This window comes from Clarias gariepinus, chromosome 25, assembly GCF_024256425.1.
Source record: "Clarias gariepinus isolate MV-2021 ecotype Netherlands chromosome 25, CGAR_prim_01v2, whole genome shotgun sequence".
NCBI lineage: Eukaryota > Metazoa > Chordata > Actinopteri > Siluriformes > Clariidae > Clarias > Clarias gariepinus.
The window spans coordinates 17686382-17758470 of record NC_071124.1 but is presented as its reverse complement, the minus strand read 5'-3'; the positions used below and the strand labels follow the sequence as shown (position 1 = coordinate 17758470).

At 36.4% G+C, this 72089-nt stretch overlaps 4 protein-coding genes across 4 annotated transcripts in view; 2 read left to right on the top strand and 2 right to left on the bottom strand.

Moving 5' to 3' along the window:
• ralbp1 (ralA binding protein 1) overlaps positions 1–8424 on the bottom strand; it is an 18408-nt gene extending 9984 nt beyond the window's left edge. The window contains exons 1-2 of the mRNA XM_053487007.1: positions 8363–8424; positions 5081–5397 (exon numbers count right to left, since the gene is read on the bottom strand). Coding sequence (XP_053342982.1) covers positions 5081–5330 — 250 coding nt within the window. The 5' untranslated portion in view covers positions 5331–5397; positions 8363–8424. The remainder of the gene's footprint in view (positions 1–5080; positions 5398–8362) is intronic.
• A 6413-nt stretch (positions 8425–14837) lies between these two features.
• creb3l3b (cAMP responsive element binding protein 3-like 3b) lies at positions 14838–34912 on the top strand. Its single transcript, XM_053486883.1, has 10 exons — positions 14838–14941; positions 21432–21539; positions 21844–22165; positions 24764–24900; positions 27800–27910; positions 29016–29122; positions 29518–29586; positions 30984–31068; positions 32154–32250; positions 33735–34912. The coding sequence occupies exons 1-10, from the start codon at positions 14921–14923 to the stop codon at positions 34004–34006; spliced, it is 1329 nt and encodes a 442-aa protein (XP_053342858.1). The 5' UTR covers positions 14838–14920; the 3' UTR covers positions 34007–34912.
• Positions 34913–41479: 6567 nt separating this feature from the next.
• Positions 41480–49698, bottom strand: LOC128513460 (dynein regulatory complex subunit 2-like). Its single transcript, XM_053487208.1, has 10 exons — positions 49660–49698; positions 46104–46266; positions 45446–45612; positions 45197–45360; positions 44923–45061; positions 43572–43757; positions 43222–43440; positions 42795–42947; positions 42205–42393; positions 41480–41713 (listed from the first exon to the last, which is right to left on the bottom strand). The coding sequence occupies exons 2-10, from the start codon at positions 46249–46251 to the stop codon at positions 41549–41551; spliced, it is 1530 nt and encodes a 509-aa protein (XP_053343183.1). The 5' UTR covers positions 46252–46266; positions 49660–49698; the 3' UTR covers positions 41480–41548.
• A 1494-nt stretch (positions 49699–51192) lies between these two features.
• On the top strand, positions 51193–52620 carry rxfp3.2a (relaxin family peptide receptor 3.2a). The gene has a single exon (XM_053486984.1). The coding sequence runs from the start codon at positions 51409–51411 to the stop codon at positions 52618–52620; it is 1212 nt and encodes a 403-aa protein (XP_053342959.1). The 5' UTR covers positions 51193–51408.
• The last annotated feature ends 19469 nt before the right edge of the window (positions 52621–72089 follow it).

Here is a 72089-nt window from a genome sequence, read left to right as displayed (position 1 = left end):
AAAGCAGCTTTACACAATCAAAATAATTATTTAAGTTCGTATGAAATGTAAATGTGTATGTCTATGAATCAAAACGATAAGACTGTTCCTGACGAGCGAGCCGAAGACGACGCGACAGTGGCAAGGAAAAACTGCCTGAGATGGCAGTAGGAAGAAATCTTGAGAGGAACCAGAATCAACAGAGAACCCATCCTTATTTGGGTGAAAACGGATGGCAGGGATCGATCTGCATCATACTATGCTGATCTGATCCGCCTCATATTATTAATATTTAGAAATGAATGTCGCACCTTTTACTTTAACAGCCAAGGATTTAAAAGATGAAATTGGCACGTGCTACGCGTCCACAGAGATTTTGGAGGAGACAGAAGGCACCATTGACAAACATTGATCTACTTACATTCCCAGGTACAATCAATCTAATTAAGATTCAATCCACACCCAAGTACGCCGTATTGCTTTTCGGATTCCCGAGCGTGGAACAATTGTGTTCTCACTGATTCACAAAATGAACCAGAGTTTAAAGTCACGTTTTCTTAAAAACAAGTTTTTTTAATATATATTGGTGATCACAATAACCTGTTGCATGCAAATAAAATTTAATTATGGTTTTTAAAATTATAATAAATTAGCTAAATTTACTAATTTAAACTGTAACTAACTTGTTAGCAAACCAAGTTAACCAATGTTTTTAATTAGCTCATTTGCAGCCAAACTAACACTTGGTTAATTTACAATACAACAGCCCCAATGCTAGGTAGCTTGCAAAAAAGGAACATACTTTTTACTATTTGTCTAGCAAACAAAACTAATTATATAGTTTGCTAGTTTAATGTGTGGTTAAACATTTCAACTAAGAAAATTTAAAAAGGAATGAGAAACAAAAGGAGAAAGGTTTTACAGGCTACAATTACAAACATACAAACATTACCTTGCATAATTACACTAACAATATAAACTAGTTTGCAGGCTAATCCATTATAATAGCTATCCAGCTATCCATTACGATAAGAAAAAGAAAAACTGTCTAAATAAAAGTTAACATATGATTAACAAACATCATGTATAGTGAATTCCAGTAATGGAAGACTTAATATTACATTTATTCCAGACTATATTTGTTAATAATTTTTCATTAACTGTCTGAGGTTACAACGCCACTTTATGGCTAACAGAAATTTGGCAATGGTACACAGAATGTTCTAACAATGTTGGGAAATTTGAACAGAAATTGCATCTGAAATGGAATGAGTAAGTGGAAAATATTTTAAACATCAATAACAATAAACTTTCTTATTTTCCTTTTTGACCTTAGAAACTTGCCTATTAATTTACACAATAAAATAGCTAACTTAATCTTAGTTAGATCTTAATCTTAGTTAGATCGTACCATACCTGATTCAGCTTATTATCATTATATAATACTCATAAATTAGCAACTAAAAATGAAATACCTGTTGTGGGAGGGGGCACACTAGCTAAGCTAGCTACATCACTGTCAGCATTAGCACAATGCTGTGTAGAGCTCACTGGCTAGCTGAAATCAAATAAAATACAGCTGTGAATACAAACATTCACACAACATCTAGTTTGTTGAGGAAAATTGGTTCTGACAGGAAACTTGTGAATGCGCTGAGGGAATGTTTTGATGTGAGCTGTTACACATAACATCCTGTTCAGGTCTGATATCAGGAGGGGGAAGGAGACTAGGAAACTAAATGTGCACATGGACAGCATTTATTGACAATACTGTCAGCACAAAAATAGCCTACAACATACAGATTTATAAGATCACTCATTTTTATAATTATTTTAGGTTGTTTTTGTGCCCAAAAAATAATAATAATTTGCACATTTTGAAAGTTTAACAATTTTGTGATGGCATTTCCATATTCAGGCAGCAGTAAAATTTACACCTTTTAAAAGTAATGCTATCTTTGGTTTTATCACAACATCAGAAAACCCTAAGGCACAGTTTGAAGCCTGAAGCCTCCTCCGTCGACACATGCCAGCAGAACTTTTGTATACGTTTTTTTTTTTCATTGACAAATGCTGTGTTTTTAGCAGAAATCCATCCCACTTAAGTTTTATTGGTTAATCCTTCTGAGATTTTAAAGAAGAGCCCGTTCACCATGCAAAACTGTGCAACTGTCAATATGCAATTCATAGTCTTTTTATGTTGACTGACATTCGCTGCCTTTAATTCTCTTACAGTAGCAGTATTAACAAGTACAGGACCTGTAGCATGAAAGGAAACTACTAGTCCGCTACTAGTTAATGAATTGCGGGTGACATCGTTCTTCCAGGCAGAGACAGAGTTTTTAAAAAGGTGAGCAAATATACTTGGGCAGGTGGCCCAAGTATCCTCTATGTGTGGGAAACTCATTACATATATGTTGCTTTTTTTACAGGTGCGAAAATATTATTCTGTAATGTTATTTATTTAATAATTTTTATTAAAGTCATGCGTGGAAATATTAAATGGTTTTGCACATAATAATGCAGACAAAAATAATAAACACATATAACAACATTTTTAATAAAGATAATATAGTGCCTAAAACTTTTGCACAGTACTGTTGAGATAGATAGATAGATAGATAGATATGTTAAAACCTAATAAAACTCAAAAATAAATACAAAAATAAAAGGAAAAAATATATTAACCATTTAAGATCCAAAAAAATGTGATTAAAATCAGCATTAATACTAAGGTTAAACTTTAGTTCTCCGTACTCTGAGTTTTATGATAAATTCACTCATGATGTCCCGAGTTCTTGGAGTTTTTTCAATAACTAATCAACACTGTTACCAACTATAGCTGGTCAGTTTTCCATTCAGAATAAAGCACACTTTGTATGAAATTATTTAGATAAATATATGAAGTAAAATGACCTAAAATTGAGGAGTTGTTACAAAATAACACCACGGCTTTCGAAAAAAAATACAAACTGCTTCTCAAGCATGTGTGTTGTTTAAGAGCATCACTTCTTTTTTTCCCCATTGGCTGCTAATCCAATACTGCCCTGTACTGGTGAGGAGCAGAAAAATGGCAGGTAAAAAAAATAATAAAAAAAATAAATTAATAAAATTAAGGTAATAACATACTATTTCAAAGCCAGGTCTGTAGTCGAACATTTCTGTATTAGTTCTTGCAAGAACAGTATTGTCAAGTGCATTTGCAAAATCTGTCAAGCACCATAATAAAACTGGCTCTCATAAAGGCCATCCCAGGAGGACGAGACCAAAACCTACCTCTGCCGCGGAAGAGAAGTTCATTTAAAGTTAAAAGCCTAAAAAATGACCAATTAACAGCATTACGAAGTCTTTACAGAGCATAAGTAGCAGACACATCTTACCATTAACTGTTCAAAGGAGATTAATGCATTTTCTGGATGCCTTTAGCATTCCTTTACAATGTAGAAAGAAATAAAAATTGATCATGGAGTTAGGAAGTGACCCCAAACTTTGGAACGGTAGTGTACATGTACTGTAGACGTGATTATATGAACCCTAATATTCCCCTTATATTTGGAATAACAGCCCAATCGGAATAAAACTGCTCTTGTAAACACCTCTATCTGGACAGTCCGAGCTGTCTGGATCGGAAAGAGTTTTCAATCGGAACTAGAGGAGTGGTGTAAGCCTTTGATAATCTGATCAATAGTTCAATATTAGCCACGCTATCACTTGATCCAATTGTTTCTCTCTTGTCTGTATAAATATTCCTTTGGTGGATGTTTACCCCACGTTGCGGTGACATTAAATGGCTGCGTCACCCAGCTACAGTTGATCAGTGGTCACGGATCGTGCACATGATAAAAAAATTTCGTGCAAAGTGGTGTGACCAAGCCTTTACCAAGAAGTATAATTCAAACAAAACTGTGGCGAACAGAGTGCTACACCTTATGATAACGATAACGCTGTGTCTTTTTATGGATGTATATTTAACCCACACGTAGCCGGGTATCTTTGAAAGTTTTTTCTATTTATTTATTAAAATTCTGTCCACACAACCTACATTTAAAAAATATCTTTGTCCGCATGAAAACGCAAAATGTCCTGTTAAATGCCGTTAGGAGCATCTCTAATCAACAGGAGGCCAATAAGAAGCCTAGACAAAACGTCAATACCGATTGCGCTCTGTAGAAGTCCGACCGGGACTCGTCCTAAACCGCTGTCGCTGTCTACAGAATCTGTGTCAACAGAGTTTTGGACTGTATGTAGCAGCAGTGAGCTTCGTAGTATATTCAGGCATCTCTGTTCATTAACATAATGTTTGGGTAAATGCGTGTGTATGTATACGCATGTAAAAAGTCTAGTAAGCAACTTTAACACAGTCAATAGTTTACTGTACGTAAGTCCACTATTGCACAAATATTTTCATAAACAAAGCTGATGTCAAATCAGAACAAAATACAAATAAATTAATAAATTAATTAATAAATAATAAGAGAGGGAAACCCCCCAGAGGAGAATTACGTAGTGTTTTTACAGAAGAGGACTCTTTCCAAACACTAACCTCCTCCCCACCCATCTTCCCCTGCTCCATTCCTTCAAGTCAGCGAGTCTCCCTAAAAAAGGTGCGCAAACAATACATGTAAAAATGTAAAGTGTTCGCTCTCTCCTGTACAGTTTTAATGATATTTAGTGCTGTATTACTTTTGTATAAGGCTTTTTCATACTTTGTTTTATATTTTGTGATATAAACAAAATACATAAAGGTAAATATAGATCTTAGTGACAGAAAACGGATTAATCCTACTTACATGTATTCCTATGGAAAAAACTGAATCGGTCTACGACCAAATCGGGTTACGATGTTCCACAGAACTTTTAAAAATAATAAAAATAATTCAGGGTACTGTAACTACCACTGGTGCACCTTTAAAATTTTTACTCTGAAAGCTAATAAAAAAATATGCCACATGCACTGTCACAAGTTACAAAACACATAAACCTTTTAATGGTATCAGAGTAGCAGTGGGAGTACCATTCAGTACTGTGAGCTAAATTTTTGGCTACTTTTAAACATCAACCTAGAAAAAGCCAGAAAAGACCAGAGTAAGAAAAGTCTTACTGCGTTTCTCCTTTTTCTTAAACTTGTTCTTCTTCTTGCTGTGCTCCTTATCATCATCAGAGGCAGCGTCGGGGGGCTCATGGTGGTGTCCGTCATGCGGAGGTGACGGTTCACCAGTACGGTACAGTCCTGGGAATTTAGTGGGGCTGATTTCTTCTGAACTGGGGGTCCGGGCCACACCGCTCTGATGCTCTGCCCCTCGCCGCTGCTCTGCAGGGCTGCTATTGGGTGGCAGGAAGCACTCCGTCATCGCACCGCCTCTTTACTACTGGCTGATCACGGTTGCACGTTAATGAGTTGTCACCCTCCCATACAATCTGGAATAAATTGAACATAAAAATTTTCTTCTTAGATTTTTTTTTGTTCAAATATAATGATTATATCAAAAGTTTTTAACTAACAGAGTTGCAAAAAAACATCTACATATATACTCACACACACACACACACACACACATCAACTTGACAAAAAAACAATCACTGATCACCACTGCACCCAATGACTAATACCTGAACAGCACTGGTTACAAAAATACAACAACTCATCAACAATGTTACCAACTACATGTTTATGATTTAACTTATTATGCTGATCTTTTGTTGGTTGGGGTGCGTTTTCTATTCAGAATCAAGTTACAGGTTTTTTTTTATTATTTGGATACATTTTCTAATGTTTAATGACCTAAAGGGTTTTTACAAAATATACCACAGCTTCTGAGAGAGCTTCACTTCTTCTTGAGTTTATGCAATGCTGCCACCTACTGGACTGGAGTGTGGAGCAAACATGACGGGTAAAAATAATAACCGTTGCTGTGTATGAGATATTTTCAGTGAAATGCAAATCATTGAAATCTCATGAACAGTATAGCTACTTAGTACGAAATTCCTTATGTTTGGTTTGTCTTATCAAATGCACAATGCCTAAAAATCGACAATCTGGTTCCTCTGAATCAGCTCTATTCCCACCAACCTATTTATGATCAGCATTGCTCCTAACAACCAATTAATGCCAACAACCTATGACTAATCAACAACTTCCAACAAACAGCTTTCTGAAAAACATTGAACCAAGTAATCAGTTTCCAATGAATAATACCTGAACACCATTATTTGCCCTTCCCACACAGTTAATTATTTCTCTTATTTTTCTATATTTTTCATATATTGTATATTTTGTACTGTACAGTTATGTTATTTTATTTTATGTTTTACTTAATTCTTTCCTAGTTAAATTTACCTTCTGTTTTCTTTTTCATATTTATTTTCTATTCATAGTCTTTTATTTTAAGGTCACGCGCAGTTGTCTAAGCATTTCACTGGATATTACTGTGTATGACTGTGTATGTGACAAATAAAATTTGAATTTGAACTAATTATTCATTCATTAAACCTTTTTCTTTTGTCTGTATTTACAAGTAATAAAATATTAATGCATTTGTAAAAACCTTTTGTCCTAATTCTTGATTTAAAAAGTCAAGTAAAAAATTATCCATACTTTGGCTGCAAAATATATTTTTATTCACTTTTAGAAAAGACAAATCTTTTTATAATTTATTAATCTATTTATTATATTTATATTAATTGATATAATCACCTTGCTTTTTAATACACTTTGTTCATCTGTCAACAAGCTATTCCCTGATTAAAAATGCTTTAGGCTGAGCTGCAAGCCACAAATGCACCGTGTTTGAAGTTAATCTTAATCCTTGTATGGCTGCTTTCAGAAGACCATTTAAGTAAAAGACAGATGGACCAAGATCAGGACTATAGGGAACATGCAGTTGAAGTTTGATGAAGATTATTTTTTTCTGCAGAGAGTCCACAGCGTGGGGAGAAGTGTGCGGACGTGCCTCGTCATGCAAGATCACAACACCCACGGATAGCAGACCTCTTCATTTAATCCGAATTTAAGGCTACAGCTTTTCAATAAGAATCTCACTGTAACAAGCACTGTTGATTGTTGAACCTTTTTCCTGATAAGGTTTCAATACAGACCCTTGAGAATCACAGAAAACTGTAAGCGTCAATTTTCCAACTGATGATTGACTTTAAAACTTTTTTTAGTCAGCGATTGAGGATGTTTTCATTACATACTCTGCAGATTAATCTTAGGATAGTAGTGATGAATAAATGTCTCGCCACAAGTAATGATTTTCTTAAAGAAACTTTCACCTTCCTTAGAGTTGTTGTTGTTAGTCTTTCTGCTACTAACATAGAGGGGTCGCCACAGTAGACCACCCAATCCACACACAACTTGGCACAGGTTTTATGCCAGATTTACTACATATCGTACTGCGTATGACTGTGTATGTGACAAATAAAATTAGAATTTGAATTTGAGATGCCCTTTCTCACACAACCCTCCCATTTTATGGTAGCTTGGGACTGGCACTGCATCCAGTGGCTGGGATTTGGGCATTGGGTGGGAATCACACCCAGCCCTTACCTTCCTTAGTGTATTGATCCTGATGAGAAGTGCTGCTGAGTGCAGCCAACAGAATATAACCCGGATTGAGGATTATACAGTACTATGTAAATCTGTGGAAATGAGAACTGATTACTTTCTATTCGGTCTTGACATTCGATCGACCATGGCGAATAAATGAAAATCTACATTATACAGTGTATTGCACCATCAGGCAACTTTTGATAACTTACTGAGCATTTAGAAAGATATGTATTTGACAACTTTATCTAAACCACTGTATAGTATTTCAGGTCAGACCTGTCAGTCCGTCTGTGTCAAAAGCTTAACTGGAACAAATGTAATAAAACACGACAGTCACATTTCATTTCAAATCGCGACAATAAGTTTTTTTTTAATAAAATTATAATTAATATAATAATAATAATAATAATAATAATAATAATAATCCGTGTCATACAACGCGCAGGCGCAGGAAATGAAATGAGAAAACGCTCGTGCCAGGTCAATGGCTTTCTACGGTAAATTAAGCACGTTTATCAACCCTACATTCTTAATTGCCATTTTTAGATGAAATATAATTCTTCTAAACATCTATTTACAACTTCGAAATAATTTCTAATGTATTATTTTGACCTGGTTTTATGTTTGGCTATACAGCTCGCCCTCTAAGCTAGCTGGCTAACCGTTGGTCAGCTAGCCCAGCCAGTGCACGAGCCCTTGTAAATACAGGTCTGAATTAGGATTAAAAAAAACCCTCTGAGATCTGATACGAGATTAAACAAGGGGGATAAAATACGCGACCAGTTCATAAACATAATCTAATCAAAAATCACACTTTAATTTCCAGAACCAAACCTGAGAGAAGTCATTTTCACAAAGCTGCTTCCTGTTGCTGTGTTTACGTGCGGACGCTGACGTGAGTCTGCGCAATGCGCGTGCTCGCTTTGAATTCTGGGAAATGTAGGTAATACGGAAAAATGGTCGCCTGAAAAAAAAATCAGGGAATGCTCACTCACTCTCACTCATCTTCTATTCTGCTTTATCCTGTATTCAGGGTCACGGGGACCTGGAGTCTATCCCAGAAGGCTTAGGGCACGAGGCGGGGTACACCCTGGACAGGATGCCAATCCATGGCAGGGCACACGCCTATTAGCCTAATCTGCATACCTTTGGACTGTGGGAGGAAACCGGAGTACCCGGAGGAAATCCACCAAGCATGGGAAGAACATGTAAACAGAGACAGGATTTGAGCCTGGCCAGGAATCGAACCTGGACCCTGGAGGTGCAAGGCGACAATGCTAACCCCTACATAGTGGTTAGAACTGTCAACTTACGCTGGGTTTAAGTCCCTCCTCAAGATCTGTGTTCGTGGGGTTTTCACGTTCTCCCCATTGTGGAAGTGTTCCTCGGGGTACTCCGGTTTCCCAAAGAAATGTAGATTAGTGTGTAAGTGTGGTTATAGTGGCAATAGATTTGCACCCTGTCCAGGCTGTACCCCACCTTGTGCTTTTAGTTTCCTGGGATAGACTCCAGGCCCCCCGACTCACTTCTATACAGGATAAAGCGGCATAGCCGATCTGTGAGAGTATGAGTGAGAAAATGTATAGGCCACTAGCTATAGTATATAGTATATGTATAGGCTAGCTAGACAGACACTTCATAAGCTACACTTTTTCAACTGCTCATTAACCCAAATATCTAATCAGCCAATGTAGACATGGCCATGACGATCTCAAGAAGTTCAAACTTAGCATCAGAAAAGGAAGAACAGTGATTTAAATGACTTTGACCATGGCATGGTTGTTTTTAATGCGAGAATATGAATATTTCTTCACTATAAATGTGGAAATTGCATTTTGATTAAAGTTTCAGTTGCAGCGTGTGCATCCCCCATGCTTCACCAGGATTCTTGCTAGGAATGTGATCAAGTAGGTAGATACATTTATTTTATTCTTTTTTGCAGTCTTTAATAAACAAATGAAATGTTTGTGCTTCTTGATGAAGAAAGTAGTACGCCTACCATCCTCTTCCTTTGACTCACATCCTGTTTGAGCTTTTTATACTGTTAAATGAGCATGCATGTATTATTAAAGTTGTCATTGTTCATAGGTAGCCAGAGTGAATATTAAATGCACTGTGTATAAATGTTGATGAGTTTACAGCCTAAGAGAACAATGATCATGAACAGCCAGTAACCTGATAGAACACTGCATTAAAACTATCTTGAATTTATGCTATCTATGTCTATACTGGCAACCAGTTCTGAATAGGGTGGATAATAGCTGTGCAATAATACTGTGAGTGTATGGTGTACACTGTATAGCTGTATAAATCTATAGTCATATATTGTACAAAATTGAACATTATGTATCCTAGGAAGTATGATAGAGCTAATCAAGCATATAAAAGAGACATTCCTGAGAGAACGGGGGCAGGTGGCAACACTAACACACTACCAATCTTACTACTACTGAACTACTACTGAAACTGCTACAACTACACTACTTCTAATGCTCCTACTGCTACTGCAAATATTCTTACTACAATTAATTGGACTACAAATCCAACAATACTACTGCAGTTTCTATTACTATTAGTAATTTTCTACTCCTGGGGCAACTTCTCTTCCTATTACTTATACTAGTATCGCAATTATTGCTATGACTTTAACTAAACTATTGCTACTATTTAACACCAATCCTCCTCATGCAGTTACTCCTCCTGAGAGTTAATAAGAGAAAAAGAGACTTTTTAAACATTTAATTATGTGCCGTTTTAATAGAAACATTTGGGCACCTGCCCATTCATTCTATTATCCAATCTGTTAATCATGTAACTGCAATTAAATGCATAAAGCTGTATCACGCATATATAGTGCAAGCTCTGCAGTTATTGTTAAATCATGTATTTTGGAAACTGCTGATCTTCTGGGTTTAATACATCAAACCTTGAGTCTGATTTAACCACATTTGGTTAACTTACACTCCACTGCAACTATGAACCAAGAGTAGAAATGTGAGGCTACATTGAGCGCAGACACACCCAGCTGACAGCTTGACAGCTGAGACTGGAAAAAATGTCACCTGTTTTTTTAACAAGATCAATTGTAACTTGTTGGGTTAAAATATAACCAGCAGATGGAAACCGAGAGCCATAAAACTGTACAACAGTCTAAACTTCAAACTACTGAATGGCTTGAATTGAAGACTCATATGTGGGGCAAAATGTAACCTAGATTCTGTTCATAAATATCATTATGAACTGCGGAGAAAGTGGGTCTTTCCTGAGAAGGGAGCGCTCTTTGTGACTAAAGTTTCTGATGTGTTTGTAACTGCAGTGATAAAAGATGAACACCCCATAAGATGTAACACGAGGATGACCTCCTCAGTGTAACACATACTTAAACCATATAAGCTTTAAGGCTAATGACAGGATGGCCTATTAAAGCTGCCATAATGTAAAGATAACATCAACCACGTTATTTTCCTCAACCATAAACAATTTGAAATGATGGCTTGTTAGGTTTTGCACAAACTTGTGGGGTCCAGCTTGGTAAGAAAAGCTTACCAAATACCAATTAAATTATAAAGATGCAAAATAGAAACATTTTCACTAGTGGTCTCAGATTTTTTCAGACCCATATGTACTGTATGTAAGCATCTTTTTTGAAGCAAATAGTGAAACATCTAGTAGTGTTAATGTTAAAATTAGGATGTAATACATATTTGTATTTGCTCTGAAAGCATCGTGTGGAATTTCTCTTCCTCAAGTGACAAAATTAATCAATTTCTGCTCATATGGTGCATATAGAGATAGTGGCACTGAAGAAAAGACAGGAGGCAGAGTTGGAGGTTGCAGAGATGAAGATGTTGAGGCTCTTTTTGAAAGTGACAAGGATGGATAGGAGCACGAATGAGTTCACCAGAGGGACAACCCATGGTAGACGTTCTGGAGATAAAGTCAGAGAGGCCTTTGCAAATGTTCAGAGGAGAGATTGTTAGCATATTTGAAGGATACCTGAGGTTGAAACCGCCAGGCAGGGGATCTAAAGAAAGACCAAAGAGGAGATTTATGGATGTAGTGAGAAAGGACATGAAGTTAGTTGGGGTTAGAGAGGAGGATGCAAAGCATATGGTTAGATAGAGGCAGATGATTCGCTGTTGCGACCCCTGAAAAAAAATGTGACTAACAAATAAAGGTCTTGCTTGTTTATCTGAGATGATGGCAAAAACTGACTGTTATAACTTACAGTATGTCTATACAGATTAAAGTTTGTCTTCAATTAATGTTGCTAACAGCGTCCCCTGTGACACAACACAGCACAAAAAGCACAAAACCACCCACTTCTCTCAGGAATAAAAATAAAAGTATTGTCTCTAAGGTAAGCCTTGCACAACAGTTAAAGTAATAAGGACCTTGTGTGTTGTCTTTCAGTAGCATTTTTTGTGTGAAATTAAAGAGAAAGTAAGTGAATATCTACAGTACCCTACCATGTTTTTTCAGTATACCTGAAGTATACATAGAACTTTTTGACTCATTCCTTTTTAAACCCCTATTTTACGGACCTCCAATTAACTTTCACACATGCATTCAAACACTACGTGTAATTTGATACATCAATTAGCCTAATCTGCATGTCTTTGGACTGTGGAGGAAACCGGGGTACCCAGAGGAAATCCAGCATGCATGGGGAGAACATGCAAACTCCATGCACACAGACATCGGGGCGGGAATCAAAATCTGCAGTTGACGACTTATTTGAGCTAACATGCCTGTGAAATTGCCAAAAAACATACAGTACAATCTGATTAAAAGAACTGTCAGTAAACAGATGTGATCCAGGAAGTTTAGCTTATGTTTATTGAGCCATTTAAAATATTAAAAGAGATTATTTTAATGACTTATTACTACTAATTTCCAAATATATATGTTCATAAATCTGTGTCTCTTTTTTCGTGTCCTCTCGAGTGACCCCCCCTTTTGGATATTAAAGGCAGCCAGTCCACTGGTTCAGCCCATTTCATGAAGTACTTAATGGTGCATTTTAAGGGTATATTTAGACTCTACTTTAAACCTCCTGTTTTATAGTTTTACTTGAAGCTGACTTTTTCAAAGGTAAGGTTTTTGTCCTGATGACTCATCCATGCAGATCATGTTTGTGCCAGAAATGCTGCAAAATAGACTAGTGACAACTAGTGTGTCAGCTACACCTTCCTTCATGTCCATGGAGCCACTTGGGGTTTTGCTGTGCCTTTCTGCTAGAAATACAAGTAGTTTTTTCCCCTTAAGAGTTCTTGCCTTGACTTCCACAGTTCCCTTTAATAACCATTTTGCAATGACATTTCAGACAGAGGCAAGTGTGAGCCAAAAGGGCTTTGATATCGTTTAATAGCTTTCTCCTGCTTTGTAGACATTAATTAACATCACTTTTTGATCCTCTGTCAGCTGTTTAGAGAAGCCCATGGTTGTTGAGAGTCCAAGGCTTTATCATGCTTGGGAATTGTCATGAGCTGACATTTCACCATGACGATTCTTGACCTGAATCATGAGTGAGTTAATTATGTTATGGTAATTCAGTTCTAAGGTGTTACAGCTGGTAGGGTGTTTTATATGCTTTTGTACATGGCTGATCAATTTTTTAAGTCATCATGTGCAAATTGCAAATTAACTGTTTTTATTGTTTTATGAAAGAATTTGTGTTTATATCTCTTCACTTTAAAAATCAAAGTGTGTCATTGGAGATTATTTCTGTATGCATTTGTTCATGCTGTGCATGTTGTTTAAGCTCAGGCTGTTCCACTCTGTTAAGCTCTTTGCCTTGGCTACATCTGCATCTAACTTCTGGCCGCTGAAAGACTAACAACAACAAGTGAATGAGTGTGTTCATTTGTGTGTCCATGGCCACTAGTGATAGGCTAGTATCTTGTGCCCAGTATAATTAAATTGAGATTAATTCAGGATCCAGTGAGACCCGCACCAAGATAAAACAGTTACTGAAGACAAAAGTCTCGATATTCAACACTCTCTTTGACCAACATTTTTATACTTCAACTTCTGGACCTATGTCCCAGTTGTAGAGACTGTGTCGATTGATGCTTTATTAAAGGTAGCAGGCAGTTAAATAATCCAAGAATAATCAGAATAATAGTATTATTCATAATAATAATAATAATAATAATAATAATAATAAAAAAACTGGTAGAAATTTCAAAAACAATCTTGTATTAAGACCAAGATGACAAAAGGCTTAGTAAGTAGAGTTCATAAGCTCACTTAATGATACTTTACACTTACTGAGTGCTGTTATAAAGGTGAGTGTGCTGGTTCGAGGTGTGTGTGACCGAAACATGTTGCTAAAAGTGTATAGCGGCATTAATATGGGTTGGAATTGGAGTGGTAACTATGTTTGGGACAGTTTGGGAAATATAGTGAGGTATGACAAATATTCATGAAAATGTTTATAATTTCTCATAATTTTTCATGAGATCGTGAAACTAAACTTACGGTACATTATGAAACTTTATACTGATGAGATAAACTGATGTAAAGGCAGACTGTTTAATAGCAATCTTGTTCATGATAACAGTAGGGACAAATGAAAGATAAGATTATTTCCTGCTTGCACTGTTTGGGTTGATCATTTTGATCTCTCTGAGTAATTGAAGCCCCACCCAAGACAAAAGTACAGCACAGGCAGTAAAAGCCATAAACAGTGTATTAGATTTAGTGTGTAGTAATAAAAAGGTTTAAGACTTCATTTTGCAAATGTACAATAGTATACCTGCAAACATAGACAATTTATATCAAACAAATACAAAAATACAGCAATATTTGAAATTCAGCAATATTTTTATGCCTTAATAATCAATACATTATTCAATATAGATTGTAATAATCACATGGGGTGGCACGTAGTTTCGCCATATGCTTTCTTTCTCTGAGCTATTACAAATTATTATCTTACCAGTAAAATGAATAAATAAATAAATAAATAAATAAATAAATAAATGTTTATATTCCGAATGATGTCATGTTCTAATCTATACAAAGTTCAAGCTAATTAATCTTTCTGTTACAAATGAAATCATTCTTTATTGCATCTGTTCAGGTTAGATAAGCTAGGCATGTTCCACTGATAAATATAAATCCTGTGCATCAATAACACAGGAAGTACACCTTCTTTCCTCATGACAATTGATCTAAAACCTGAAAGGTGACGTGACCTGTCAGTCATGCCATTTGACCAATAGTAGGGGGAAACCCTATGTCAATCACAGTCAAGTGATTATGGCATTTCAGACTTTACCCTAGTACACAGAGTACCTAAAGAGATTCAGAAGAAAACACTTAACTGAAGAAACTGGTCTTTGGATACGTAAACCATTTTAGCTGAACCGAAACAAAAGTGTGAACATGGCTCTGCTTCCTGACAAGGTATTGTATTTTTTGTTTTTATTCATCTTAACATACTCTGTGGAGTAGGAATAAGATTACAAAATCAAGTTGATGTTTGGTATCTTAGTATTGACCACTGTGAAAAACAATTTTTGCTACGGACACTAAAACAAATTTTCTTTATGTACTGTCCATAAAAACCCCAAAACTAAACAGTACTTTTCCATATATGCAATTCAAATGATTATGAAATTAAACATTAAGCAAGATTATAACAATCATTTTGATTTAATATTATTGTGACGTCTGGTTTCCTTTCATTTACTAACTTGCTAGCTATTCAAAAATGGTATTTTTCTTCTGACTACCAATAGTATCTACTGTATAACGTCGTCTACTACACGTACTGTAAAATAGAGTACAATATAGTTTTGTTTCATAGAGTTTTGTTTCAGTTTTGTTTCATAGAGCTTGCTTCATGTTTCAATTTCAAATTTAGGCAATATTTTACACACAATTTATTGGAAATGTATATATATATATATATATATATATATATATATATATATATATATATGTTTTAATGGCAATAATACTGAGTATTAGTAAGACAGAGACTAGCAAAAAAACAAAGTTTAAATAACACAAGATGGCTAAGTATCTTCTTATGCATTAGTAATTTATATGTGAATAAAATAGTTCAACAGAGTAAAGCAGGAAATGTTGGAAAGGAATCAGCACTCGGGGGTTAAACACAATACAAATGTCCGACATTGTGAATCATGAGCTTTGCTTATATTTTATTGTATAAAAATTGTATTTGATAAGAAATATGGTTAATAATTAATTGCCAATTGAGTTACTCATAGTCAGCAATTACTGAAGAAGGAGCTGGAAAGTGTAGGCCTCAAAAACTAACTTGGACTTGTAGGCCTATTATCGGCCTTTCTGCTTGTATACAAGTAAATTCTCTTTTGGGTAAATGCTATTTTTGTGTCACAGACTGCCAACATGGATGGATTATGGACTTTTAGCATGTGACTGAAAATGTTTCTCTCTAATCATTCCCTAATTTATGGTACATTCCATGTCCATTGATGATAAGCATAATATTTCTATTTTCTTCTTTGAAAATATCATATTTTAAAGTACATATTAAGGAAAACATGTTATAAAATTACACTTATATTACTGTATGTGCATTCTGTGCTTCACTTAGCTTGAAAATTGTCTTGATGTTGCCATTTTGACAATTTTTGCAATGTTCACTTTGGCAATTGATGGTTTCTTGGTTTCAAAATAATGAATAAAAACAATAACAACATAATTTAGAATTAATTCAAATTCGAATTACACTTAAAAATATTATAACAACATTTAAAATTACTTCAACATCTAAATATTTTTTTAAAAGCCTTTTTTTTATTAAAATAATTTTAATATATAAAATTGCAAAAATTCTGTTAATTTTCTAACAAAAAAAGAACCAAAAATTTTTAACTGATTGGAAATTGAGACATGCTACATCTAAGTTATTGCAAAACTGTATTACTTGGGCGGGGGCCTCCATAAATCTGACTTGTCATCTGACGCATTCCATGGGTTCTTGTATGGATTGAGATCTGGGGCGTCTTGAGGCTTGGTCAGCAGCTTGTTCAGTCAGTCTTTGCCTGCTGGGCCTTGTGTGCGATGGGCTGTGGTGCACTTTGTGTTCTGGTGGCTTTCTATCATGGCCAGCATAGACTTTTCCCTTATCATATTGTGCTGTATTGGTTTTTCTGTGGGATCGGACCAGATGGGCCGGCCTTGGGTTTCTGCAGGCATGGGTGAGCATTGGGTGCCCATGATCTTGTGATATTCCAATCATTGATATTCCAATGATATTCCAAATTCATATACTGTATATCAATATATTACATGTATTGGAAATTTGCATATATTAATATATTTCTTTTGCATATGAGATGTTATAATAACAATAATACTGCATATTAAAAAGACAGAGGTTAGTGAAAACCCAGAACTTAAATGTTGGTCTTTCGGCAAGGGGTCGCCACAGCGGAATATTCAGTCTGCACTACAACTTGGCACAGGTTTTACGCCAAATGCCCTTCCTGCCGCAACCCTCCCATTTTATCCGGGCTTGGGACTGGCACTGCAGCCAGTGGCTGGGAATCGAACTCGGGCTTCCGCATTGCAGGCGAAACCAGTGCCCTAGTAAAACCCAGAACTTAAATAACAAACCTAATAAAAAAATACAAAGCACCTGTAAACGTCCTGTTTTTTTGACACAAGTCCAAAAAGTCCCATAACAGTCCTTAACATAAAATCATCCCATGGACACAGAGGACCATGCCGGGTATATCCATGACACAAAGGTTTAAAAAAAAAAGGTTTTTATATAAAAAAAAAAATTTCAATTAAAGTAAGCCGAATAATTTTATTTTGGATATTATAGAAGGTCTGAATGAAAACTTACACTAATATGCTTTTATGATAATCGTGTAATTTTATTATCAGTTTTCTTTTTTGAATATTGATTGAAAAATGCTACATAGAAGAAAACACTTTCCAAACAGTCATTACAATTATTTTCTGAGTTTTCAATAAACAAGCAAGTCTTCAACAAGTCATGTGTAAATCCAAAGTACAGAGGGTTAAACAAATCCAGAGACACACTTTACAGTGTATAGAGAAAGTATTGTATTTAATCTTATGTGTACAAAGCTCATAAAGGTTTAATACTGACTTCACTCTATACCATAAATTCAAAATTCTCAACATTCACAGCTGGCACAGAATCATATACAGGATTTGCAACCAATCAATGATACCATTAATGTCATGGATATACAATACTGTGTAATTTTTTATATAGGCATTTCTGGTCTATTCTACCCAGCATTCTAATACAAGCACTCAAGACACCTCCCTATGTACATTATAAGGTAGAATTGTCATGAAAATTTAATCGGGGTAAAAATGGATGGGGCCATCCAAGTGTTAAGATTAGGAAGGGCATTGAAAGTGCTAGAAATGTAGTTGTTATAAGAGAGGTGTATAACAAGGTTTTGAGAGCCTAGTGATATGAGTAAAGTGGGAGACAGTCACAAGGGTAGAAGGAGATGACAGTTTTCTTGCTGGATGAGTGGATCGAAAAGCTTAGCTTAAATTCAGTGAGGAGAGGATTAGGAGTACCAAAATGATCTGAACCAAGAAATACCCTTGTGAAATAAACCATTTATCCCTGCTGGCCCAATTATTTCCATAGTGTCAGGAAATATTAGAGGTTTAAAAATGAAAACATCACTGTTATGTTAAAATTCCCACATAAGCTCCCATGTTCATATGGAAAATCTTGCATAAATAAATTAATCATTCTAGTACGGACAATGAAGCAACACTTTATAGAGACATACAGTATGCCGAGAAGTGCATTATGTAGCTCCACAAATAGTTGATTAGAGGATTTTGGAGTTCTGAGTTTTGATGTGTTGTTTAACTATACTGAAAGCACAAATGTTGTGAGGTGACTGCCTGTAAGATCGTGGGTAGGATTACAGTTACAGTTAATTGCAATACAAGTCAGGCAGCAGATACCTCACTGACAATGAAACTCTTGCAATAGTTCCATCCAAAAAAGAATTTACTGATAAAACAACCTATAATGATGGTTTAAGACTTTAAATGGAAAACAACTGCAATTTAAGCTCAAAAATCAGAATTTTGTTTGTACTGATCTACATTCAACGATCTACAGAATTTAAAGACCAGAAAAATTCAGAAAGGCCGTTATGAGGACAGAATGGCTAATTCTCCAGATGCCTTTGTTCGACATTGTATTTGAAATAGCTGATTATTCTTCAAAAAGAAACAAACTTAAAGAGAAAGTTGCACTAAGATAGCCGAGCACCCTGATAAGTGAGATAAGCGTTATCAATCGGAGCTCAGTTTGACCAGTAGCTCGTTAAGCAAACTATAACATTCAATTTTAAAAAGCAAAGCAGGACATTCTGTACTTCTGGCTGAAACGCAGTCTTGTCTTTCATGTGACTAGTCTTTGGTTTCTGTTGCCGTGCCCTTGGAGACAACCTGAATTCCAAAATTCTTATGGTAAATGTCCTTGATGGTATTGTTCAACAATATCCTGTAAAAGAAAGGTTTTTGCAACAAAGCTTCTATCTACAGTAAATGACTTGCCTTTAAATGATCAGATTTTTTTCTTTTGTGTAATGCGTTGAAGTTACCAATATCATTATGTTGTGATTCACTTCCAGAGCTACGAACTATAGACATTTTCACTCAGAAATACATCTTGTAACTGAAAAAGCTTTATAATTTTTTTGAAATATGATTTTTGATTTTGATTGTTTTTGGCCATCACCAAGTTGATTATTCTAAAATACTGTAACAGCACCTCTCAAAGTGTTTTATTCCTCTTACATTTAGGCATTTGGCAGACGCTCTTATCCAGAGCGACTTACTTTTTTTTATTTTTTTTTATCTCATTCTACATTTGAGGGTTAAGGGCCTTGCTCAAGGGCCCAACAGTGGCAACTTGGTGGTTGTGGGGTTTGAACCTGGGATCTTCCGAACCGTAGTCCAATGCCTTAGACATCTTCTGTTATATTGAATTTCCAGCTGCCTAACACACAGTATGTCGAGCATAAAAATCCTGCTATCTGTTTTCACCCATTTTAATTGTGATGATAATTTTGGTTCCACATGACATATCTGAACAACCGAAATGCACAAGTTGACATCTGAAGCCTCCAGTGTCTACACACTGGCAGGACTTGTATACATAAGAAGAAAAAATAATAATTAAAAATTTTAGAAACAGAAAAAAGTTATAAAAGAAAAGACATAAAAGAAATATTTCATTCCTTCTGTTAAGGCCGTCTGCAATCTGCAAAAAAAAAAAAAAATCCAATAATTTAGCATTTCTGTTACTGATATCAAACATACAGTCCAAAATATAACACAAACTAGTAAAATGCTGTGTAACTGTTCAAATAGATATCTAGTGGAATTATACAACAGCAACAACAAAAGTCTCTCATGAGTCAGGAGTTAAATGATTTTTTATTATTTTTTTAACTCTGTGATATCAGTCAGAGACAGTATGGTGACCCAGTGGTTATCTCTGTCACCTCTCACCTCTAGTCTGTTTGTGAGTTTACGTTTTCTCCCCATTCTTGATGGGTTTCCTCCTGGTATTGTGGTTTCTGCTTACCGTCTAAAGACATGTGGTGTACGTCAGGTGATGTTTCAAAATAGTCCACGATGTACAATTGGGTCTTTGAGCATGCAGTATGTGCTGTGCACCCCATCTATGGTGAAACCTTACACAGGATAAGCCTTATAGATGATGAATATATAAATGATATCAGTCTGAAATTTGCAAGAGCTTCTGTACAGAACACGGTAGCGATTTTAGTCTTGTCACAATAAAGATGTCAGGGAAACCAGATCTTGTCAGTAATGTAGTAATGATCAAACAAAAGGCTTCTTTTAGAAACTATGAGCAGCAGCACATTGGCAAGAGATATGAGCAATCCTGACATCTCTTTTCAACCGTTATGGAGGCACTATGAGTCATTTGACAGTTCTCAGTGGGAAATAAAGAGCAGGTTTCTATTGAGGGTAGGGAAAAAAATAATGTACAGAGTATGTGCACTAGGGGATAAAGTGTGATTTTGGACTCAGTCTGTTCTCCCAGGGCTTGTACACCGCGTTCCAGAAATCTATTAGCATTTCTAGTATAAGATAAGAGATCTGTAAATGTGTGAAATTAATGTTCTACACCTTTTTTATGGTTAGATTATTTTCAGTCACATTCTCTCTGCTTTGTGCCGCTTCACTCATATTGTGGAAGTTATTATAGAATAAGTATAAAATAGAACAAAATAATAATGACAGATTATCAGGTACAAATATCCTAAAATAACACTTACTTAATAAGTATTTAACTGCTAAATGTCTCTAATATAATAGAGTACCACTTACTCTGGATGGATTTCGGGCACAAGGTAGATACAACCTGGACAGGGTGTCAATTCATCACAGGACACACACTCACACTATTGGCAATTGGGGAACACCAATTAGCCTAATCTACATGTCGTTGGACTGTGGAAGGAAACCAGAGTACACAGAAGAATCGAACCCTTGACCCTGGAGGTGCAAGATCACAGTGCTAACCGCTATGCCACCGTGCCACCAAATATAATGGAGTTCCTTCATTCAGTTGTTCATCTTATATGGAAATAGAATAATGTATCATGTATAAAAAGAGTAATGTATCCAAGCATAACTCATTCTTTTGCTTAAAATAAAAATAAGTACAGCATTAATAATGAAGCCAGTTCTTTGGGGATTCTGATGCCTACTAGTGGGTTGGTATATAAAAATGCCATGGTAAAATTATGATTTTTTTTTTTCATTTTTTTTTTCAAAGTGATGTACAGCTTGGTTAGACCTTCCAGTCAGACATAGCTAAACTTCTCTATGTTCCTGTCCCTCTCAGAGCTCCAATGGGATAGAACTCTTAGATCTTATGTTTGAGCAGGCTGATGGGAACTCGGCTTCTGAAGAGCTTCAGGTTAACCCGGCCTGGCCATTTCTGGATCAAAGTGTGAGTATAGTGGCATCTGAAACTAAAGTTTTACTGGCTTCGTATTAGATGAAGTCAACCTTTATGTGGAGATCTAGTGTTTTGATCCTCTGGTTGCTTTTCCTTTAAAACAAGTGAGCTGTTTTGTGATCCTTTAAGCAAAACAATCTTGAGACACAAAGGAGGTGGTGTGTTCCTTCCTCCACTCACTGTGGGAAAGAAATAAGTTTCTTTAAAAACAGAGCTCATGATCATTATGAGGATCTGACCTACTTCTGTGTATCTGTTGTATCCATGTGTTCTGTGTGCACGTGTGTTTCTGCAGTTACTCTCCCACAGTGGAGATGGAGCTGATCATTTCCTGGACTCCTTGCTGAATATGTGTGAGTGTGCATCAGGCTCTAGCTCACCCGTGTGGGTTCCGTCACCCTGTGACAGTGGCATCAGCGATGATCCCCTCTCAGACCACTTGGACAGTCCTCCTCCTTCCTCCAACCTGCTTTTGGACTCTTTCTTCATGTCTCAGCACCAACACCCTTTTCCTGTATCTCCTCGTCCTGATCTTCATCCTCCTCCCCAATCACAAGAACATCAGCACTCTGAATGGGCTTCAAGCTCCTCTGACAGAGACGTTTCCATTCACGTGGGTAAGAAACCCTGGTTTAGTAAGTTATTTTATGTAGTAAAAGTCAACAGCAAGGCAACTGAAATTTATTTATTCTATTACCAAGTTACCAAATCTAATAGCAAATATTAAGTCACAATACTGGCAATACACTAATACACTAATGGCACATTACTGTGCCACCTTAAAATAAAAAAGAAGCAATTTCATCTTTCAATTCGCTCACACAAATTGAAAGCACAGAATAGCTGCTAACAGTGTTGTTCTTTTAGCCACAAATCTGCCATAACCTACTGATCTCAATTCAACTCAGTCTCACACTACTGAAATGAGAGTTTAAAACCCCTAGAGAAAACAGTTACCCAAGAATCTTAAGATATCATCGACTATAGTAACTGAAAAATAAACATTTTAAAGCATTTACATTTGGCAGACGCTCGTATCCAGAGCAACTTACATTTTTATCTCATTACACATCTGAGCAGTTGAGGGTTAAGGGCCTTGCTCAAGGGCCCAACAGTGGCAACTTGGTGGTTGTGGGGTTTGAACCTGGGATCTTCCAAACCCTAATCCAATGCCTTAACCACTGAGCTACCCCTGGCCCGTTTAATTAAGGGGACACATTTAATTATTCAATTAAATATAAATATAAAAAAATAATTTAATTTAATTTAAGGGGAAAATTAATTTCATTAAGGGGAGAAAAATGAGAAGGAGAAATTATATTTAAATTAAGCTATAGATATTCTGTCATATTCCTACCTAATACTGCAAAACTGGAAATATCTTAACATATTAATCATTCTCTATACCGCTTATCCTGTACAGGGTCACCAGGAGGCGAGGGCACACAAACACACACAAATACACTCATTCACACACTACTGAAAATTTCGAAAAGTTAAATTAGCCGACACTTTCTGTCTTTGGACTGTGAAGGAAATCCTCCAAGCCTGGGCAGAACGTGCAAACTTCATGTACACAGGCCCAAGGGCGGACTAAAAAGTATAAAACCACTACATCACTGTGCCACACATCACATGTGACATCACAATACTCTTATATATATATATATATATATATATATATATATATATATATATATAAAGAGTATCTTTCCAAGGTACAGTATATATACTGTATATATGATTACAAAATTTTTACTGAGGAAATAAAATCTTATTTTCATGTGAAATACTTATCTAACTAAGCAAATAAATTAATCAAGAGTAAAATATCAGGTAAATAATTAACAACATAATTTGGCCTGCATTAAAGTTAGTTACTGAAATTGATGGGACGTTAACCAGGTATTAACAAATAAGTCCGGCAAAATTTGTACAGTATAGATAGGTATTTTTAGACAACAAGCAAAACCCACCTTTCTCCAATTTATTGCTTTTCTAGAAAGGCAAAGTTTTTTTGTTTTGTTTTGTTCTGTTTTTTTTTTGTTTGTTTTGCAAGACTGGTGGTTTATATGTCTTCAAATGCACATGGATAGTTAAAGCACAAACTATAGTTAGCCCTTACTATGTCAGTATAGTGTAGTTTAGTGTACATAGTATGTAGTCATTGGCTGGGAGAAAAAAGAAAGAAAGTTGTGGTTTGTATAGAATATTTTGAAAGTCAAAATTAAATGAATCGGGTCACTTTTTTCTTGGTGATCCGAAAAAGCAACAGTACAGTACATGTATACACAAATTAAAAAGTATAACAAGATAAAAATGTGTGAAAATAAGATATGCAAACCATTCTGGTATCATCAGCATATTTCTCCCAATTCTTTTCATATAACATATAGCAGAGTGTTGTGCAATCACAGGATACACCGGAAATGGGCTAAGCATCCATCCCTGGGGAGACCGTGTTGTTAAAATACGTTTATGAGAGCATATTTACTATAATTATAAAATAAGAAATATCAGATTTTGTATAGGATTAAGTTCCTTCAAAACAGCATGTAGTCTAAATGCATTTTCTCTTGATTTAGTTTTCCTTTTAGCAAACAGCCAAGGTTTGGAAAACCTGCTATATAAGATTTCATGTAGTTTGACACCAATTACATAAAAAATATTAAATGCAGAAGAAGGTTTTGTAATTGTTTAGACACATGACTGGTGTTTTCATAAGAGAAGGTATAAGAAGACACATTTAATACATTATTAGAACATAACATTATGTTAACTTTTACAGTATATAGTATATTAGACCTAAGCAATGTGATACAAATTTAAGTCACAATTTTTACAGTAATTGATCAAAATAATAAGTTCCTTTAAAAATAGAAAAAGTACAAGTACAAACACATTGGCCCATTTACACTAGATTAGAACATACATATATTGTAATATGCATGTGGGTCAACTAAATGTGTGTAAATATGTTTATATATTAAAATGAACCATATTTCCACAATGCTTAAACTATGTGAGAGTTATGACCGTGTGTGGACTTGCAGTAGGTCCCTAAGAAGTAGCTTACGCCTTCAGGGTCTGGGTTCAATTTCCGACTACGGTCTGTGGGTATAGAGTTTTCATGTTCTAAGACACAGGCACTTTAGCCGAAGGTCCTCACGTGTGTGTGTGTGTGTGTGTGTGTGTGTGTGTGTGTTTGAGTACAGAGGCCTGGGAGTCAAGTCTGTCCTTGTATAGTTCCACGGTTCCTCAATGTGTGCCAAAAGCAGGTCCGAACCCTGATGCCTCTTCAGTTTTCCAGCTTAGTGTGAAGGATCTGCTTCTCTCAAACTTGGGAGACACTGTGAGTATAATCCATATGTCCCTGCATGTACAGTATACAGTAGGTTTATTGCATCCCAGAACAGGGGTGTAACACAATACTTCTGTCTAGATCATTTTACTTACTGCTCCAAATATTCGTATGATGTGTGTTATGTGTTATGTATGAAAATATTCATGAGATGTATGTTATGGGGTTCACATACTAACAAATGCGAAATTGATCATGCCTCTGAGTAGAATGCTGAGCTGAGGGACTGTCAGGGATACCCTGTAGACATGAAAATATAAATGTGCTTCTATTCTAAATAGAGCTATTCTGAGACACTTGTAATTATGTATGGCTTTGAGTGACAAGAGCATGTTAGAATTGCGAGAATGTTTGTGATGCTCAGTGCACCTCTGGGTTTTTTAAGTAGATTTTCAATAGTTGGATTCATTAACTCACCCACTCACTCACTCACTCACTCACTCGTCTTTACCGCTTAATCCTGTATACAGGGTCGCAGGGGGTCACAGAGCCTATCCCAGGAGACTTAGGGCATGAGCCTGTGTACATCATAATGAGGTGCCAATGCGTTGCATATGGCACACACCCATACACACACTACATGCGATTTGGGCACACCAATTAGCCTAATCTGCATGTCTTTAGGGGGAGGAAACCGGAGCGCCCGGAGAAACCACACCAAGCACGGGGAGAACATGCAAACTCCATGCACAAAGAGGCAGGAATCGAACCTGGCCGGGAATCGAACCCTGGACCCTAACCACTAAGCCACTATGCCACCTATACTTCTTTTATAATACAATTTATTTAATACATTATTTACGCGTATATGCAGAGTTTTGCTTTTAATGACCTCCTGCTTTTACATTTCTTAACAGTTGCATCAACTTCAGTACAGCACCTAGCCATCAGACCCATGCGTGCTTGCAGTACATTCTATTCCAAATTTAGTCACCATTTTCTCTTATAAAACCCTCGACCCTTCAGGGAAGACTTTTTACTAGACGTTGAAGCGTGGCTGTAGGGATTTGTGCTCATTCAGCTACAAGATCATTAGCGAGGTCAGGACTATGTGAGGCGTAGTAAGAATTGCAAACAGTTGCTGCAGTTTATCCTAAATATCTACAGTGGGGTTGAGATCAGTGCAGGGCACTCAAGGTTCTCGAGTCTAACCTTGGCAAAATGCTGGAACAGAGAAGGAAGACTTTGTGGCAACAGTTTGGGAAGAGTCAGAACTGTGTGGTGAACTGATGTATGGAGAGGATGCAAGTCCATTCCAGGCAAACCATTCAAATATGGTTATTTAAAAATCAGAAATGATAAACTGGCAGGGGTCAGTCAATGTGCAATGGCCAAGGTAAGATTCAAAATTCAGGTAACGAATCAAGATTATATATGATTTATCAGTCAATTATAACAAGGATAAAGTAATATGAGGAGGAACTCACTGGAGCGTAAACTTTGTGAAGCTCAGTTGCAACTGAACTCTATTTAAACTCTTGGTACAATTAGTCACGGTGCTGTGTCATTAGAACTCTTGTGAACTTGGAATCCACCATATTTGTATGCAGCGGCTCGTTCCCCGATCCTGCTGCTGTCGTTTAATATAACGTTCTGGTCATATCATGAAGTTGGCATAATTCATATGGAACTACATGTAATATGTTGGTATTAATAATTCATATAAAATATCCTTTACTGATACCAGATCCGATACATATTTAACTTATTTCATGGTCAACTGGAGCAGGAGAAACAAAAGTATGTGCATGGTGGTGGACCTACAAATATTGGCTTGTTTCATATAATCTGTTTAATTCCTTTTATAAAATCAAATTGCATTTTGTTGGGGCACTGTGTAAATGTGTGATGGCAGCCTGCAATTATTTCTATTCTATAATTTGAAAACAACAACAACAACAACAACAACAACAAAAAAAACATAGGCTTGTTGGCTCGGTCATGCCTACACCTGTGACTCACATTCTGTCAACCTTACTGTCACCTTGATTCATTATTATGCATATGACGCTGTTTCAGATTCTTGCCTGCTCTGTGCTCTGTCAGTATTTGACCCGATCTTGTCACTGCACTTAAATGCTGCCACATTTGACCTAAACAACCTTCAGCAAAAAAAAAAAAAAAAAATATTAAAGTGTATTCCACTGACAATTTAAATATCTAGCTATAATTTACAGAGGTATAGAAAGAGTCAGACGCAAATAATAAAGTTTAATACTAAAATATAATTACAAGCATTTTATAAGTTTTTTTTTTTTTTTTTTTACGGGGGGGATTTTTCCCAGATTTTCTCCCTAATTTAGTCATGTCCAATTTCTCCCTGTCACTAGGGTGCTCCCACATTAGGGCTACAACTACCACTCAGTCGGGAGGCCCGAAGAATATGTAGTGGCGTAACACGCTTGGAGGACAGCGCTATCTGCTCCTTCTGTTTGCGTGAGCTCACAGACGCCCCTGTAGACCCGTCATTAATGTGGGATGATCGGCCAATCAGCTCTCTCTAGGCCTCCGGCTGTGATAGGTTACAGCAATACCTTGCGATCTCCGGATAATAGGGCGAGCACTTTACCACTGCACCACTCGGAGGCAACAGTAGTTTTCTTGAACAGCCTTTTATTTATTTATTTCTTCTAAAGTTTAAAATCCTTTAACAGGGAGACGTTTTTTACAGTTAAAAAAAAAATGTTAGGGTTTGGGAGGAATTTGAGATTTAGTCTTAGAACAGTAAAATACTGAAAGTGATATATTAATTAATTGCTTAGTCATATTGCACACATGCAATGAAAAGGCCAAGCTTTAAAACTCAGCATGTGCAGGATTTAGCTAATGCTATCACTTTGCCATGTGTGTCTCTGTGTGTGTGTGTGTGTGTGTGTGTGTGTGTGTGTAGCCCAAGCAGTCCTCTGAGAACTTGCTGCAGGAGCTCATTCTTAATGAAGATGAAAAGAAACTTTTAGCTAAAGAAGGCGTTTCTCTGCCCAGCCAGTTTCCACTCAACAAGGTAACACTGTGTATTTAAATATGTAACTAAGTACAGTATGTTGGTGTGTTGTTCCTGTACACTCCACTACCTAAACAATTTTAAGTTTTTTTTAACCAAATCCACATTTATAGCATTGCTGGACCATGTTCAGAAAGACAACAACAACAACAAAAACAACAATAATAATAATAATAATAATAATAATAATAATAATAATAATAATAATAGCCTTTAATGAAAAAGTCTGTAAAGAGCAAGCATACTGTATCATCCCAAAACCCAAAAACTCAACATGGATCAAAGCACTGATATCAGTGTATCAAAAGATGTGATTAAACCCAGTTCAGCTTGGGGACAAATTTGTTACAAATAAATAATATACAGTAAACTGATCAGCTATAACATTAACACATTAACATCTACTATCACCTTTATACCAGTTATATACCTGGTGGCTGTATCATGGGCACCAGTCTGGTCCGATCCCACAGAAAAGCCAATGCAGCACAAATCGCTGAAAAAGGTCAATGCTGGCTCCAAAAGAAAGGCACCAGATCACCCAGCGCACCATAGCCCGGCGCGTAGTCCAATTCCATCGACCCGGGATCCCGGCTCCTCGGATCTCAATCCGATCAAGCTCCCATGGGATACACTGGACACACAAGTCAGGTCCACAGAGGCCCAACCCACATCTCACAGCACCCAAAGGATCTACTACTAATGTCCTGGTGCCGGACAGCACAGCACACACACACACAGAGGCCCTGTGGAGCCACAATATTGGGCATGATGTTTTACATTCTAATGTTATGGCTGATCAGTGTAAAAACCAATAGCAACTTTATCACAACTTTGTAAAATTGGGGTTGTAAAGCTTTTAATCCTGGGCACAAGATGAATGTTTTAATCAATCATACTGACAGATATTCTCTGTAATATTCAGCAAACTATTGATTTTTCCTGTCTAAAATATAAACAAAAACTATGTGCTACATTTGCTTCTAGTCTAGCTTGCTTGGGATCAAATTCAGCAACATTGGGGTGATATTTGATCACTCAGTTTTTGAAGTTTCTTGCATTGCTGCAAGTGTGTGTATAAGTGTTGTTTCTGTTCGTCTATTAGTATGAAGAAAAGATGCTGAAAAAAATTCGCAGAAAGATTCGAAACAAGCAATCTGCTCAGGAGAGCAGAAAGAAGAAGAAAGAATATGTTGATGGCCTAGAAGAAAGGTAGGGTCTCTCGCACTTTCTCTCAATGCAAGGAAAACCTTGAAGACACAACACCAATGGCTATGAAAAGAGATTTGATGGTTTAGAACCTGTTGGAACAATATTTGCCAATAATGAAACTAGGTTTTATACAATACATAATCACCTGTTGCTGGTCTGCTAAAGTGTGTTGCCCAGAGTGCTATTATTCGTTTTTTGCCTCAGTGTGTGCGTTCACGCGTGTTAGCTCTCACATTGAGCATAATAAGGGCAGCAGACACGGCTTAGCATAGAAACTAGATATGAGTCATGAATGATGTGTGTGTATGTGTGTGTGTGTGTGTGTTTGTGTGTATGCGTGTGTGTTTCAGCTACAAATGTGTGATATATTAATAGGTTATTAATGTATTATTCAGAATGACTGCTTGCAGTGCCCAGAATACGGAGTTGCAGAAGAAAGTGATTCAGCTGGAGAAAACCAACATGTATGACTTTTTACTCATCGACAAAATACACCATGTCTCTACACATGACTCCATTCACCAAAACAACATAATAACCTTTTTTATGTATTATAAATACATTTACAGCATTTGGCAAATGCCCTTAACCAGGGCAACTTACATTTTATCTCATTATACAGTAGATCTGAGCAGTTGAGGGTTAAGGGCTCAACAGTGGCAAGTTGGTGGATATGGGGTGGAACGTGGGGCCTTCTGTCCAATGTCCTAAACACTGAGCCACACCTGGCCCTTCAATAATTATTCATTTAAGTAATTGTGATATATTTTGTTTATAACACAGAAGAAAAACATCAAGTTGCATCTTAATCTATGATAAGAAGCACTACAAATATAGCCACGCAAGTCATATAATAAGGGTGGCTAGCACTAGAATGGCAGTGAATACTTTGGGTGCTGTGAGTTGTGGGATGGAGCCTTCATAGATAGGATTTGTTTGTCTACTGCATTCCATATACCCATAATGTGTGTGCCCTACAATGTATTCGCACCCAATCCAGGGTGTACAGGATGGGCTCTAGGCCCCTGTTGACTAGCATAGAATGAGTGGTATACAAAAATGCTTGAATAAATTTTAATGTTAAGGCTGATCAGTGTATGATGGAGAATACACCTCTCAAAAGATTACACAAAAGATTTTATGTTTGTGATCTTAAATGCATGCTCAGTTTGCAAAGTATAGCTTAGTGGGAAAGACATGGGTCTGCTGAAGGTCCCAGGTTCAAACCCCAGCGACCATTCTTGGGCGCCACTCTTGTTCTTAACCCTCATCTGGTCAGATGTATAATAAGATAAATTACTGCCAAATGCTGTAAATGTAATGTAAAATATAATTTATATCATAAATAATGATTTATTATTATTATTATTATTATTATTATTATTATTATTATTACTATTATTACTATTATTATTATTGTTATTATTTATTTACAATAATATTTAGCGGTGAATACCATCAGTTAACATCTCTATTTCCTTCCTGGGCATTTATTTAAACTTTGGATGAATTTGCAGTTTTTAAATGTGTCTTTAATACATTTTGTTGCCACACTAGAGTACCTCTGAAATAGGCTTATATCTTATAATTCTTTATTACATGAACATCAGCCATAGTTAAATAAAAAAAATATATGAAAATTCAGTGCACTTTCCTCAAACATAAATTCTTTGCTGATTATTTCTACAAGTATAAAATATAAAATTGGATTTTAATCAGCATGTCCCTGAAATACTCCTGACTGAAGGATTTACCGCTACTCTAACTCCCATCCAGACCTGATTTTAAAACACTAGGTCACATAAGGTGATAGCCAGAGTGGAGAGCAATTTTTTCCTGCTGATTCGTTTTTTCCTCTTAGGTCTCTAATGGAGCAGTTACGAAGACTGCAAGCCCTGGTCATGAACAGCTCTAATAAACCTGCTCAGACTGGCACGTGTATCCTGGTGAGTGACAATGTGACAAGAGATATAAAAAATTCATCAGAGAGGAAGCACTTTGAAAGTTTTTACAATCCAGCATACAAAATTCATTCAGATTGAACAATTTTCATCATGCTTTCTGCTCTTGCCTCAGTACATGGGAGGATGTCACTTTACTTTCACAATGTTATTATACATACACTACAAACACAGCAAAGAAAAGTTAGATAAAAAAATAATCTTCACGTTATTTAGCTGTTTTGATTGTGGTCATTTGGACACATCCCATGCATTAAGTTACTGCCATTAAGTTACTGTACTAACAGATATGACAGATGTAATGCAGTGGATGCTCATGTATTCCAAACACTCCAATGCAGTTCTGCTTTCATCCTGTTCCACAAAGGCATCATGTCCTAGATGTGGAGTTTATTAATGAGAACAAGAGTAAAGGCCTCATTATTCCCCGTATTCAAGATGCTTGATATGATAAAATGAATAATTTATAACTGGTGTTGAAAGACCAGTGCAAAAATCGAATCAACCCAGATGCTCTTGAAATGCAAACAGCCTGCCTGAACTTTGCAAGACTGACATGCATTATAAACAGTAGATGATGCATAGAAATTACATTCAGTTACCTCCCTAGACAAACTTATTTAATGGATTAAAAAAAAACATTATTGTTTGTGCATTTTTATTTGCGATTTTGAGATCACAAGGCATTTTCATGTTATTACTTGTACGACTGTAAACCTGCAATAAAAAATTAGATTTATAATACTGTATCTTGATTATTATTTAGATTTTCAATCAATATATGAATATGCAGTAGTGAGATAAATTATGTCCCTACAAAATCCTGCTGCAGTATACAGTGCAGATCAAAAATTACAAATAAAAAATGTGCATGAAATGCAAACATCATAATGTACTCTACATAAGACAAGTGTAGTATGCACTATACTGTAGGTCTACAGTAGAACTAGAGAGAGAAAATGGATGAGCTTAATCCACATGCCAGATGCAGATCTTAAGGTAAGCGATAAATGGCACTAGGGATAAAAGATAATAAATGCTAATAAATTGTTCAATCTACTTTCTTCCAGGTGCTACTGCTGTCTTTCTCTCTCATCCTGTTCCCAAGGTTCCAACCACTGTCGCACAGCAGGAATGGCGATCCAGCAGACTTTAGCACAGCAAAAGGTGAGCGTCTTAGTAAACTGTGTTTAATGACTGCATGATCAGATTAGGATGTGGGGAGTTTGGAGACTCTGTTTACGATGCTGGTTTCTTTGCTTGCTGGGTCCTATGCACAGCATACTGTGGTGCACTGGGTATCCTAGTGCCTTTTTATAGCCCGTAGCCAGCATTGCCTTTTTTTTAGGAGGTCTGCATTGTTGTATCTGTGGGATTGGACATGATGTGTTGGCCTTTGCTCTGCATAGGCATAAATGAGCCTTAGGTGCCCATGATCCTGCCACCAGCTTGCTGGCATATAATTGTCTTCTTCCACTTTTACAGTCAATGTGAAATAGTGATTTTTGAAACATAAAAATAAAAATGTTTACATGTCTTTTTGGTATTATGTACTGTAGAATACAAAGTTTAAAAAGGTCTATTTAAAAAGAAATGAAATACAGTGATATCTAACTAAGGCACATATCATCAGCTGTTTTTTTTTTTTATTAAATGTGACTGACAGGTGGATAGAATACAAGACTCGCACAATGCTGAGGGTTTGGTAATTGGGGCGAATGGGCCACTGGCTCTGTGGGATTAAACTTTTCACAGTGTAGAAAAAAAATATATTTTAGTTTATAATGTTTTGCAATTCCAAGCCCATTTCATTTCACGGACATTTCTTTTGCAGGGACCACTATTGCAGCAAATATATAAATTTTAACTATAAAATGTATAAAAAGTGCATTTCGAAAAATACTGTACTGTATGTTCTTTTGTGAAACATTCTCTAGGGAAAACACGGGCCAATGATTAATAACGGCCAGGTACAAAAATCCTTTTCCCAAGTCAGGTGGCTTTTTGGGCAACAAGAACATGAGCATTTGCCTAGTGGCTGAGCTAAGGTCCTGCTGGCTTACGGTATCTGATTATGCATTACAGCTTGATGCTGGTTTCATGTCTCAGACTGCTTTTCCTCAAACTTGTGTGATCTTTAACTTTGCTTTTGTTTAATCATGGGTATATGGGTGAGATCAGATGCATGGGCATGCTTGCTAAGTATAAGCATGGTTGTATATATTTTTTAAAAGCTATTCCACTTCAACATTGAGCTTTGTCCTTGGACTTACAACCAACAATTTGAAGTATTTAAAGTCTGGGTTGATGATTTGTGCTGAAAAGTTGATGTCCAGTATATAAAGGAATTTTGATTTGTGGTCTGACTCAGTGGCTCCTTTCCCAGTGTCGAGTCCCCCAAGCACTTCTGCCTTTAGTATTCCAGCAATATTCATCTCCTGCCAGCTAATCACTGAGTACTTGATTAGTTCCTTCAGGTGCTCAGCAGGTGATTTGAGACAGAAACGTGAAAAGGCTGCCATGTATCAGTTCTATTATTTGGATTCACTGGACTGAATATTGAGCAGATTAGGTGCAGAAGCACTTAAAAATGTTATGAGTCGACTATTAATTCACTAATGTAGATTTCTGCTTGTATGTGTCCCTTCCAGTTCAGTCACGTTCACTGCGCTCTGTGTTAGAGATCCATAGTCTGCAACCAGTATCCTCAATGGACAGGCATGTGGAAACAGCCACGAACATCATTTCTAAGATGCACGTCAGGCCTGAATATGCCGATATGGACCGCTTACACCACAACCAAAGTTATGGAGATCACAGGAAGTTACAGGAACATCATCACCACGGTGACCCAATCACTGGGCACATGGCCATCCTGGGTTGGCATAATTCACAGCCATGTCATTCGAAAGAAAGGAAATGATGTGGACAATTTATTTCTTTTAAGTTTTATTTGTTGCTCATATAGAAGAAAATGTGAGCCCTTGTTTTTGCAGAACCTGACTGGTTCAGATAAAAGCAGCATTGTACTCATTAACAGAGAGTTAAGATTGTTTTGATAGTCTCGTTATCATTACAATATTGACATCTGACTTGTATTGGTATGAGTAAATGAGAGAAATGAAATTACAATAGTAGTTTTCATGAATCAAGATTTTGCTCACAGTGTGGAGTGATCAATAATAGCTGTAGGAAAGTTGTATTGTGTTATTGGCCTTTCTTCTACATCTAAATGTCAAACAGAGGTTCTGGCTCATATTGGCTTGATGTCAAATCTATGTTGCTCCATTTAAGATATTTAAGATAGCTAGTTCAAGTAGAGTCATGATGACAGCAGTAAGAACAAGGATTAGGTGTAAATCTTTGCTGTCATGACGGAATCAACAATCATATGATCATTGAAGAAATGCTAAATTTAAAAATCAAATCAACAAAACAAACATACAAGCAAAAAAAAAAACCTATGACAAATCTGTATAAATCAATGGAAATAGAAAGGCATCTGTAAAACCACAAAGTTAAATATAATGAAATTATAAAGTAAACTAAGGAAACTATAACGATAAAAGTTGGGTATCTACAGCATTGTATGACATTCATTTGCATTTTCAGCTAAAGGCGAAAAAATGTACAGGGTGCATGCACACGGGATGTTGGAATGAATCATGCTAAAAAATTTTTTTGACTTTTTTGTGTATCTTAATTGTTAATTCCTTATACATTTTATTCAAAGCGGTACAACACAATGCTCTTGTCTGTATCTGTGTAACTGTATTTGTATTCAGTTGTAAATATGACAAATGCATTGTAAATAGGCATCCTTTACATTCATGGTTGTGTTTTCTTTCAGGTGATGATAAACAGGTCACTGAAAATTATTTAATTAGTATTTTAGTATTATATAGTAATAAAGTATGACAAAAATGTCTTTAGCCACACCTTATTTCCTCATTTTAAATTCAGTTAAATAATGTAGATTCAATTAAAGAAATGGGAACAAATGTTTTACTGCGACAGGCTGAAGAGTGCCCAAAGATACAGTTTAAAAACTGGTTGTGTAGTTAATTCAGCAGCAACCTCATTTCCCCTCTTGTTTTCCAACCACTCAGCATTCAGAATCACCAGTATACTAATTACTGGCCTGATCATCTGTCATCATCTGCACCTGTTTTTCACTGGTTCATGCCTTAAGTTTAATGTTTTTTAAATTTAAATGATTAATTTGACACTCTGTGGCTTAATATACAAAAACATTCCTCTGAAACTGGTCAGGTACAGGGACTGGACTAAAAATAAGCGCCAAAAAAGTTCTTCCGGAAGCTTAGAGATAAATTATCAGACTTAATTATCTATATTAAAAAATACAAGAAGGTCTGGCTCTTTAGGGGCAAAATACAATAAAATAAGGGCAGGCTCAAGACATTTGTACAGTGCTGCATTTAGTAAGTATTGTATAGAGACAATCAAAAGAAGTAAGGAGCAAAGTACTATACTTATATTGTAATTGGATGTAAAGTTTTTTAAGCCATTTTTTTCTCTTTAAATGATGCATTTATTAATCCTCATGAAAATATTGTATGCATTTTATGTTCACACGCAGTTTCTTTTTACTGTATCTATGTTTGCTATTTGAAAAAAGGCATTCCTGAATTAAATGCATGTTTTTGCTTACCAGCTCAGAAATTGTACATAGCCCACACAGCTACATACGTTTCCACAGCCAACCACTTGCCTAATGTTTGCTTAAAGGCGATAATCTTATTATGACTTTTCTTTCAACAATTAATGTACGAGAGGTAGCATATATAATATAAATAGCAATAGGCCTGGAACAGAGCCTTGTGGAATGCTTTATTAAAAAAAAAAACACATAAACATTTGCATACTGGTAATAGATATTTAGATATTAAATATTAATTGTTTTAGTGTGTCTAGATAAATATTGTGATCTATACTATCAAAAGATGTACTAAGCTTAAGCAGAGTCAAGTCAGATGTAATTTATTATTGTAACCATTGCTGCGTCAATATGCTGATGAATGATATACAGTAATAAAATATAATAAAATACAATATAATATAATATTTACTCACTCATCATCTATACCGCTTAATCTTGCATACAGGCTCGTGGGAGCCTTGTAACTTGGGGAGTGGGTGGGGTGGGGGGGGTGGGGGGGACCCCCTTGATGGGGTGCCAGTGGGAGGAAACCAGAGTACCTGGAGGAAACCTCCCAAGCACAGGGAGAACATGCAAACTCCATTCACACAGAGATGGAGATCAAACCTGGCCAGGAATCGAACCCCGAACCTGGAAGTGCAGGGCATTAGTTCTAACCACTACGCCACCATGCCACCCCTATACAAGTATTGTATTGACTTTAATTCAATTCAATTACATTACATTATACTGTATTATATTATATTATATTGGGCCTAAGTCTGTACTAAAAGATTATCTATGAGCTCAGGTGCTGAGTTAGAAACATTTCTATGATTTTGGTAACAAAATTATATTATAAAACAAAGAAATTATTATAATTTATAATAAAGTCTCATCAATAATATAGAATAGTGTAATACTAATATAGAATATTGTAATATTCTATCATATAACATTGAGCATTGTTTTTTTTTTGTTGTTTGGTTATTTCGTTTGGTGACTTGATTTAGACTTCAGAAGTTCTTGGACGTGGCTACTACACAACATCATCTGTGATTTGCACTGCAATTCCCACCGTCTTTCCCCAACTCCAGCTGGGCTACATGGCCTTTTTGCATGTAAATCAATATTGCCATTTCTTTTAATTAGATCCACTAAGTGTTGGCTCTGTAAACATTTGAGAAAACCATCATTCAAAGTCTCCATTTGTTTTGCCTCAGGAGTGAGAAACGTGGGAGTGTAGAGAAATTAAATTAGATAAATATGTTTGCTCTAAGTCTATTTAAGAAAATGTAAAGCATAAAAATTTTCTTTGCTTTTGAAGGAATGTGTGCAATGCTGTTCAGCACAGCAGCACAGCGGGACACCAGAATTTTGTGATTTTAGGTTGTCTGTATTTTTTTTTTTTTGTGGAAAAAATACCAAGTTTCACTTTCTTGATCTCTTTGCTTACATGACAACATATTCTAACTCTAAAATGCAGTGAATATTAGGTTTTATTTGAATACAAGGGCATAATAAACCCAAGATGATGGTTACGTAGCTTATTATTCTCGCATTATGTTTGGAGAATAAATAAAATAAGCAAAATGTCTGTTTTTTGTTTCTTTGTTCTTTTGTAATATAAAAATATTATATTATATTACATAGCTTATTATTCTCGCATTGTGTTTGGAAAATAAATAAAATAAGCAAGATGTCTGTTTTTTGTTTCTTCGTTCTTTTGTAATATAAAAATTAAAATAAATAATAAAATGCAGTTCATACTCACCTAACATTTTACAGTACTATAGAATGCCTCCTTCTGGTGGTAATTTTTTCTGGTTATGACAGATTGTCCAAGTTTATGCTGAAAACCTCATTTAGTCACTATCACAAATAATCCAATATAATGTATAAGGAAGCATTCAATAAAAATCTAGCATGACAAAAATTTACTGGTATGTGAATGTTAGAATTTTGAATATTACAATCAGCACTGCAAATTTACTACATGGCTTTAACTCTCATTATTCATCAGCTTATGAAATAACATAGCATATTTCTTTTCTTTTATATGTTTCTTTTCATTTTTTATTATAAAAATGACAGTTACTTAAGCACGAAAACACAAAATACTTCATGTGGGTCATGAAAATGTAAAGTGATTAAGGTATCTATATAAATAAAAGAAAGGTTTTGTCTGTCTTTTGGTCAGAACTCTTTCAATGACATGTTTACGTCTCATACATTGGAGGACCTAAAATCAGTCTAAAAAAAATTTCTGTAAGTTTGTCTGTCCAGCCATTTAACAGAAATTACTGAATTTGCTGCTGAAATAACAGTGCTGAAGTGGTATAAATGAATTTTATTTATTTGTAAATTTTTTTATTATTATTTTTATAGCACTTTTGAAATTTTACACCACAGTTAGTTCCGATTGAGTACGAGAGGCATTCCTAAGTGGTTATAATAGTAACTTAAGGTCTTTAAGGTTTTTAGTAACTTGAGGTCATAAATTGCTTGGGTTGCCTTAAATAAAGCAAGCTTTGGAATCCTTAAAAATTAATTAATTTAGTATTTTATATCATAAAAAATCATAAAAAGGCATCAAATAGGTCATAAATAGTTTGATATCTGATTAACAAGATGTGCATTTTAACTATTAAAATCTAATTGTTCAGACTTTTAAATTCTCACTTAACTCTCAGTATGACTCTTAAAGAATAAAATATATCATTAGTCCATAGCAGGTTTCACTTGACTTTTCAGAATGCAAAAAAAAAAAAATCAATATACAATTAAGCTATTTGTGGATCTAAAAATAATTGGTATGTAATGAACGTTGAGTTACCTGGAGACAGAGAAAGGTAAGGACAGACATACCGCATATGTAGGCATCGAGAGGAATATATACTTCAGTCAATGAAACACTATTGAGATACAGTAAGTCAGTTTGAGCACAGTTATTATTTTGTCATTTTACCTTTAATTTTCTTTTAGGGAAGCAAATTTTAAAAACACATTCAGAATCTGAGAGTTTCAGAAAAACTACTCTCATGTTTTTGTTATTTTGCCATTTAATATAAGTACCATTCAATTAATTATATACAAGCAACTTGGCTGACAAAACCTGAGAGAGTATAAGGAATGCTAATGACATGCTGTACGTTCTGTGATCTCTCTCTCTTTCCCTCTGCCATGTTCACCCACCAATGAACCCTGCAGTAAGATATAATTTGTGACAGCACTGACAAATGCAAAGAGACAGGAGACAAATCTGGTTATAAAAATTCTCAACGAGTTATACTTACTGTATTCTCATTAAAGCTGTACAGGTGAATAAAGCATTCACACACACGCACTTAAATGATATAAAATGTTGTTGCTGGTCTTTCAGCTGCTTCCGGCAAGGAGTCACTGGGAACCACAGTCAACCATCCGATCCGCAAACAAGCTTGGCATAAGTTTTACACCAGATGCCCTTCCTGACGCAACTCTCCCATTTAAACCAGGCTTGGGATCAGCACTGCATCCAGTGGCTGGGGTTTGGGCATTGGCTGGGAATCAAACCCGGGCCTTACCACTGAACCACCAATGCTTTAAATGATAAATATAGAATAGTGCCCCCATTTACAAAACACATGTTGAATTATACACTACCAAATACATACACTACCAAAAAAATAAATAAATAAATGTCGCGCACTCAGAAGAGTTCATTCAATCAAACTTTTAAATGGCAGTGTATGTTTTATTCAGTTGAATATACAGTATTGGTAGGAGATTATCTCAGGAGACTTAGGGTACGAGGCGGGGTACACCCTGGATGGGGTCCCAATCCATCTCAGGACACACGCACACACTACAAGCAATTGGGCAACACCAGTTAGCATAATGGCTCTGGTGTGCTTCTATTCAATTCAGTTCAATTTTATTTGTACTGTATAGTGCTTTAAACAATGGCCACTGTCGCAAAGCAGATTTACAGAATCAAAAGAAAAATTATGGAATTGTGTATGAAATATATGAGTAAATATGTACAGTATGAATCGAAATGATCAGATTGTCCCTGATGAGCAAGCAGAGGGAGATGGTGTAAGGAAAAACTGGCAATAGGAAGCTGGGAGAGACATACACACACACACACACATCATACACAGATATATACAAGATGCATGATGTTTTCTGATGATTTCTTTTTGTTTATTGTCAGAAAAAAACATAAAAAGTTTTTTTCACCAAACAACTGGTTTCATGTACTGTACTGTATATGTGTTTTATCAAAAAGCATATGTCAGAGATCAAACACGATTCTTTGGGTGGAAATGCTCTTACTTTTATTCTCAAACATGATTGTGATGTCTGCTGTCAACTGTTTTATTACACAACAAGCATTTAAGTAATTTATGATAACAGTCATGGGTTTTTCAGACCGTATTTCCTTCATCAAATCAATGGTTCAGAACTTTCTTGGCAAATTTAAATGCGGTGGACCCAATTTCATCATTATAATAGAAGTCAAATCAAGGATCGTTATAGGAATCACATTGGAAATCCTAATGTTAGTCATATTAGGAACAATCCTAGTAATAATAAACTATTAAAAAGGGAGTCAAATTAGAAAAAACTCTAGAAATTGTTCTGCTAATCATAATGAGAAGACTTCAAGACTGTAATTAAAAATTGGAAATTCATTTAAACCAGCCGTTGTTTATTACACATTTGATTTAGCGTTTGTCCTCTGATATTGTCTCGGGTTAATATGTCATACAGGCAAATGTGTTGTTATAAGAGTTCAGCTTTTATGATACTTTCTGTTCACAAAATGTGATGTCTGTTCCATATATATTTTTTTTCTGTTCTGGTTATCACACAGTAATTGAAGTATACAGAATTGTGGGAAATTAACCTGATCACACAGCGACCAAAATCTCTGACTTGCTAGCAATTCATTCAAACATCGTCTAAGAGCCAGACCTTTGGAGATTATTCAAATGCCAAGACACCGCTCACAATGCATGTCATTAAATAAATAAATAAATAAATAAATAAATAAACAGTCCAAAAATTCAATCTTATTTCACAATTAGTCAGGGGCAAATGATACAGGGATAAAATTGGGCCTAATCCATACAATGTACATATTAATTACATATTTCATTTATAAATGTGTGTATACATTGCACACATAATGAGAACAAAGGTACTCGCAGTAATAACTGAAATTTGACTTTCTATAGCAGCACCCAGCAGCCACCTACAGCACATGTCAGTAAGGGGTTACCATCATGCTGCCGCTCTAAAGTTTCCAGCACTTTCATGAAACTTTGATTTGCAATGAAAATTTATGATACGGTTAACAGTTAAGAGAATGTTTTTGTTGATAAGTTTTGTTTTAAACTAAATTTAGAAATGCAGTACCAGGCTTTTGGTTGATGTTGCCAAAGTTACCTTACTTTACTTTACCTGTTGCCCCCCAAGGCGTCAATCAAATTCTCAGCCATGGAGGTGCAAGGCGACATCTCTAACCACTATGCCACTTGTAACTGTAATCCCGTCAAGGGGTCGCCACAGCAGACCATCAATCCGCACAACAACTTGCCACCACAGGGCCAGATGCCCTACTGTACCTGACACAATTATCCCATTTTATCCACACTTATAAGAGAGCCTTAGCTTTCCTTACCCGCCTGAGACACCACTCCCCTTGTAACTGTCTTGTGTATTTTAATATATTTGAATATAACTCCACATGCTGAATGACACAGCTCCTACTTCATCCGTTGGTAAAGTGAATAACAGATATATGTTATGTTAGGTTTAACAGTTCTTGTGTTGGGATATTGCTCTCACATCTGGTTTATGGTCACTATGTCTGTCGAGCACTATGAAGTTCTCCTTTATCGTCTTCAGCTCCTGGGATGAGCAAATGCTGCTTGGAGTTTCGGCATTCATTCTTCGCACCAGGATATTTTTATTCCTGACCTGTGAAAGCAAAGACATCACAAACAATGGTACCTGGGGTAAAATTATTTATTAATTAATTTATTTATTTATTCATCTTCTACGCTTATCTTGTTAAGGGTCAAGGGGGGGCTGGAGCCTACAGTATCTGAGGCTACAGTGCTAACCACTACACAACTGTGCATGGTAAAATTATAATGCTTACCACCAATAATATGAGAAATAACTATGCATGATGCTGAAATAGCAGAAGAAACATTCCTGAAAACTCTTTAACAACATGTGGTGGAAATTAAATGAACATCTCTGGCGAGTTTAAATAATATCACAACAAGAGTAGAGGTTTATTTTATTGTTAGACAACCCGCCAAAGCGCCTGCTGTGACCCCCACCAACCCTCCCTTTCACATAGTGCCTTATATATTCTAACGGAGCAGGTCATGGAGACATGCCATAAAACACTTAATGTTTTAGAGCTGTTCTCTTGGGTCCTAATAAGTCAAACTCCTCACCTCTTTATTCTCCTGCATCCTCTTCAGCTTACTTTCTTCTTCATTCCTATGACTCTCCAAGATCAACCTGACCAGTTGCTCGTTCTCCAGTTCTAGACCCCTCTTCACTCGTTCTAAGCAAAAACATTCAAGTTGAACCTTGTTGTGACGTTGCCAGAATTTTTTTAGGTCAGTGCTGTCCGCCATTGCCTAACAGTAGAGGAAAAAATGAAAGAAGAAAAAAAAACACTTATTATAGTTATAAGATAATTTATTATTAAGTAAAGTTATTATTATAGATAATTGATTTTATTAAATTTTTATAATAATTAAATAATAATAATTATTATTTTATTTAAGACATATTTTTTTATTTCATATATTATTATTCTTCTTATTATTATTATTATTATTATTATATTTGTTATAATAATAATTATTATTGGTATTATTGTTGTGGTACGTCCCATACCTGCCACTGTTTAAGTTGTTTAGGTGTGATTTGTTTTGGATGATGTAATGTAAGTTAGCGTGGATATGTGAGATATAACTAAAGCACACTATAATATACATTATATAACTGAGATGAGTGGTAAAGATGTGTTTTTTACCTGTGCCAGCTCTTCAGACTTTGCCTCCATAGCACGTGCTCTGTCCTGACTCACTTCCTCAGCATTTAAAGTCAGCGTGTAAAAGGGAAGCACCATCTTAGGCTCTATTTCATGCTTACGGCACATTTCAGTCAGACGTAACAACCTCTCTCCCTAAAGAAGAGAAACGAAGTGGTCGAACGAATTAGGAAACATATATGTGCTTATATGGAAGGAGGGCATAAAATATTATAATTTTTTTGGTTTTAGAAACAACCGAAAACAACCAGAAAAACATGTGATCTTGTGTATCTTTCTATGAGACTCAGTCATGTTTGTATAGTTGGGTAAAATGAAATAAGTTCATTATATTGCTCAGGAAAAAGGATTTTTGCTTGATTGCCTCACAAGCAGTGTGTGTGTGTGAGTGTGAAGTAAATGCATTTACCTTGCTCATAATATCCTCAAGTCTTTTAATTGTCTCATTGATGTAGGTTGTCTGATTAGCGAGACGTGTCCTTTCGGTTGCCTGGGCGGTGCAGAGCTCGGCTCTCAGCTGTTGCAGTTTCTGTCTAACTTTCTCACATTCTGCCTGAATTCTAGACACATGTGTCTCACTCTCCATCTGACTGGAACTCAGATGGGTCTCCAGAGCATCATTTGTCTCCTGCGTGCACATCAAAGACATACGCAGCAGTTAGATGTACTGTACCAGCCTATTCTTAAATCACAAGATGCATTAAATTCATTGCATTACCAATATAAGTTTTGTTCATATTGTGTTTTTCATTCTCTGACCTCAAGGTTCTTTATGTGCCTTATCTGCATTATTTGCCTCATCTGCAAATCTTGGTCATAACAAGGCAAACCGGAAGCTTTTTCCTCTTGCTCTGCAATGGCTTCTGTGTACTGCTGCAGTTCTTGTTTGTAGCCCTGCCGCAGCTCCTTTGCAGTGCATTCCACTGCTTGCTTACTTTTGTTTTGCTAGACATATGCAAAAAACAGTTGCATTAACTCACTCATTCACTGACTCACTCATCGTCTATACCGCCTTATTCAGGGTCGCGGGGGGGCCTGGAGCCTATCCCAGTAGACTAAGGGCACAAGGTGGGGTAAACCCTGGACAGGGTGCCAATCCATCGCAGGGCAGACACACATACACACATACAGTACACACACTCACATGCGCACACACACTCTACGGATAATTTGGAAACGCCAATTAGCCTAATCTTGATGTCTTTGGACGGTGGGAGGAAACCGGAGTACCTGGAGGAAACCCACCAAGCACAGGAAAAACATGCAAACTCCATGCACACAGAGACGGGAATCGAACCTGGACAGTTTCCAAGCACTTTGTCTTTTTTTTTACCTTTAAACGCTATTGTGTTCTTTATATGCTGATTTTCTTATCTTTAATGTTATACATGTAATACAGAAAATGTGTGTGCCAAAGTTTCTGCAACATGGAAGTGATGAATCTTCCTTCCCTAAACATTTTAAATTACTAACTTCGGAGAGATTTTGGACAGATTTTATGTGTCCCAAAAATGGCCATTTTTTCAGTGTTATACTGTCTCGCTTCAAACTAAAATCCTTTAAAATGCAAATTATTCATATTTGAATGTTGATACTAAAATTGGTGTAAGCTTCTAGAAGCATATGACCTGTAAAAATTGTTACTTAAATTAAAGCATTCTGTGCGAAAATTAAGGATTTTTTCACCAAAAACAATCTGTAGTGTCCGTAACCACGTCAAGTTTATGTTGCAATAAAGGTAGCTTAACGAATTTGTGTTTAAGAATAGTACACGTTTTCAGGATTGGGTCTTTTCATGTGAAATTGGCCAAGTTTCATTTGAATGACAATTAAGATCATTGAAAAGTCTGAATTTAAAAAGTTATTAAACTACTTAAAAAGGCCAAGAATTTATATTTTGCAAATGCGGTTCTTTTTACCTGATAAAAATATATACTGTATATATGAATTTATTTTTTCCCAAAAAAAAATAAAAATGAAGCAAGGATCGGAAGATAAGACGCATTACGTGTTATGAAAAATTCACTTTTTCACATGGGTAATACAGTAGCATGCCGGATTAATACACTGTACAGTATGAAATAAATAAATACACTGAGAAACACTGTACCTCAAGTTCGATGTCCTCACGTATACTCCGACACTCTAGTACGGCCTCTGTGGTTATTTCATCATAGCGCCGTTCTAAGGCAAGTCTAGCTGCTTCCAGGTACTCGGTCTCCTGCTTATGCAGCATGCAAAGTTTTGTCCTAAAAATACATAACACGCTTAAAATCCTGGAGTTTGTTTTCAGGCTGAATGAAAGCAACTGGACTTTACTGGAGTCTCTGTGGAAATTCAAAGCATGTGCATGAATGGAAAACGTGTGTGTATACAGTACAAACCTGTTGAACTCAGTACTGATTAGTTTGAGACCTTTGTTCCAGTGTGGCTCTATTGCGTCCAGTTGTTTTTTCTGTACCTCCAGGAGATTATCCAGTTTCTGTAGATGAGCGCCGCGAGCCATTGTCGACTGCTGCTCCTGTTCGCTCAGGTGACGGACCAATACCTGCCACGTTTACACACGCATTACATTATTTAGCTTGGATCGACATCTTTTAAAACACATTATCTGGTGATTTTTGTTTCCTCACCCTGATTGCATTGTTTTTCAAGTCTAAAACTCTTTCAAAAGTTTGCCTGAGGATCTTAAAATCTTCTTGGAGCTCGGCCACCCGAGTCTGGCGCATGTACGAAAGCCACTTTCGGTTCACCTTGTAGAGGTTAGCTTTGCTGTTCTGCTCCTCTTTCTGCACAAAATTATAACGAAAGACAATCCACCATCACATTAGAACTGATCTGACATTAGACCTACAGTAGAGCACCAGCTATAGACTAGAATTGTTATATTGTTCTTCAAAAATAACAATTTAAAGTGAATTTGTAGGTTTATAATTCATAATGAATGTCTAAGCACATGGTTAGCACTCCAGGTTCTGGGTTCAAATCCCGTCTCGGGGTCTGTGTGCATGGAGTTTACATGTTCTCCCCGTGCTTGGTGTGTTTCCTCCGGGTACTCCGGATTTCCCCCCACAGTCCAAAGACATGCAGATGAGGCTAACTGGGTTTCCCAAATTGCCTGTATAGTGTACAAGTGAGCGTGTGAGTGTTTGCATGTGTGTGTGTGTGTGCCCTGCGATGGATTGGCAGCTCATCACAGTAGGGTAAACCCCGCCTCATACTCTAAGTCTCCAAGGATCTCCTTGGCCCCCTCTATAAAGCGGTATAGATGACGATGGCTATCAACACACACCTTAAGGAGCTGCATGCGCAGATCTTCTTTTAATTTGGCAAGTGCTTTCTCAGCCTGAGCCTTCTGCAGCATGAAGAGCACTCTCTCCTCTTCAGTCATCTGCTTTCTCTTCTTTCCCCCCTTCTTCCCTCCTTTCTTTCCAGGCATTGTTGCACTTTTTAGCTAAAAAAAAAAGGGGGGGCGGGGTTACTAATTAAGAATATAAAATAGTAATCTGATAAATAATCAGCTCTCTCTTTCTCTAAATCATTAATATGAGCTTTGCCCAGATAATATACTTGCGTATACTGTATGATGGACACCATTCTGAAAAAATGTATTGTTATAAGTGTGAGTAAATTCATGAATCATAGCTTCAGGTTATCTGTAGAAGGTATGTAGTTGCAAACTCCTGAAGCGGTCCTTACATGTCGTCACAAAGGTAGGGTATTACTGTACTAATTACTCTGTAAAGATGCCATAAAGGCGACCTTAGTATGCACTGAACATGTCGCCGGTACATCTCTGTTTGGATGGTCCTATAGACGTCCCACAGCCATCTGTCTGGTGCCCACTGTGTAACCAAATCTAATTACATTATATAATATTATTACAATAATATTATTATTATATATTACATATATAATATTGACTTATTTATATTTACCTATATACTTTTCAGTAAAATTTTTGTATAATTTTTTAAATATATATTAGTGCTGTCAAAATTAGTGCGGTAACGCATGCGATTAATTTGAAATATTTAATGCATTAAAAAAATTTAACGCAATTAACGCGGTTGCAGTTTTTTTTGTTTCCTGTTGTGGCCGACGTGTGTTCAACGTGCAAAGAAGTATGGATAAGACCAAGGAAGGACTTTTAGACGGAAAGTTTCAGTATAAAACTCTGCCGGATGGTTCTGTGGATAAAACAAAAGTAATCTGTACATTTTGCAAAGCCGAATTTAAATACCACAGAAGTAATTCGTCTTTGACATATCACTTAAAAGCAAAACACCCCACCGAAACAATCTCTACAGGGCCTCGCCAATGTAAATTGCATTGATTGTTTTGAAATTCAAATGACACAAATAGCACATACCTGTGTTTTTATTTCTGTAATAAATATGGCTTTCAAGCCAACAGTTAATTTGGAGAATATTGATGGTTTATTGCAGGTATGTTGTTTATATGAGAAAATCTGTGTTACAAGTTAAACAAAAATTCCAATAAACAATCATATTTGAATTTAAATAGTTTCATTGTCTTGAGTTTACATTAATTATTTACATTTACATATCCAAAAAGTTTCAGTCTTTTAATTGTGATTGATCGCGATTAATTGCAAAAAATTGTGCGATTAATTAGTTAATTTTTTTTAATCGATTGACAGCACTAATATATATATATACCATGTTGCCATTGTTGGGCTCTTGAGCAATGCCCTTAACCCTATTTGCTCCAGGGGCGCTGTATCATGGCTGACCCTGCGCTCTGACCCCAGTTACGCTGGGATATGCAAGGAAGAAATTTCACTGTGCTGTAGTGTATATGTGACAAATAAAAGCTTAACTATACTGCCGCTGTCCTACACGCATGCCATATCTTTACCATTTTTTACCCTTTTATATTGCTTATACTGCACATGCTGTGTAATTCTCACATTTTAGATACACTCCATGAACAAAAAGTATTTGGCCAAACTTGTTAATTAAATTTATTAAATTCTGGTGTTTTAATAAGGCCCCTTATCCCCAGACCACAATGACTGTGCCACAGTGCACAAAGCAAGGACTAGAAAGAAATGTCTTGGTGCAGAAGGACTTGACGGGCCGCACAGGGCCCTGATCTCAACCCCATCGAGCACATTTGGGATGAACTGTAACGGACATTGTGAAGAAGAATTGAAGCTGTTATAGCTGCAAAAGGGGAACCAACTCCATATTGAAGTATATGTATTCCGATACAATATCATTGAAGGTTTGGCCAAGTACTTTGTCCACGAAAGGTAATTCTAACTTAATCACATTTAAGTTACTGTAACTTTTTAAATCTGTACATTTGTAGATTTTTTTGTCATTTGAATTTTATATATTTTCTAAGTGTAATTTGGATTTTACTGCATTAAAATCTTTTTATCTTACTATTCTATTCTATCTTTTTCATTTTTAGGTCGCGGACAGTCGTATAAGCATTTCACTGATAAATAGAATTTTAACAAATAGAAGTTGAATTGGAATTCAAATGATGAACTATTCAAGTCTCACTTAGTATTATTGTATGATTGTTTAAATGTCATGCTGTTAGTCTATCATCAGCTCCAGTTAATCAGTTACCCCAGCAGATCATCAACTCGGCACCAGTGTTAAATCTGATGCCCTTCCTGGCACAACCCTCCAATTTTATCCGGTCTTGGCCTTGCACTGCATCCAGTGTCTGGGGTTTGGGCACTGGGTGGGATTTGAACCCAGGACCACTAGAATTTACTTCTAGAAACTTCTAGAATGTCATCCAGAGGAAGATAGATGGTCATAACCCTTTAAGCAAAGCTGAGCTGTTTGCTTTTTTGTGAAAAAAAAAGAGTGGTGTATAAAGTTACAGAACAGCAATGTCAAAAACTGGTGGAGAGCATGCCAAAACGCATGAAAGCTGTAACTGCAAATCAGTGTTATTTCACCAAATACTGATTTATTATTGACAGGGATGTTATTTAGCCGAAGCATTAACACAATTTGTTGACGAATTATATGCATTTTGTTCTCAAGTTCAAATTTAATTTGTCAAATGCACAGTCATACACAGTATGATATGAAATGAAATGCTTATATGACTGCTAATTACCTAAAATTTTTAAAAGAAAATTTCAGTATGAAATAAGGGATATAAGCGAATTTTTCAAATTAAAAACAGAGACATTTATTTGAGTTATTTGAGCTCTGCAAATCCCGCATGGTCTTGGGTTATTTTTATGTGTCGTATTGTTGTCATTTTCTCCAAATAAACACTCTAAATAACAATAGTTATATTTAAAGTTAGGAGAAATATTCTCAGCAGTTCTCAAAAAAATTAACAAAACTGCTCATCTCACCAATACATGCACCTGTAAGACAAAAATTATTTTGCAGTGGTCCTTAATTTCTTTTTGTTCCATATTAGTTATTAAATTTCACTTTTAAATATAAATCTGGCCACAAGGGGGTGCAAAAGAACTGATTTTCGTGACATGAGCGTTCTAAAAATGAAGAACTGTTAGAAATCCTGCTTAGTAGATACACATACACACACACACACGGGACATAACCATGGTTTAAAACGCACACACACACACACACACACACACACGTCGAGTGACCTTGAACAGGCAGGAGAAATGATAAGATAACATATTTATAAAAATAATTTTATATATTTAACAACTACTTAAAACTACTTAAAATGTTTTAAGACAGATGTTGGTGTTTTTTTTGTGTGTTTTTTTTAACAGCTCGATTTATTATTTAGTTTTCATTCGATGTAAATGGTTATTAGCGTCCATAAGAAACATTATCATGTTATTTGGAAGTTTGGAGGAGCTTACCTGTACGTGTATCAGAAGAAATCCTTCCAATAAGAACAATTACACACTTCGTTTGATCTTAATTGTGTCATAATGGCGTCGGTTGCCGAACAACCATGACGTCATCCGGCGCGTCAATTATGCCGACTTGAGTTTTAGTGGTGAGTTTATGCTCACATGTGAGTCGACTTTTGTGGAAACCATGGTGTTTTCAGTGTTTCTTCTAATACAAATGTTGTCCTGGAGTCACTCAATAAAACATATGAAGCAACATCATGAGTGTGAGCATTTCTGAGTTAGCCAACTTGACACTTTTTTAATGCATTCGTTTATTGCTGTTTTAACCTACGAGGGGGTTCGATTCCCACCTCAGGTCTGTGTGCATGGAGTTTGCATGTTCTCTCTGTGCTTGGTGGGTTTCCTCCGAGTACTCCGGTTTCCTCCCACAGTTTAAAGAACGTAACTCTTTCCCTCTCTCCCTCGAGCTACACATGTCGTTCCTGAGCTGCCAGTGATCCAGACTCCCTCTGCCCTCCGGACCTGTCTGACCCATCATGGTGCCCCGTTTCTGGTTGGAGATCTCGTCACATGGAGGCCCCGTGTGTCTCTTTGGGATGCGTCTGTTGTCTGGGGACGATTCACTCTACCATGAAGACGGTTCTGGCCTCGACTGATGTTATACCTGGACTCCATATTAACATCAATTAACATCAACTGTTATGCTGAACTGGCTGCCACCTAACACACAGTATGAATTAAGATCAATTCCTGCTTTCTGTTTCACCCAGATGAGGATGGGTTCCCTGTTGAGTCCGGTTCCTCTCTAGGTTTCTTCCAATTGCCATCTCAGGGAGTTTTTCCTTGCCACTGTCGCCCTCTGCTTGCTCATCAGGGACTTGCACATTCACATTCCATACAAACGTAAATAATTCTTTTGATTGTGTAAAGCTGCTTTGCGACAATGACAATTGTTAAAAGCGCTATATAAATGAAAATGAATTGAATTGAATCGAATTAAAGACATGCAGATTAGGCTAACTGGCGTTCCCGAATTGCCCGTAGATCCTACCAGAGTCATAAAATGGGATTAAATACTGTACAATGGTAATCACCTTTGGCATCCACTATAGAGGTTCCTAAATGGGTGGATGGATTAATCAATAGATAATGCATAGATGAATAAATAAATAATATGTTTGTTGAGTTGTTAATTGCTACTTAAGTCATTTTCATCCTCTATTAGCTTAGCCCTGTGCAACATCAGAGCAAAATTCTGACATGGTGTGATTTTAAGTCTTCCTTTAAACATTGTACTGTATATAACATACAATATGTTTTATGTTTCTTAAAAACTCTAATCTAATCATATGCTAATATATCCAAATCCATGCTCTCTCTCTCTCTCTCTCTCTCTCCCCCTTTCTCTCTCTCTCTCTCTCTCATATAAACTGCAGCATGAGCGCGTCGCGAGATCAGTGAGCTGAGGAACAGACAGCTCATCTGGTTTTCTTTTGCTCCTCTCCGTTTGCCTTCCCTAGCAAAAGGGACATTTTCAAGGCGTTCGTTTAACAGCAACAACAACGAGCAGACTCAGATCTAATCTAAGGAAATATATTTTTTAAAAGCAAATATGGACAAAATGGAAACTTCTATGTGGCTTATTATCTTCTATAACTACTAATCATTTTCCATTATCAAGACTTCTAAATCAGCATGCTTGTCTCTGTGATTATCACTTGAAGCTTGTAAGTTGTAACTGTGAAGACAGACATGCAGCACAACAGCAGCAGTACTTCCTCACTGTCTGGTTTGGGACTCTGTGGGCTCGGAGCAGAGGAAGGTGAAGACCTGTGGAACAGGAGCACGGGGATTCAACGCAACCTCTCTCTCCGCTGCTGGCTCCAGCTGTTGTCCAAAGAAGCCATGCCAGAGCTGCACGGTGACACCTCGAGTGTGGCTCTGCGCGTAGTCATCGCTCTCGTCTACTTGGTGGTGTGTGCTCTCGGGCTGGTGGGCAACATTTTGGCGCTGTATCTGCTCAAATCTCGGCACCGGCTCAAGCAATCATCTATAAACTGTTTCGTCATGAGCTTGGCTATAACAGACCTGCAATTTGTACTGACTCTTCCCTTCTGGGCCGTGGACACGGCCATGGACTTTCGCTGGCCGTTTGGAAAGGTCATGTGCAAGATCATCAGCTCAGTCACCACTATGAACATGTATGCCAGCGTCTTCTTCCTGACTGCTATGAGTGTGGCCCGTTACTGCTCCCTGGCCTCGTCTTTGCGCATGCACAGCCCCAAGATGGCATTGGCTGAGGTGAAATGGGCAAGCATGGTCATCTGGCTCGTGTCTCTGCTGGCAACGCTCCCTCATGCTGTCTATTCGACCACAGCACATGTGTCAGATGATGAACTTTGCCTTGTACGCTTCTCAGATGTGGGAAACTGGGATCCACAGCTTTTGCTGGGTCTCTATCAGACACAAAAAGTGCTCCTGGGTTTTGTCATTCCATTGATTATTATTTGTGTATGCTACCTGCTTCTGCTGCGCTTTGTGTTGCAAAGAAAAGTTAGCGGGATCCCCGGCTCGGACAGTGAACGGTGTAGGCACAAGCGCCGTTCCAAAGTCACCAGGTCCGTCACCATTGTGGTCCTGTCATTCTTCCTGTGCTGGCTGCCCAACCAGGCGCTTACACTTTGGGGTGTCCTAATCAAATTCGACTTGGTGCCATTTAGCAAGGCCTTCTATAATGCCCAGGCCTACGCTTTCCCCATTACTGTATGTCTCGCACATACCAACAGCTGTCTTAATCCAGTGCTTTACTGCCTCATCCGCCAGGAGTATCGTGCAAGTCTCAAGAAACTGCTGCTGAGAGCCTCACCATCCTTACGCAACCTGACCAATATGCTGCGCAGGAATAAAAAGGTCGCCCATGCTCCACCTGGCTTGGCTGTTGTAGAGATGGATGCTGGGCTGTGACGTAGACCACAGCCCAGCATCCATCAGCATCCATCTCATCAAGCTGTAATTGGACTAATACTGATTATAGAGGAGGAAGATTTGGGCGCAAAATAATGGTGAGTCCAGGAACTGAACATATCAGCTTTTCTGGGGCTCATTAAACAAAGACAACAACAGAACTTTTTAAATAAAAATTGTAGCAATTCTTTTTATTTAAACAAGTTGTCTTGCTTTTGATTTAAACTCTGTCTGTTTGGTATCTACAGTTTGTTTTCTATGTGTCTGGGTACAGAAATTGGGTTCTTGTTTGTCTTTGCCATAATATCCTCGGAAATACAGAGATTATACAGAGACTTTAGTTAAAAATCATAGCTTATTTGGAACACAGAATACTTTTTCCTCAAAGAAATTAATGATTAAATCCCTCAAGATTAACAAGACCATAAGTTTTAATATCAGGCCTGCAATAACAATAGCTTTCTCAAGCTTTTTTTTTTCAGTCTGCTACCTCAGGCTCATAGAATTATACAATCATATTCTTTATGCATATAAATCCAGTGGATTATGGATAGAGTCATATAAATATGCACTAAATAACTGCACTGTGCACAGCTATGATCTAAATTATACATTATACACAATATAATGCATATTATTATTTTTTTTTAAACTGAAACTGTCTTACGTTGTCTAATATCGTCTATATACCTTTTAACTAACACAAATACAGCAAGTTGTTGCAACAATATAATCATCTTTTCACATCATAATAACGAAATAAACTTTTGTCCAAACACTTCTTCAGCACATGAACCTGAGTTCACTATTGACTATTTATGGTGGTCTTTCTTTAAAAATTCTGTGTAAATGCATGTGTAATTATTGGAGGAGAAATTGTGTCTTGTTCAAATATGAATTTACAGGTACAAACCAGTAACACTTGTTATTGTTTAAAAAAAATATATATTATTATTATTATTATTATTATTATTATTATTAAACTTAATGAACCTTTCTACTTTTGTTAACTGTTCTTTTCGGGATGAAAAACCTATTTTAATATTTATGAGTTATTAATATGTAATAGCAAAAAAAAGGGATTTTTTTATCAATGCATATGCATAATACATGACTTTTTATTATTTTTACTTTGTTAACATTACTAATGCTTTATTAAGGCCAAGTTGAACATTTGTTAATTATTATTAATACAGCAAATCATGTTAATTTAATGAATCTTAATGCTATGTTTTTCATAATCCAGATTTTGGGGTAAATTATTGTATTAAAATCAAATGATTAAGTCTTAAAATGTGACTAACTAATTAAAAACAATATTGTATTTTAAATCGTGTAATTGTCTTTGCTTTGTCTAAAACACACACACACACACACACGGCGCACACACACACACTGCGCACACACACACACACACACACACACACACACACACACATAAGCAGACACTGGACCCACATACATCAGTACATACTGTATATGAGCCACTGGGGAAAAAAACATGATAGAGTCTGAAAATGATACTTACTTTTGCAAATCGAATTAAATTATGTTGAATTTGTATATACTGTAGATCTTATCACAAGGGAGTAATTAACTTTATAGAAATCTGAATTTACCCAGACCTCCTCTTCTCCTCTTCAGGGTCGACACTGTATAGTGGGATTATAAATCCTTACATTACACAGTTCTAGAAGAGTAAAGGCGAATACTGTAGCACTAAGCAGGGGCATTTGTAGGATAAGACCTGTAGGGAGCCTCAGTCTCTAATGAAAATACAGTATAACCTTGGTATTAATACTCATTATTATATGTTATTGTCTGTTGTTGTGTATAATAATGGTTCAGATTGATTAATCACAGATTCCAGTATCATACACCAGTTAGTGCTGAGATTGTAAATTGCTGTCTACGAGTTAAGTCCATATAACTTAAGATCAAACTGGTTTGCCAATGTGTACACTCTGTGTGTATTACTGTAATTAAAAGTTGTCAATTTGTTTAGCTACTACTGTATCTGCTGAACAAAAACTTGCAAACCAGACAAACCCCCACCCTAAAATGTAGCCATGATATAAATTAAGATATAAAACATCATCTACAGTAGCAATTTAACCTTAAAGCTCACTGACACAGTGAAAGATTTAACATTAAACCAGAACCGATCTTTAGCAATTTATGCTCATGTTCATTGTTATGCTGACGATACACAGTTATATGTCTCAGCAAAACCTGATGAGAAAAAACAGCTTACTAAAATTGAGCAATGTGTGCAGGACATAAGAAATTGGATGCTAATTAACTTCCTTCTGCTAAATCCGGATAAGACAGAAGTTCTAGTCATAGGACCGCATACAGCTAGGAGTAAAATTTTAGATCACACCGTAACTTTAGATGGCCTTTCTGTTCCATCAAATGCAACAGTGAAAGACCTTGGTGTGATTATTGATTCCAGCCTTTCATTTGAAGCACATGTAGATAATATTACCAGGATAGCATTCTTTCACCTCAGAAATATTGCCAGAATAAGAAATTTATTGTCGCTAAACGATGCAGAAAAACTAGTTCATGCTTTTATCACCTCTAGGTTGGACTATTGTAATGCCTTACTGTCTGGTTGTTCAGCTAGATGCATAAATAAGCTTCAGCTAGTCCAGAATGCAGCAGCGAGAGTCCTCACCAGAACCAGAAGATATGAGCACATCACCCCTATCTTATCTTCACTCCATTGGCTCCCTGTGAAATTTCGCATTGATTTTAAAATACTACTCTTGACATATAAAGCATTAAATGGTCTCGCGCCGCAGTACCTGAGCGAACTGCTAGTGTCTTACGATCCGCCACGCCTACTTCGATCAAAGGATGCAGGCTGCTTGTCAGTACCGCGTATTATGAAAAATACAGCTAGGGGCAGAGCTTTTTCTTATAAAGCCCCAAAGTTATGGAATAGTCTTCCAAATAGTGTTCAGGACTCAGACACAGTCTCAGTGTTTAAGTCCAGGCTAAAAACCTATTTATTTAGCCAAGCATTTTTATAAATAGATTTGCCATAGGTAAAGGAGCAGATCTGGGGGACTCATGGACGTAGAGTATTATGGTAAACTGGTATGTTTGGATGCTGTCTTCCTCACTCTCATTGATCACTCAGGTTTGCTGACGGTGAGGTGATTGTTTGCTTTACATGTCAGGAAGCCCTCATGTTTGTGTTTCCTTCTGGCTCTCCCTTTTAGTTATGCTGTCATAGTTAGTCCTGCCGGAGTCTCTGCTTGCACTCTACAGTTAATATACATTCACATTATACATTGTGTGACTGTGACCATACCTAACTGCCATCTCTCCTCTTCTTCTCTTTCCCCCCCTCTTTCTTTTTCCTCTCTCCTCCTGTCCCCCCCTTTCACTCTTTCTCTCTCTCTCTCTGTCGAGCTACACATGTCGTTCCTGAGCTGCCAGTGATCCAGACTCCCTCTGCCCTCCGGACCTGTCTGACCCATCCTGGTGCCCCGCTTCTGGCTGAAGATCTCGTCACATGGATGCCCCGTGTGTCTCTCTGGGATGCGTCTGGTGTCTGGGAATGATTCTCTCTACCTAGAAAATGGTTCTGGCCTTGACTGGTGTTGGCAACTGTTTCTCTGGGGACTTGACAGTTCGATAGTTCAGGACTGGAACTTCTTACAAGTCTACCTGGGTCTTCAATAACTACCTGGACTCCATATTAACATCAATTAACATCAGCTATTATAGCTGAACTGCCTCCCACCCTACACACTGTATAAATGCAGATCATTTACTGCTTTCTGTTTCACCCAAATGAGGATGGGTTCCCTGTTGAGTCTGGTTCCTCTCAAGGTTTCTTCCTATTACCATCTCCGGGAGTTTTTCCTTGCCAGTGGCCCCCTCGGCTTGCTCACCAGGGACAAACTGACCATTTTGATTCATACAAATTCACATTTCATACAAACTTAAATAATTCTTTTGACTATGTAAAGCTGCTTTGCGGCAATGAAAATTGCTAAAAGCGCTATACAAATAAAATTGAATTGAATTGAATTGAATGTCAGCTATCATACACTCACGTTTTAATATACCTACATATATGAGGGTGTGGGTGGGCTGAAATTTACACCTAACCAATAAGATAAAAGCAAATGCATATGGTGGTTCAATAGCTGATAAGATTTTGGGTTGGGCTAAAAAAGGAAGAACAAATGAAACGTTTTAGATCGATCCTGACTTGAAAGAGCTATACATGTACCTTTAGGTGTAAAATGCAAATATCTCTTGGGTGTGAAAAAATCCAGAGAGGATTATCTGCCATGGTGTGCATCTGAAATGCTACAGATATGGACGTATATGAACATATGGGATTTGACTTTTTCAGCCAGTTTTTTATTTATTTATATATATATCCAAAAATCTGTAAAATGTACAGGAATTTATTGGTCAGTATACAATTCTTTTTATGCAGTGTGTGCTTTTAATATGCATGTAACAAGGTTAAACTGTTGACACAATTTCTCTCTCACAAACATCAGGCACCTGAACTAAAAAAAAATATATTCTCAATAGTTCTAACATGAATGATTACATCAACTACTTCTTCTAAATTTTCTTCCCACTGGTGTCAAGAATCACTCTATCAAGAATACTTGACATTACAACATCAGCTAAACATAGGTCCGGAAAAGCTTAGTTGTTAAGGCATTGGATTATGGTTTAGAAGGTTACAGGTTCAAACCCCATGACCACTAAGTTGCCACTGTTGGGCCCTTGAGCAGGGCTCTTTACCCTCAACTGTTTAATTAGATAAAAATGTAAGTTGTAGGCTTATCTGCCAAATCCTGTAAAGTTAACTCTAATCAGAGTTACATAAGATAAAGAGATAATTTATTGATCAAAAAGAAAAGTCTTTTGGGGTGAAACATAGCCTTTGGGACTAAATACATTCAGTATGAGTACATTGCAAGGACGATTCATGGGAAGATCATGGGAAAGTATTTATGATTGAAGGAGCAGGAACCACATCATAAGAAGAACTGAAGCTGAATCTGGCACTGGGATTAGACCAGTCAGCAGGGTTCCTCATACAGCTTGACAGCAAGTAAACTACACTCTTAGAAAGAAAAAAAAAAATTTCACCTAGCACCAATGAGTCTATTAGATGTTCTGGGTTGAACCTATAACAGAGTTTACATTTCACAAAACACTTCAAATAGAACCCAGTTAAAGAGCTAGAATTATTAACAATCTGAAGAAACCTTGGGGGGGGGGGGGGGGGATTCTGTAAGAAGTTTCAGACTTTTGATAATGTTTATTCTTCTCACAGCATCAGAACAATCTCACACACCCTCAGATAAACTCTTCACCATCCTGCCATCTGGCACAATATCCTGAAGCACTTCTGCCCTCTATTCCTATGAGACTATATAACAGTTTCTTCTCCTACAGTCATGTTGAAAAGTTAAAGAAAGATTATTCAAAAGTGGAAAGCATTCAAGACTTCCCAATCTTCCCAGGAGTGGACGTTCCAACACATTCACCCCAAGGCCAGATTGTGCAATGCTCAAAGAAAAAAAAAAAGAAAAAAAAAAACCCTACATGCCAGAACCTAAAAACATCACTTAGCATGTGACAGCACAATTAGAAGAAGACTGAACAAGTTTATTTTGAAAGATTTGCCAGTAGGAAACTCTTCTATTTAAAAAGAACATTAAAACACAACTAAGTTTTTGGAAGGTTTTGAAATGCACTAGTCAAAGTCCAGACATCGAGAGCTGTGCATAAGTGAATTCCCAACAACCTTAATGAACTGAAGCAAGGGTGTAAAGAAGACTGGGCCAAAAATCCTCCACAATGATGTGCGACTGATAAAGTCATAAAGGAAGCGATTACTTCAAGGTGGTGCTGCTAAAGGTGGATCTACAAGCTATCAAAAAATGAGGTTATTATTAGCAACATATGTTTTTCCTTTTGGCTTCATTTTTGTTAAATAAATAATAGCACATAAAAAAAGTTATATGCTGTTTTTCATCTGGGGCTGTATTTGCCCAATATTAAGACCCAGTATGATCCAAAAAAAAACTTCCAAAGAAGCCTTGAGGAACCACTGTGTACTGCTATAATGTTTTATATTTTGTATTCATTTGAATTATTTTCATGAACACTATGCTTTGAAACATTGTTTCAGTGTAAATGCAATATATTTAAGTACATTAAGTACATTTAAGTACATTCTTTGTTATTAAAGAATATTAAAGTAGATATCACATGTCTATGCTGTACACACTGTAACCATTGCTTGCCAACTGAGATTAATTACTCTGGGAGGAACATTGTCTCTATCTGAATGTGGTAATTATGTATACTGGTGGCTTTAAGGTACAGTAACTTCATGGTTTACTTTTGAAATGGTGGCTTGTTTTTAAAAGATTGTGATCTTTTGATGATCGTTTATTATTAAAAGTTATGGATTAAACTTTTAGGCATATTAGGAATTCCAAGGAGTAACTCTATGCCATTTCATATTCTGCTGCTCACATGCACTGCATTAAATGTTCCCTTTCTGGCATTTAGCAACCTGATGGGAGAACTGGTGTATCATGCTAACCACTGGGGCATGACTTGGTTTAGGTGTATGATCAAAGGCAAGGAGGTTGCAGAAAATTGAACCCAAGAGCAGGCTCAGCATTAATTTGGGAGCAGGCATTGTCAGATGCCTAATTTTTTGTCTGAAAAATTAGGAATAAGATTGTTTGATGTGATTCATTATGGTATATTTTGAAGCATCATACTGTACTTCCAGAGAGCTTGGTGTATAGTTACACATGTTCTTCTAATGTCATTTTGGGTTTCATTTGGTTTTATCAACCTTCTAAAATATGCTGGTAGATGGATTAGCTGTGAATTGGGGTCGTGAATGAGAATAAGCATGGTGGACTGTGCAATATGCAAGAGGAGATAAGCCTTCATCATCACCAGTGTGTGTGCCGTGATATTCTTCTTGGATGACACATTTTGACTGGAAGGATTATGACAGTGCATTAATCAAAACCTTAAGGCTTTTATAAATAAATAAAAAAGAGCTCATAATGAATATTAATTGATCTGTACATCTGAAAAATTTACACCATTTGTTCAAACCTTTTTTTTCCTTCTCTCTAAATAAAAAAAAAAATCACAGCACATTGTCCATATACAGTACGGTATAATTAATGTCTCCCTTTAGTGGAGGACATGCCACCTTTCCTGACTCTGAGTGCTGGTGTCATACTATAGTACACTGATTTGAATGCAAATGCATGACGAAACCATGACTGACAAACGAACATGGCTGAGCAACAATCAGGAAGAAATAGACAGTAAACAGACATGACACACGCACAGTTTGTGTCATTACTCCAGGGACCCTGGTTTATTCCTTAGGTTTCTGTCTCTATGGAGATTCGGATGTTCTCTCCATGCCCATGACAAGCATGAATGAGTGCGTGAACGTGTGTATGGTACTGTCCAAATGACTGGCATTACTGGCACACTCTTGTGCATTACACTAGACCAATGGTGGGAACCTGTGCTATAGACTACAGATATAAAGATACAGGGGTTGACAGGAAATTTCCCTAAATTGGAATTGGAAAAATGGAATTTACTTCATGCTTCACAATGTGTCTGTTTACTTTAAATGCCCCTGCTGTCATAAAGCTCGGAGCGTAAAGATAAATAAGCATTTTCAAAAGCCTATAATAATTGCCTTGTGCATTTTATCAGGCATGTCAAGCACTGACCTTTCAAAACGGCCTGGCCAGAGATAATAATTCTGATCGAGACGGGGTAGTCTTTGCTCAGCTTAACTATCAGCATGATGTTGCGGTATAAAGCTTTATCCCTGTCCTATTGTGGAACTCCTGTCACTGTTCTGATACTGTCACTCTGACAAGCTTAGCATATCAGGACATGCTTTAAAAGACCAAGACACTGTTTAGATTTTCATATGCTCACTTCACAAAGGGCATCTCAGACGATTTGGGTGGCTGTGTTGTGCTTATACACAGACAGCTTCAGATTATTAAAGGAAAATGTTAATCCATTCTTATATATATGTAGCTGTCCATAAATGCATACATCGTCATACATATAGTATATTTATACCTCTATATCTTGTAGTTTTTGCATGTTATTCATTCATTTAAAGAAATTAGTCTGGGTAAACTTCTCCCATATAAAGCTGTGATTTGCTTATCCTATTATATCATTACTGTAGATATTAAAAGAATATTTTTAATATTATAATATTAGAACACCTAATTAATTAAGTACATGAATAATGAGGAGATGACCAGTCTATGTAAATTGAATGAAAACAAAACAACATTTTTTTTTGACTAGGTTTGTTGCAAGCTTTTAAACCATATATGACTTTTTTTTATTGGCTCTTATAATAAAGCAAGATTGTCTAAGTGTTCCACTACTGCAGGTAGAGCTATTAAGATTTTACAACAATTTCTAAATCTGCATGAAAACTACTTTATTTCTGCTTCTTTAAAGTAATTTAACTTGGAAATAATCACTTTGGGTATAACAGATTTGGAAAGAACAATCACAGACGTGATCAAATGAGACAATCATCCAACTGAAATGTGCCTGACACAGCAGGCCAAAGCCCCCTCACAAACACAATAAGGGGATGCTTATACAGCGGTAATGACAGCATTCGGTGGTCTGAGAATTCAGGTTAGACATATATTCTCCACATGTCCACATGAGTTTTTTCCTTCATATTTCCCAAGTAATTGGAATGTGTTCTGTTTATTATAAAATGCCACCTAGCTACTATATAACCATGTGTTCACATTAGCAATCAACAAAGCGATAAGTAATTGTTCGTTTTCCATGTAAGTGCACAGCACAGAGTAGCAATTTCAGGGATAGCAGCAACGTCCCAGCATGATAAGTAATATTTGACTTGTGAATTTGTTTTTCATGTCCATGCAGCAGAGATTTAAATCCATGAAGTGACAAATACAAACCTTGGACCAATTTAATAATGTGTGCTTTGATGTTTCTTCATTTGAAGACCTGCGATTCTTTTGTGTCTATCCTGTAAATGTAATTTCATCATAAGCTGTTAACAAACTAGGCATGATTGCATGATTGCCTGATGTGCCTGATTATAAATGCCCCCCAACTCCCCAACCGTTTAGCTTTCACCTTAGTAATGTTGTTCCACACCTGAATATATTTGATATCACAATTTACATTTTGGAGATAACTGTCTGTCTGCTTTCATATATTTTTTTTTCATCTCAAAGCATGAGATTGGCATGGGTTCTGTGCATGCACAAATTTCACAGAAGATGACAGTTGATTTTTAGATGATCTTGCATTTTAAATAGCAGCCCAATTTGGCATGTTTAGCTTTAATTGTTTAATGATGGTTTGGATCTACACATGCTGCTCCTGAGCTGCCAGTGACCCAGACCTCCCTCTGTCCTCTGCACCCGCTGACTCGTCCCTGTGCTGAAATGGACTCCATGATAACTTGGACACCGTCTGTTATATTGAACTTCCAGCAGCCTAACACACACGATGTCGTTATATAATTCCAGTTATCCATTTCACCCAAATGAGGATGGGTTCCCTGTGGAGTCTGGTTCCTCTCAAGGTCACTTCCTATTGCCATCTAAGGGAGTTTTTTTCCTTGCCACCGTCGCCCTCGGCTTGCTCATCAGGGACACATCTCACAATCTCATTATTATCTAAACACATTTTTTTTTTACTCACACACACTTTAATTAAGAGCAAACTAAAAGTAACAGGAGTAACAGAACACATGAAGATGATTTTTGAAATTTTGTCAGTCTGTCTGTCTGTCTGTCTGTCTGTTTGTGCATAGCGTAAAAACTACTGAACAAAATTTAATGCGGTTTTCACAGGTGCATTGGGCCAAAAAATCAACCTTGAAAAAATTAGTTAATAAGTTGATTTCAAACTTCAACAGATGGCCAAATTCAACAGATAGTGCTGTGCATTTTTTAATACATGCTTATGAGTGTGCAATTAAAACCTGATTATTAAACACAATCTTATACCTTTATTCCACGCACTTCAAGGTAACATAAAAATTTTAGTTTATTTTAAAATTCAGCAGATGGTGTTGTACATTTCTAAAAAAATGAATCTGCAATTAAATCCAACACGAATGAAGTCATGGGCACAACTAGTATTTTAAATGTACTAGTAATAAAAACTCAATAAACATATTATTTATATTAAATTGCATATTACATGGCCACAAACGCAACTGCAGGCTGATTTATCCACTGTAAAAAAAAAAATGTTAGGCAGACGTTAATGCAAAATAATATATTTTTTAATAAGATTACATGTTCAATCATTTATACTGATCTACCTCAAACAAGTTTAACACAATATTTTGCAATTTGTTACTTTTTTAGTGTTTTTTTTTCCTCAAAGCTAAAAAAATGGAGTTATCTAATTTTGCTTCCAAACTGTTCAAATTAAGATTTAGATGTTACCAGAGACGGTTGGTCGGTGTTTGTTTCTGAAATGATTACAACAACAACAACAAAATAATAATAATAATAATAATAATAATAATAATAATCAAAAGAATAAATAATAATACGAGGGCAGTGTCAAAAGTAATGGAAAGGTGGGCATGACTTTTTTATTAACTGACGTAGGTCATTCAAATTTCACGAACAAGTAATTCTTTCTCCACATGAAATCTTTATTCACAAACCTATCTCTCTTATCCTCTTTAAAAAATTTCCTTTATCACAGTTGATAGTCTCCCTCTGTGTTGTTTAACAATGCTGGTCCTCCATTTCCCGTATTTCTTTGACCTTCTGTACACATTGCTCTTGTCAATTGCGGCTAATATCCTGTAAAGCAGTGGGAGATGATCAACGACATACTGTGGAAAGGTATGTCTTTAAGTCTTATGTACAACTTACGCAGGTTTGTACTGAAATTTGCATTTTTAAATGAGCTTTAAAAGTTTTACTTTTAAGCATCCTGCAAAACCTCTAATTAGTTCTTAGTAGGACTTTTTTGCATACAAAATCCATTTTTTTGTCTGAAATAATCTTATAATAGGCTGCTTTTTTCCCTTTTTAGCCTAATCTGCGTGTCCTTGGACTGTGGGAGGAAACAGGTGTACCTGAAGGAAACCCACCAAGAACAGGGAGAACATGCAAACTCCATGCACACAGTAGTGGGAATCAAACCTAGCCAGGAATCGAACCTGGACCCTAGAGGTGCAAGGCTAATCACTAAGACACCGTGCCGCCTCAAAAATAAAGTTGTAAAAAAAAAACATAGGATTTATCAAAAGGGTGTCTAAGACTTTTTTTTGTACTGGGAGTCAGTTACTGTATATAAAAAAAAATAATATTAAAATTCGTTTACCTCGTAAACTTCTTTTATTATTGTTGTTGTTGTTTTTATTATTACTTCAGATTTTTTTTTATTATATCACCCGCGTTCAACAAAGTGTAGCTAAAAGATGAACATACAAAGAGAAACTACCTTGACACAGGACAGACTCAGAAACAACAATATGATCTATGATTACTATTATGATGTGCACATTACATTTGCTTCACTTCCTGGAAAAGTGTGTATAGAGCAGAGAATATGGGCCATTGCCATGGCTACACAGCATAGGGTTAATGGATCAACCTGGCTTCCGTGCTCATGGTTAGAAATACAGACACACTGCTGGCACTGAGTGGCAATCAACAGAAAAAACTGCACACAGCTTATAAAACAGGCTAGAAAACATATCAACAGCTCATACTGTATGTTAACCTTCATCAGAGTTGAACAATTCAGGGAAACCACTCGTTAGTGAACACTTCATCCTGGGCTTTCGGTTATCTTTTCTTCTAGCTCTATTTTAGCTCTTATTTTAAGACTTTAATCAAAATTGAAATCAAAACTTCAACTCAAGAGTCAGTGGGCTGGTGTGTTATACAGTAAAAGAAAATTAACCACATATAATTTGATTTGTTCAAATAGAAAAACAAAATCAATAACCTATCTTAGAAGTCATTATGCGCAGATCAAGGACTGAGTTTAACAGGAGTTGACAGAATGTCATTTAATTACGCATACCCATGGTGCAACAGCTTTATTTTATGCTTAAATGTGCATGTGATGAGACAACGAGAAAACTGACTGAAAACTGTAAACTTACTACTGACATGTTTAGTGAAGTGGCTGAAATGTTTTGATGTGGCTGATGGAATTTGAAAAGAATTCGCGAAGCTTTTTTGTTGGTGCAGCAGGCAGTATTAACGCCTCGCGGCTTTAGGGTTCAAGCTTCACCTCATTTGACTTTCAGGCCGCATAGTGCCTCATCCGAGGTTTTTTTTTTTTGCCTTGGAATCAGTGTTTAAAGAATATGCTCTGGCAATAACGCAACAATGACCCAGATTCCGTGGCTACTGAAGATGAAGTAAATAAAAAATTGATGCCTGTGAATAATTTAATGCGTAAATGCCCTCGCCAGGATAAACGTAAAATTAATGTGGAAAGACAGTTGGCTTACAGAGGTATGTCTTAAAAAAGAGACACAGCTATTGACAATGATATAAGAAAAATGGCCTTTTAGTAAGTCATGATAGCAATATCAGTCTTGTCTGTGTACATGATTTTGTACATAATGCAATATTGGATGACATGGTTTGATCGGTCTATTCTTTCAGCATCTTGGCAGAAATCTTCCATATTGAGGACATAAAAGATTCAAAACATGATCTCCGGTGACTTCATTAGATACGACTTAATTAGATTGCCTTCAGATCTGCTTTAAATCCTTGGTGCATAGGTTTAACAAGGTGCTGGAAACATTCCTTAGTGATTGTGATGTAGCAAACACTCTGTTGGGTTGAGATCTGGTGATTATGGAGTCCATGTGAGTACAGTAAACCCATTGTCATGTTCAAGAAATAAGTTTGAGATGATTTCAGCTCTGTGACATTGTGCGTTATCATATGGTCATAAAGGGATGGACATTTAAGGAATGGTCTGCAACAGTACTCAAGTAAGTTGTGGCATTTAAACTCATGTGCTTAGTTGTTACTAAGAGGTCCAAAATGTGCCAAGAAAAATGCAAAGGAGATGTGTGTGTATATATATTTTGATGATAATTTGCACATGATAATGATTGTGAAAATAATAGAAAATTATCATTTTCTGTTTATAAAGACAAACTTATCATGAGCTAAGCACAGAACGCTTGCTTAGAAATACAGTCAAAGCAAACACACCAATGATGCATCCAGTGTGGAGACAATAATACAATACAAAAAAAAAGCACATGGTTCTGTAAACAAAAGCACACAACCTAAATCACAAACTTTTGACTATTGTATAAGGAGAAAAAACTTAATTACTATGTGTACACTGTTTATTTTATATAATTTTCCAATATTTCTGGAGGGTCCTGTACATTTATAGACACACAAACAGCAAAAAAAAAAGGCAAGACTTTAAAGACATTAAAATGGTTTAATCACTTTCTTCTAGTGGTGAATTTAAATCAAGACAGACTCATCAAACATGGGAAGTTCATGAAAACTGGTTCGGCAAGAGTATTTTAATGACAAGTTATAGGACAATTTGCATATAATTATACAGCTGTTTATAATTATGACCTGCGAGGTGCTGGTTTCAAGGATCAGAGAATGAAATGCCATCAGAGGGAGGCACAACAGGCATGACATTTTAAAGAGCTTTTTTTCTACCTCTCCAGAAATGAATTACTCAATAGACATTGATAATATGGACTTTAAACAGAATAAAAAATGATGGCAAATGTCAAATCAGTTGGCGACTTGCTTAAATTAACCCACATATATCTAAACGGTGCTGTACAATCCTATTGGATATCTGTTCAGATAACACTTTTCACCTTGCTGAGCTCATTCAGGAATATCCTGCCACAAATATATCTTAAATCTTTCCAGGACATATCAAAAGTAAATCAATTTGGTGTCCAACTGTTTGCCATAGAAATGTGTCATAGTGTGCAATGGCATGAGAATTATAGCTTTGTGCATAATAGCTTTTCTCTAATTGTTCTTCTTAATTAAACTGGCTCCTTGTTTGCATGTTCTCCCAGTGGTTTGTGAGTTTTCTCCAACAGTCCAAAGACGTAGTTTGTTAATGTGTGTGTGACTGTTGACCGGAATAAATACATACTAATAATAAACACAAACATACAAAATGGGAATACAACGGTCGAACCATATCCTGCATTGGTATACACTGTTGGACTACAGGTAGAGGTTGCTAGATGGATGGATGGATGGATGGATGGATTGGGATTGCTTGGTACATTATGTCTACAGGGTGTAATGGATGGCTATTTTACCGAAATCAAAGGTGTTTGAGAAAGCTTTTGGGTTTCAGGTGGATACAATATGGAGTGATAGGTCACAGACACTCTGTGACAAAAAAAAGAACCCTGAATAAATATTAGGCCTACTTGAAAACCACAACACACTAACACAGCCTTTTGATTTTTGATTTAAGAGAAATGCTTAGTAGGTGGGTTTTGAGAAGGGATCTATTCTGAATTCCCTTTTTGATCATTTTTGACAGTCTTATTAGTATACAGTATAGTGTACATAGATGAAAACACATCCCTTTTTATACCTTAAATTTTTAAAAAGAACCCAGCTCTCTGAAGAATCCATCTGCTCTTTTGTCATGACACTGCAAAATTTTTAAGGTAAAAAAAGCTAGTAAGACCCTTCTCCGGCTCAGCGCTCAGCGCTACCCAGAGATCGCTATTTAATTTTTCCAGAACAGACAAATGCTTTGAATTAGATATTGTGTGTTTAACATTTCACATTAGACTATTTTCTTAGCGAGGAACGATTCCAAGACTGTTTTACAAAAACACTAAAGCTTAAGTGAGGAGGCACGGTAGTGTAGTGGTTAGCACTGTTGCCTTGCACCTCCAGGGTCTAGGTTTAATTCCCGCCCTGGCTTGATTCCCATCTCTGTGTGCATGGAGTTTGCATGTTCTCCCTGTGCTTTATGAGTTTCCTCTGGGTACTCCAGTTTCTTCTCACAGTCCAAGGACCTGTTGGTAAGGTTAATTGATGTTTCCAAATTGACCCTGAATACAGGATTAAGCGGTATAGAAGATGAGTGAGTGAGAGTAAAGCTTAAGTGTGGATCTATTGTGACTGTCTATGATTCAGATTCTGAAGCTGTATGTGTTACTATTTTAATTTATAACTTCAGCATAGTCATTTAGAGGAATATGCAGCGCAGAATTGGTATGAAAATTTTGAAGCAGATTTCATGGGCTTCTAGTAGCAACAGATCTATTATGTGTTTAATATAAAAATGTTATTTGGTGATGATATCCTCTATTTTCACCTGTTTAGCCTTAAGACATTTAAAACTGGGATCAGGGGAAAAAATTCTGATCCATCTGTTTCTTAAGAGCTAAAGAAGGGTAGTTTAGCGACTAAACACTAACAGCTAACTTAGTCATCTTCAGCTCTTACTGTAGCAGTTTTTTTTTTTTACTGTATATGGCTAAAACTTGATGACATCATCTTGAATAAAAACCCTTAAATATACACAAATAAATTCGATGCTAGGGATGTAACGGTATCAAAACTTCACGGTACGGTAATACCTCGGTATGAATGGCACGGTACGGTATTTATTTCCTATATATAGGAAAAACAAAACTAATGAAAAGACTCGAAAAAAGTGCCAGAAGTGTTTATTAAACAGTATACATGAACACTGAACATATCAATGGCATACAAATTAGCCATATATCTGTAAACTTTAAAACAGAAACTTCAATTTTTCAATTTTAATAACAAAAAATTATTAAACCATGTAAAAAAAATCATAAGTTTTAATTTAGTATTCTTGAAAACTCTGAAAAAATAAAAAATAGCAGCCTACTTATTGCAGCTGGCCCATGTGCTGAATGAGTGTTTGAAAACACTCACCTCATTCACTCACTTATTCAGACAGAGACAGGAAATGACTCGATAAAACGATAGGTCTTTTGAGAAAAGTTTGCTCAGGCGAATGGAGCGAACATGAACTTTAGGGAGCTTTAGTTGTTTCCAATTTGACAGGAGCTGACTCCAACCTAAACCTCGGTTAATGCATAAATGGGCAAATTGGACTGGAACCTGCCTAGTTACCTCAGCTAGCTACAAGCTAGCTTAACTTTATCTAATATGGCATTACTTGGAACTCCATCATCCATACCTTGCACGTCATCTCATGTCAACTCTTACATTTCTTGTGGTAAGTTAAATTACAATGATTCCAGTTAGCTGGTAAGCTAAAGCGATGCATAGCAGACAGCTAGCAGTTTGACGCCTTAAATGCAGCTGTCACTCAAAGCAGCCAAGCCCCTAATTATGCATAAATTTATGCATATTGATGAGTTACAAATGCACCCCCCTTGTCATAAATGAAAATCTACCTATGAAAACCAAACGCATCATGTCCATGAACCTCCACAAGCCTCCACATTGTTCACCCAGTTCGAAATATTGTTCAGGATACAACCCAGAAATAAGGTTGACTGAGGTACAGTATTATTTGAGGAAGAGGCCCTTGCCATCAAGTGGGTGTTAGAAGAACTAAAGTAGTACAGTACCTAGCGGGATGACACTTTTCCCTCATCACTGACCATGCAATTCTGCAAACAGATGCCATTAATACAGGTGACGAGTAGAGGACAGAGGAGCCTCCTAAAGAAGAAGTTACAGGTCTGTGAGAGCCAGAAATCAGAAATCTATTCTAATCATCTTTTTAAGTGCGAGAACTTGCACTATTGGTGGCTGATTAAATACTTTTTTGCCCACTGTACTGTACAGTACATGCTCATTCACATACTATAGGCAATTTGTAAACAATCAGACTAATCTGCATGTCTTTGGACTAGGGAGGAAATCGGAGTACCTCGGAGGAAACCCATCAAGCCCAGGGAAAAACATGCAAATTGCATGCAGACCCCGAGGCGGGAATCGAACAAGGACCCTGGAGGTGCATTGCGACAATTCTAACCACTAAGCCACCAGGCCGGCCATACAGCTTGTATAAAAATTATTTACATTTGCCTTTCATAGAAACAAAGGGTGCTCTGCTTATAACTGTATTTGGATATTATATCCTGTATGGATAGCACCTAACCCAAAATTAATATAAAAAACAAAGCTTTACAATTTGTAAAGAAGACCCTGAATATTGAAAGCAAATAAAGAGCAGTTTAGTTTAACTCTTGGTTTTGACTGTCAGAAGATGTTGATTATTTTTTGTAGCAGCTCTGACAGTAGTGTGCACAATATATACAATGTATTAAATAACTTAATCATGTAATCATTTATGTGGAAGTTTTCTGTGAAGGATGTATATACTATATATATATGTTGTTTTTGGAAAGAGTCAATGTTAATTGCTTTGTCAAAACAAAAGCTTTTTTTTTTGACAGATTTTTCTGTAACAATTTTTTTTACTTTTTTCAAAAATGAAATAAGGTGCTGGTGAGGAAATTAGGTGTTATACAGTAAGTGATAACACGAACAGAGTTATTGCATGGTTTATTCACAACATTAAATGCATATAAAAACTAAAAAAGTACAATGTGGTATTTTTTTTATAACAGCATGCCCTGATGTATATTGTTTATATAAACCATTTTTATTTCACATACATGCACTGACACCGTAGTGAAGTCAAAACATGATTTCTGCACTTCTGTTCTGCTTAATGGAATTGCTGTGGTAACGAATAGCAAAGCAATTAGACACACTGTCCCTGATGCACAACAGAGGATCATAAATTAGTGGCACTTAATTTGCAGTTATACATGAAATTAGGTCAGTCAGGTACAAAATATAATAGACAGCCCACAATGATAAATGATTATAATTTTTTTGGTTTAACAAAGTAACAAGAACATCAATTTCAATGAGGAGCTTGTTGACCTATCTCTCCATCTATCTATCTGTCCGAGTGCTGTTTAAAAATATATAATAATAATAATAATAATAATAATATAAATAATAAATTCACAGACAAAAATCATGGCAATAATTCTTGATTATCCGCATTGTCTCACTTGATGTTAACAGTTGATCAAAGTTGATCTAAGATCAGCAGCTATCTAATAACAGCAAAACCAATGTTTGTAAGGGGTAAAAAAAAACCAGAATGCTATCCAGTACCTGGGGCTGATTTCACTTTGGTTCAGATTTACATTTGTCTTGTAAAAAAAAACAATGCCTGGATAAAGAAAAGCACATTTACAGATCAGTCATAACCTTAATACAACAAAATATTAACACAGTAACTTAAATTTTCAATTATAACTGGTGAAAAGGATAAACTGGTGACAGGATCATTGCCACCATAGGCTCACCATTACTGCAAAAAATCCTATGCTGCCCATGATAGGCAACGATACTTAGGCTGCCAATTCAGCCTTCAAACTCCCCAGATCCCAATCTGATAGAGCACCCATGGGATGCACTGCAAAACAAGGCTGATCCACAGATGACCACCATACAACCCACAGCATCGAAAGCAACCACTGTCCTGATGCCAGACACCACAGCATACCCACAGATGTCTTGAGGCGCCCTGGTTGCACAAAGGGAGCACAATATTGGGCTTAAAGTTATGTTACTGTATAGCTTATTGATGTATTTTCTCTTTACTATGCTTACTCGTAAAAAAAGGTTTCTGTCTTTTAAAAAGTTCCTTTGTGAATGGATATCATCCTTACTGGTCACGTTTAAACACAATTTTGGAACGCCAATAATCCTAATCTGCGTGTCAAGCACGGAGAAAACATGCAAACTCCATGCCCACAGGAGCGGGAATTGAACCTTGCCAGGATTCCAACCCGGACCCTGGATGGTGAAAGTTGACGGTGCTAACCACTAACCTCTGTGCCACCAAACAGCATTTCCTATTGTAAAATATAAAATTCTTACTTCAAACTTTTATTAAATGATAGGGGATAAAATTCAAGCATATATAAGAAAGAGGAAATATATTATTAATATGTTATTTGCTATGCTTAAATTGGCAATAATTTGTAAGCAAATGAAAAAGATGAATGAAGTGATGAAAACTGGGGAAAATCTAATTTGCTTAGCTTTTATTACCTTAATTATTCCTTTAATCAAAATCAGTAAAGTTGCCACATGATGCCACTATGATGAAACTAAAGAATTTAAGTAGCAAACAAGTAAGCATAGTATGCAGTCAGAAACAGCAGCAGAATATTTGTTAAGTCTAAATCTCATTAAGCTATATAACATCAGGCAAATTTCTTCCTTATAACAGCCAGCCATTTATTTCCATGGAGACAATCCAAGTGTGCTTTCAATTCCTTGTGCTTTTAAATATGCGATTCAGCAAATTGTTGCCAGGTCTTCTGCCTGTAT

Coding starts and splice junctions, on each gene's coding strand:
- creb3l3b (XM_053486883.1), top strand. CDS start 14,921: ATGGCTCTGCTTCCTGACAAG. Junction 21,540..21,843: donor GGCCATTTCTGGATCAAAGT/GTGAGTATAGTG, acceptor GTGTTTCTGCAG/TTACTCTCCCACAGTGGAGA. Junction 29,123..29,517: donor GTTGATGGCCTAGAAGAAAG/GTAGGGTCTCTC, acceptor TGTATTATTCAG/AATGACTGCTTGCAGTGCCC.
- LOC128513460 (XM_053487208.1), bottom strand. CDS start 46,251: ATGCCTGGAAAGAAAGGAGGGAAGAAGGGGGGAAAGAAGAGAAAGCAG. Junction 45,613..46,103: donor GCGCATGCAGCTCCTTAAGG/TGTGTGTTGATA, acceptor TCTTTCGTTATA/ATTTTGTGCAGAAAGAGGAG. Junction 43,758..44,922: donor GTGAGGACATCGAACTTGAG/GTACAGTGTTTC, acceptor GCATATGTCTAG/CAAAACAAAAGTAAGCAAGC.
- rxfp3.2a (XM_053486984.1), top strand. CDS start 51,409: ATGCAGCACAACAGCAGCAGTACTTCCTCACTGTCTGGTTTGGGACTC.